Here is a 69,437-nt window from a genome sequence, read left to right on the forward strand (position 1 = left end):
AAGTGGAAGCTGAGTGCTCAGTTAAAGAATTCACCTGCAAGATTCTTTTGTCTGTTACTTCCAGGGGCTCAAATGACCTTAACTATTCCTTCTGGCTCTAGAGTACAGTAAGTTGTGACTCGTGTTCCCCTAGAATTCAGTGGCAGAACTTGCACTTCAACAAGAATAAGATCGTTTCCCAAATGCTGCCACATAATAGTTGTGCTCCTTTGAGCTTGCACCATGATACCTGCACAATTCAGATATGAAAGGTAGAGAGAAAAATATTCTTGATACATTTTCATATTCCTTATTTAAGTGTGATTGTGGGGACTATCACACAGAGAAGATCTGATTGTGGTTATCAGCACAACTCTTGAAAAATGATGCAGGGTAGATCCTTTTGAATTTAACTGATGAGAGATTTATTTAGATATGGTATATGCAAAGTATTCCACACAGAGAAATGCTGCTTTTCAGCCTGTAAGTCCTGGGCAGCTGTAGTTCCAATGTAGCTTTGAGATCAAAAGCCTTAATTTTCTATTAGATTAGGGTGATGTATCTAACGTCTTGACTTCCATGAAACATTTGAGCAAGAGGGATTCATAGGATTAATGCTAAACCTGTTCTGAAGATTTTTTTTCCGGATTGGGACATAAATACTTTGTGAGATGTGACTGTCTCTTGAATCTCCCTTGAAAGCAAGAAGCCATTTCAGATGCTGTCTGTGACAACGTGAGTCTGACCAACGTGGAACTTCCCCTAACCACAGCACTCCCACCTGCATGCTGTTGTCAGAGAACATATTGGTTTGTGTGAGTGTTCCTTTTCCTCTAAAACAAGTTAACATAAGCTCTGTGTGTGCATAGTGATAACGCATAAGAACAAGATGCAGCAGACTGTGTTAGCCCACGACATCTCAGACTTCTTTGTCATTTGTCATTTTGTCCAATCCTACGTAAGTGCTGTGGGATCAAACAAGATGCCACAAGCATCAGCTCTTACATCCTATTGATGTAGTATGTCCTTTTCTTAAATTCTGCTGCTTATACAGGTTTTCCCCTCTAAGCATATGTCCAAGCACATGCGTATTGTTGTCAGCCAAGTAATTACGAAGCCTGAAGCCCAAATCCAGCTAACTGCCTTGCATAGCCACAGGACCAACAGCCCAGGCTTCCCTTCGGGCAGCCTGGTGCAGCTGCACTTTCAGTCCCTGCCCTGAGCACATCGCTCAGGTAGTGCTGAGTGCTGGCAAGGCTGCGCTGTGACAGAGCAGCCAGCGTCCTCACTGGTGGCATCCTGTCCTGCAGCCACTGTGGGGAGCAGAAGGCAACCCGGCTTGAAATAGTCACGGGCTATTTGACAGGTGAAATGCAGCCTGCCACCACAGTGCCTGTAACCAGCTAAGCATCTCGTAGGCCACCTCTCCTGCACGACAGCAATGCACCTTCAGGGATGTCAAGACTGAAATAGGAAACAAAACCAACAACAGGAAAAAATAACTTAAGCTGTTAAGCAGGAAAGCAACTGTACTTTCTTAAAGTCTGAAATGGAGAAACCTTTTAAACATTGGAATAACTGTGCTATGCTCACCTTGATTTCTTAAGGAATAGCAGAGACCAGCTGTGTTTTAATTTTTGGTTGTGTTTAATGCCATATGGACTCGTGCAGGATTTTCTAATTCAGTGGGTCTGCTTTAACCTACCTCAGCTAGAGTGCTATTGGACCCTGAATTTCCTCCCGAGCATGCTCATCATAAAATTGTCTTCAGTGAACCTAAAAGCTGAGTATTGCCTGTCAGAGCAGTGTGTGGGAATACTGTACATAAGTTGCACATAGTTTTTTATATTGAGGAACATCCCATGATGATTTTAATACAGAAGGCACTCCACTTTCACTTTTCTTACTAAAAACAACCAGATGTTTGTTTTGGGACTGAACCTTTGTCTTTGCTCCCAGCTTCTGTGAAGGAAATTCAAATGAATTTAGATCGTTCCACTCTTCAACCATTGCCAGATGTTTAAAATTAATTCTGAATGGGTTTTAGAAGCGTTGCAGTACTTGGTTTTGGTTTGCATAGTTGCTTTCGTATAGGTTCCTAGTGTTGTACCTTGGGGAGAATACAGTGAGTGGTACAGGGCACTACGTTTTAATGGAAATATGGACGGTAGGGACCCACGTCAGCTCTGTAGAGAAGCTCATTGTTGTTCTAATGCTCATACAGGTACGGTACAGACTAGCTGCCATTACAGCCTCTTTTTAACGTAGTGGAGATGCAAATAAAATAAAAGGAATACAGTTAGAAGTAGGTATCCTGCATTAATAGGACTAATTTAGCCTAGGTCTAAACCTAAACAAAGTGGGTGTATGTGTTGATTGTGTACAAATTCAGCGATTTGGACTTGGCGTGGTCCATAGCAATAAGCCAAGTTACCCCAACAGAGCGTAGTCTCATGACTTAGCTGGATGCATTTTGGTAGTTTAACAGAAATAATGCTTAAGTAGATAGAATTATGCTAGGAAATGAATTACTCCACACATATATTTACACAGAGCATCCAGATGGCAGCGGGAGCCATCTGAACTTATAGCAGAGCAGAAATTGCCTTTTGCAGAACAGCATCCGGTGGGGAGAAGCAGGGCACTTTCACCTCTCTGCTCAGGAGGGAGGTAGCTTGTCTCTCTGCAGGTAACTCTCCCATCTGGTTATAAACCCAGCAGCCTGCATGTTCTTCATCTATAGCATCTCTTTTGCCAGCTTCTATTTCCTCCAAATCCCCTCTCTGGGAGGGAGCCAGCCTTTAGCAGTGCAGTCCTTGCATAAATTGCCTTGCTGACTATCCAGGAGGAACCCAGGGAACCAAAAGGTGGCACAGATACCGAAGGGCTTTGGATGTCTCTTGCTTCCTTTTGATTCCTTGGGATATTTGTGCAGCTCTCTGGGGCTCCAAAATCATGATCCTCCTGTATCCCAGGCACCTGGACAAGCACCGAGCTGCTTTTTGTGGGATGCATCTGTTCCTGGAGCACAGGCTCTTCCCTATCAATAGGAGAGCAGAGCCTTTTGCACTGGGATGAGTTTCATCCCATGTTCATCCCCTGTGATGCAGAGTCCACATAAGGCAGTTGTAAATTGACTAAACGTTTACAAAAGAAGCAAGTCCTCCTCTAATAAGCACAATGAAACTTGATTTCTGAAAACGTCAATCTGGAACATCTGCACAGCTGCTAAATGAATACAGCAGGCAAATTTTCTGTCCTGCAGAGCAACAAGGGGCTCTTAGCTTTCACCTACCCACACAAACCCAAACGTTATCTTTTGTGAACCATCATCCTGGCTCTTTCCTCTGCAAATTTCCCTATTACGTTTAGTGGGACCAAACAAAAGAATTGTGCCATCAGGGGCATTGTCAGATCTCCCACTGCGTGCAATGCTACACGATTTCCTGAACCTGTATTTCCCTCATCAGCCCAGAAAGAGTTCTTGTGAAGATCTCTTACTAAGAGAGCACAGGCCTAGCTGACAATCTCTTACTACTTCTGAGGTTGAAAGATGCACACTAAAATATGTCAGCAAGGACAGTAGGATACTGTGATGCATCTTGAATTTGGAAAGCAATTTGGCTTCTAAAACACAGAAGACAGGCACACAGCACTGTCACCTCCCGTATTTGCCATACTTTAAAGACATAAAGAAAAATACATTGGACTAGATTAAAAAAAAAAAAGCTTACATATATCAGAATTTAAGAGGAAAATTATCAAATGTAATTTATTATGTGCATAGTGTTCCATCATGTTGTAAATAAAACCATTACAGTGTATTGCTGTAGTTTGTTCTTGGCTGGTGATCAGAGTTCCGTTGTAGTGCTGTATGAATTCTGTTTTTAACTTCTCCTTTTGAAGTATAATTAGTAAAGATGGCACAGAGCACCAATACCCATGTTTCCTAGTTGTTCTAGAGCAAGAAGAAATGTGATATGCAGATTATTTTTTTCTTACATATTAACATTAAAAGAGGAAAGAGAAAGAGAGTCAAGGTTAAGCTGCCACTACCACCACGTGAAAAATACTTTGTGATTGCCAATGAGGTGGTGCATTTTGGACCACAATTAAGATGACCTGTTCCTGTGAGAAGGGATGCGAAGTACAACAACCCGTTAACAGCAGCTTTCTGGTACCATCTTGTACATCCTCTGTTCACAAAAAGAAAGATGAAAAAATAGAGTTGTTAGACCTAATCTCAGGCTTTATCAGCTTTGCAGCAATATGCTTAAATAGCAGAGGAAAAGATTAACCTTTGAACCAGGTAAAATACTATGAAAAACCCAAACATCTTGGCTAGCTCAACTTTGGAAGGGAGATCACAAGTCCATCAACAGGTTATGGTAACAAATCAAACACATTGCAAACATAAAGGGCACTTGTCACTGAAAATTATCAAAGATGGAGAGTCATCTTACTGTTATTAATTTTTATTAACTTTTTTTTTTTTTTAAAGTGAGCTGCTTCTAGTTTTTATTGACAACATTTCTGGTGATTCCTCTGTCCAGTACTACTAAATGATCGCATACAAATGGCTGGAGTGGCAGCTTGAAGCACAAATCCATCACAAATAAGATACACTCAGTCTTTCTACGTGTAGAAGCCCATATGCAAGCCACAAAAACTACGTGTGGGGTTTCTGCATCTTCGCACAATACAGGAGACAGATGTGTGTTGGCTGAGCTAGATACTCAGCAGCATTTTCCCCTTCTGTTAAGTGACTTTCTGTTGTGTTTGTAATTGGAAGCAAATCCAAGCAGAACAGTATTATTTTTTTCTGCTAATTGGAGGATTTTTAATATGTTATTGTAAGTCAGTAGATCTAAGTATTTATGGATCCAGATCCCATTCTTTCATCCTGATGGCTGCTACCACCTTCCTTTAATGTTGTCAATAAAAACTAACCTTTGTAGGTAGCATGGTGAGAAGACATTATGTGATGAATATTGAAGTAAATGCATGAGGTAAAACTGCTGTTATTTCTGATTGTTATATGAAGCATGAGTAACACTAATTTAAATGTTGGCAACCAAAAAAAGTGCAAGGGAATAAGATAATGGTGTTCACTTCTGGTTAAGTGAAGGACGAGAAGTTTTTTTCTGTTTTCTTCTTAACGACAACATTTTTTTTCTTTACCATCATTTCCCATACCTTATATGAATTTGGACCTGGTGAAATATACATCTCTTCTGTATGTGTCTGTCACCAGATCAAGAGGAAAATAGAAACTTTTATAATTTTGTATCTGTAGCAAAAGTTTGTATTTTTTGAATCGGAAACAAACTGCTTTTTGTCTTTTGGTCTAAAACTTTGTGTATTATTATTACTCTTTTGGAAAAACCTGACATATGAGTTTATGCCGTTTTACAGTTTCTAAATAAATTCTTAAAACATTGCCAACAAATTCAGCATCAGTGGCCTTCTTACTGTTATTAAGAAGACTGTCACAGCGCGGATGAGGCACTCCTGCAGGATGCACGCCTGGCTGTTGATGCCTGCTTTGTTACCAGTCCATAACCCGGAGACAGTCAAGATCTCTTCTTCAGAGAAACCATCCATGTCTGAACTTAACACACGTGACACATCTCTGTCTCAGCATCACCCCACTACCTCTGGCTCACGTACTCTCTAGGGTGCATGGGGAGGTTATGTAGCTCTCACCCATTTAGACACTTTCCCAGAGACAGTTTCCCAGTCTCCAGAAATCCCTGATGCTGGAGGAAGCACAGCTTGAAAACAATGACAGCACCAGAAGGATCTGACTGGCTTCAGCATGTGTGCAAACAGGAATAACGCTGACTGTCACAGTAAAAGGCATAAGAAATAGCAGATAGGAAGAATGCAAAAGATTTCTCCTTTTCTCCCTCGTTTTGCTGCCTGACCGCAGATAACAGGCAAAATCAGATGGTCCTTGTTCTTCCTTGCCTGTAACAAATCTGTTATTCGGTCAATACTGACTTTCATGCATCAGTACATGCCCCCAAAACAACTGTTTGCTGCTTGAACATCCTAAATAACAGAGCATGTAAGTGTAGTACATTCTAGTCCAGCGAAACATTAAGTGCATAAAAGGTTCTCAGCAGTTTAGTTAGCCAAATGTCAGTCAATATCATTTTTGTTAACGTGTCCCGTAACAAAATTGGACTAAAGCTATCATATTTTACTGAGAACATGATCCTGAAAGTAGGTAGCATGGCCAACTTAAGTCACTTTGATAAGGTGATATTAAAAAGCAACGTGGCACCATTTAACAGCAACTTTTTGTAATGCATCCACAGCACTGTGTTTACATGCTTAAAGGGTGAGAAAACACAACATTCTGAATAAGCTTCTTCTTTTTTCTAAGGTTTGATGTTCTGCTGTCAGCTTTGCGTTTCAATTTTCAACTGTTTATTTTTAAAGAACTGAATTTCCTTCACCTCTTCTTTAACAGCACTTACAAAACCTGAGACCAGGGCTGCAATAATTAGGCATTCCATTCTGACCACAGTTCACTCCTAAAAACCTTTCGGGAGCTATGGAGGTGGAAACTGAACCCTTTAAATTATCTAGGCTGAGTCAGTACACAAGCTCCCAAGATGTATTAGACCCAAAGCCAGATAAACAGCACTTTATCTAGGAGCGGGCACTGTAAAACCAAGCTCAAGGATCAACCAGAAATTAAAAAGATAGAGGCTATTCTGTAACATCCAAAGCCCATCTGCTGCCTCAGCAAGTCCTGATGCTCTCTGTTCAATCCTGCTTGGTAATTACACCTTCACATGAAGTTGTGATTTGATATTTCTCCAGTCCTCATACTCAGTAAGCAGATGGGATATTAATTCCGGTTTGAATTTGCAACCAATACCGAACAGGAAGAAATCCAATTAAGCAATTATGAAACGTGATAACAGTGTTTAGCAATCCAGCTCTGGAGCTGTGTGGGAAGGGGAAGGGTGTGCAGAAACACTCCCTTCCTCTTTTTATCTTGCTCTATTTTCCCTCTGGGCTTGCTCCTTCCCTCTTTTTAGTCCTCTCTGTGTTGGCACAGCATTATCTCCAGGACTTGAAAGTAAGGTGGAAGGTATGAGGGAAGAAGAGTGTGAGAAAGCATCCCTTTCTGTGCCGTAGTTCTCCCTACCTCAGGATAATTTCTTATCTTGGGAAGGGAGCAGCCTCTGGTGCTGCTGTAATCATGCTAGCTGTTAGCTGGCTCAGACATCATCGCTTGGTGAAGTCAGAGCTCACCTTATTCAGGCTCCTGGGAGGCAGCTAGGAAGCATGCTTCCCAAACCCTACTGGATAAGCTGAAACTCAGTGAATAACAATTAATTCCATTTCCAATGGAAACACAACCTTCAGAAACAAGCAAAAAACCCACAACAACAACAAAACAAACAAAGCTATAGAGGACAAAATTCTTTCAGACAGACCAAATTGCTGAAATCCAAATAGCGCAGAAACTTCAGTTTTGACAAAGATTTCACGGAAAAAGCTTATGAGGCACGGGTACACTGATCAAAACAAATGTGAGATAACCGTGAACAATCAGGAGCTACTAAGTGTCTGTGCCTCATCTGGTATTTAGCTCAGGTCCTGAATCTTGTCTGTTTTTTACCCTGTCTTACATCACTACCGCCCCCAAAACCACCACCTGAAACAGTGACTAGAGTACTCTGGAGATGTAGAAGTTGAATTTCTAACCCTTACCTGGGACAAAACTTCAGGAAAAGCTCATTTTCATTCTCAACCAGGTAATTTTGAAGCCTTAAAAGGCTTTGCTGGGCAGGAGAACTGTCTGTTGTGCAGCTCCTCTATCTGCTAACAATTCAGGTAAGCAGAAACAGATGCCTGGTAAGTAAACACATAGTAACACCTACTTCAGGTTCAGAGCAAATAAGTTATTGCTTTTGCCACGTTCCTTCAGATGAAAGCAAATAGCTACATATTTGAATTCATTAACTAATGGATTAAATTAATATTTTGCTTAGAGCCAGTAAGCTAATTCTAGAAAGTGAAATGAAGTGACATGCTTTCTTTAGCACATACTGACTAATAAAAATAGCCTGTACAACCTTCTTAATTATTAAAGTCTTATTTTTATTTACAAAATGGTAAATTCTCATATTCCCCTGAAGAACAAATGGAAGATAGAAAAACCCGCAACAAAAAATGAGGTACAAGAATTACAACACGGTGACAGGGCAAGGGGCTACGTTTTGGTGGCAGTGTGAATTCTGTCTTATGGCTTTTGTCCATTTCCTTTTGTATCGTAAGCTCATTTGACAACTTTAGATGATTTAATTTTCTTTATGTCACCACTTTGTAGAATCAAGGTTCCATCTCTGAATTTTCCGACTTGTCCAGCAGCCCAAATGCTAGGCACTGATTTCTTCCTTTTGGCCTTCCTGAAATATGAGGGGGGGAAGAAGTGAATCAAGAGAAACAGCAGAAACTCGTGAAAATACTCAATTTGGTGAAAAACATCACTTATTTATGCAGTCAGTGTTGATATTATGGAATACCAAACCAGAGCAGGTAACAACCCCAAAACATTTATACTACCCTTCACCATCCAAACTCGTAGCACATTACAAAATGAACTACATTAAAGTGAGTTTAAAACCACAAAGACTTTCAGATAGACAAAGGAGATAAAGAGTTTCACATGTCAGTGAGCCTGCTGCACTATAATTAAGGATGTCACTTTACCTTCCAAGCCTCTCTACGTTGCAGCTTGTGTTTTGCAAAACTTATTTCTCAGGGCAAATGCTCTCAGTGGCATATTGTAGGTCCCCACACAGGCATTCCCATCCATCCCACCTCCAACGGCAGTCTTAAACATGCCAGGGCAGAACTGACACATTTTCAGTTAAGCTGCATACCTAAAGCCTCTGGAGCTGCTAGACACGGAACAAGGTCGTCATTTTGCAACAAAGAGTTCTGCAGTTTGAGAAATGCACGTGTGTGACTTGTGGTGTAAGACCGTGCATAGTTACACTGAGGCAATACACTGGGAAAGCTATACGAAATAAATTTACCAGCCTTAAAAATGTCTCACCTTTCCTTCAGGTCTTTCTTCTTCTTCTTCTTCAGAGAATCTCCTTTGTGTTCCTGTGTTTAAAGATACATATTTTAATGGCGAAGGAACAGAGCATCAACCCTCTGCACCAACAGCACACAGTTCTCTTCGCTTCACAGAGCGCAATGCATTAAAACAGGCTGGGAGACCTCCTGACAGGATAAGTGATGCAACGCATCCAGAGGCACCACACCATGCCCAGAGCCCTTCCCGTCACCTTGTGGAAGGCACAGCCCTCTCATGACCAAAACGCTGCCCCTGCCACATTGAGGAGGTGCAGATCCAGCTACGCAAGGGGAGAGACCTGCCTTTTGGGTATGTGATAGATCTTTGGGTCAGAAGAGCCACTTGCTAGCAGGCAAAGATACCTAGCTGCCTGCCTGAGTGAGCCTGTCACACCACAGGGCTCGCCTGCATTTGGCCATGCACTGGGTTGTGCTTTGAGCCACGTGACAGAGGAGGAGAAGTAGATCCCCTGGAAAAGAGGGTGGCAGGAGACAGGCTGGTGGAGCAGAAACCTGCCCTGCAGCCTGTTCCCATCTACGGCAGAGGCAGGGAACAGGCTTGGGGCCAGAGAGGCCATGCTAGGGGATGCACGCAACAGAAACCTCACCCTTGCTTTAAATAGTGAGCAAGATCCTAGATGGAACTGTGCTGATAGAAAACCAGCTGAAGATCTGGCCTTCTGTGGTTATTCAGCATGCAACAAGCACTAACTGGAGGCAATATGCCCTTGAGAGGCATGAAAAAATAAACAGCTGCTGACTTCATGTCATCAGTCTACCAGCCTCCAAAGATGGGGCACTGTAGTGCAGGGAAAAATTCTGCACCTTTCACACTGCCCACAACCAGCTTGGACTGACGAGGTGAGTCCTGCTGGAGTCAGGAACCCACTCCTGACTCCTGAGGGAGCAGCAGACGTCAAGCCCAAGCACTCCTCCTGTGCCTGAGGCATTATCTGTCAGGCTCTTGGGTTAGCTCTTACACGCTGAATTGTTAAAGACAAAATTTCACACAAACCTTTCCCTTATCGTCCTCCTTCGCCGCTTTTTTCTCTTTCATTTTTTCTTGATATGCCTTGTAGTTGATGTGTTGCTTTTTGGGGGGCTGCAGAAAAGATCGGGAATGATAACAGCAATGAAATTTTCAAATAGGTTCAAAAATATATTCACATTTGCATGGAAATAATTTTTCAGGTGGTGGGGAGGACAGAAGACGTGGTTTATTTCATTTTGGATAAGAGGAAATGACTTAGGGTAGATACATAGGAACATACGTTTCTTGGCAGAGAGGGATGTTTATGTTATGTAGCAGACCTACAGAGTTTCCACAATAACACTGGGCCTGAAAAAAACAGTCCCTTCCCCACTCCCAAAGACCTAGGGAAACTGTTAACTCACTGGGAGAAAGAGGCTTTAAAAAGCTTAAGAACAAGTTCCCCCTCCAGCCATTTAGTTTTGAATGGCCTGATTAAAAATCGGTAAATGCTGTTTTCCATCCCAATCAGTCCTATTTCACCTAAACACCTCTGATACGACAAGCATACTAATTTTCCAAACGTCTATAGAAAATAGGCAAGACTGAATAAAAAATGTAAAGTCAGCATGAGGTGGGAGAAAGGGCATGGGATGGAATCTGGTGTTTTAAAGTAGTGTCAAAACCCCACAGTGTTTATCACCTTCCTGCACTGTAAGAGCTGGGTCACCTCTGAGCACAAAACAAGCAAGAATTACCTTGGCTCCCAGCATGATGGCCCGTTCCCGTTCCCATAAACGCTGCTCTTGCTTCTGATAGCCAGTGATCCCAAACTTGTGCACTTCCAAGCGAGCCTAAAACATCATAAAAAAATTGCAAGCATTTTGTAATCATCTGACCCGTTGTAAAATACTTGGCAGACCACAACAAAGTCACACTCCCAGAGAAACCTTAGCTAAAACCTGAATTTGGCATGCTATAAAATAATACTAACTGAGTTTTGAATTATACTGCAGAACGCTTAACCGCTGTCCATCTAATCTCTGGACAATGAGGACTACCAGAGGGTCGGTATTTGATTCTCATTTCACACAGAACTGGACACATGGGAAGGACCTGCTTTGTATAAAAGTGAACGATGTTGTGCTGTATGAACCTGAACAATAAAACGTGCTACCCGCAGCACCCAGCAACTGCACAGCGCTCCCATTCCTTGGCTGCAGAGCTTTTGACCACTGAGAAACACAGATGGGCATCTGGTGCAGTGGTTCAACTATGTAAACATACGTACACAGTTGACACTGCAACAGAACTCCCTGGCAAAACCAGCAGGGAAATCATAACCTTTATAGAGGTAGTAGTTGAAGCCCCAGTGTTTCCAGCAGTACCGCCCTCCACACAGAATCTCCACTGGAAGGTCTCGCTGGATCACAGCACAACCCTGGGCAGAGATTGGGCATGCAAAACAACTTTCACAAATCTGCAAACAAATCTGTAGCTAAGGCCAGTGCTAGTTACACTTATAGAACAGGTTAGCACAAAAAAAAAAAAAAATGTAAAGAAATCATCTGTTATTTCAAAAATGGAAGCCAAGCTGCTTTTATTTTTTTTTTTTACCTCCATTTCCATATGGGACCAGAAATGCAAATTTAACACCACGTGCCTAAAACAGCATATGCTACACATCATGGGTCCTCACAGAGCTTCACACTGCTGACATACAGTGCACCTCCTCAAATTATCAGTGAGGGATCAGAAAGAAAGGACACCGAGTTGTAACGTGCCTCTCTCCATACAGAGCTGTCCACACAGTCCTCCTCCAGCACAGCACACGGCCAAAGTAACATGAAAAGTTAACTTTTTCTGGCAGCATTTCTCCTCGGTCCCACCGTAGCATTCCCAAGCATATAGATACGCAGACATGCACAATAAAGTGCTGAGATTTGATAGATCCCGGTGACTTACTTTTTCGAAGTTAAATTCCTGCTCGTTCACGGTTTTCTTTTCAGCCACTGCTTTGGCCTATAAGCAAAATAAAACATTTCCATTGAGTATGAGAAGTAAAACAATTTAAAAGCCGATTCTGACAGTTGTTTAGAAAGCAGGGAAATGCTAAAATGGGTGGTAGCGGTATCTTTTTCTGCCTTTACTACCCTGATGTATTAAAGGAAAAGTCTCGGGTATTTTAATATGTAGATATTGTGGGGTCTTTCTGGAGCAGCCTCGCACAGTTAGCGGGGTACCATCACAGCCTCCTCCCCGAAGTGATGCTGGGGCACCTCCCGAGAGCCCAGGCACAAAAAAAAACAAACATAAAAACAAGAAATAAAGGAAGAAATCCACGCTTCGAGCCCCATGCCTACCTGTGGGCCGCCATGGGGTGGCGGCGGCCGCCGCTTGCCCCCGCGGAACAGCACCACCTCCACCTCCACGGGCTGCGGGGCGGCGGGCGGGGGGGCGGCGTTGCGGAGCTCCTCCCGCAGCCCCTCGAAGAAGCCTCGAGCACCCCGCTGCCCCCCCGCCGCTCTTCCGCCTCCTCCTCCTCCTCCTCCTCCTCCTCCATCTCCTCCTCCTGCTGCTGCTGCTGCCGGCTCCTTGCTCTCCTCCTCCACCTCCTCGCCCCCATCGCCGGGCTCCTCACCTGCGCGGAGAGCCCCCAGTCAGCCATCATTCCGCTCCAGAGTGAACACCCCCCCCCTCACACACCCACACACCCCCTTAATTTTGGGGAGCCCCCCGCCGCCCCCCGCTCACCCACCCAGGTCGTAGAGAGCCCCGAGCACCGCCTCCAGCCGCCGGCAGGGCTCCCTCGCCCCCATGGCCGCGGCGGGGCGGGCGGAGGCGCCGCGCGGTCGCGGGCGGCTGCCGTCAGCCCTAAGATGGCGCCGCCCATGGCGCGGCTCCTCCGCCCTCCCCCGCGCCCGCCCCAGCCCCAGCCCCAGCGCTGCGGGCAGCCGGGCCGGGACCGGGGCCGGGACCGGGGCAGGGACCGGGACCGGGGCTCCGCGGGGCCATGGGGGCCGCAGCCGCAGCGGCGGGGTAGGGCGGGCGAGCGGGGTGCGGCGAGGCGCGGTGCTGCTGCTGCTGCTGCTGCTGCTGCTGGCACCATGGCGGCGGCGGCGGTGCCCGGGCGGGCGCGGCGAGGGACGCCCATGTACTCGGTAGGCTGCCCGCGGGGGGCTGCCCGCCTCGCCCCCTCCCCAAACGCTGTGGCGGCCCCCCGGGGGGATTTGGGGATGGCTGCGGGGGCAGGGCGCCCCTTCGGGTCCCCGTCCCTTCTGGGTGAGGGGGATGGAGGGCAGGGGGGGAGTCCTGGTGTCTGCGGGGATCCCCGATCTCCGTGTCCCCTGGTGCCACACGGGTGCGTCGTGAGTGCTCCCATTTTAGTGTTTTGGAAAATATAGGGAAGGCAGGGGTGTTCCTGGCTCCCACCGCTTTGTTTCTGTCACTGCCGGTGCCCCCATAGCCGCCTGCCCTACTGGGTTCTTCGCCTGGAGGCTGCCGGGGGGGAGCCCACGCAGCGCCTCGGCTGTGGGGCACCGGAGGAGCGAGGCGCTTCTCCCGTCATTAGCTCAGAGCTACCTCAGGCCGGGACACGAAAATAACTACTGCTGCGGGAAGAAACCCGTGGCAGGTCAAATCCAGAAATGTGAAATGGAGACGAGTGGCAGGGAGGTGACTTGGCCTTTGGCTGTGGCCTTGGTGAAGCCCCGCTCAGCGGGGACGCATCGTGCAACGGCTGTGGCAGCGCAGCGGCTCCTGATGAGGCTGACGATACCGGGGCTGAGTGCTGGGTTGCTTCCTTTTTTGTTGTTTCTTGTGTTTTTATCATGGGGTTGCACGCTGTAGGATTTAAACTTTGGTTATCCCAAGAAATGTTGCTTAAATTTTCTGGGTAACGTTTTGTCTCGTACTGACCTAAGCAGGTGTGTGCTTAGAGCCAACCACTATTTGTTGAGGCTATTTTGAGCTATCTTTTTCACTATTATAAGGCACATAAGTGTTTTTTTTGTTTGTTTGTTTGTTTGTTTTTTTTTTTTGGTTTTGTTTTTTTTTGTTTGTTTTTTCCTGTTTTATTTTTAATCAGGAGGGTTGATATAAGGTATCAAGGCAACTGATGACTAATACAAACTATTTCCAGCCTCCTTGTCACTTTGTGGCTTGCACGGCTCTTGCAAAATATCAGCCAGGTGAAAACCATGGGAGAAGACAGATTGAAAGCTGTAATACTAAACTTCCACGGTATCTCATGCTGATGAATGGACAGGAACGAAATGTTTGCTCTGTCCTCACTTTAAATGTCAGCTGCTCTCGATAATGTTGCTGATGTGGCTGCGGTCAACCAGCAGTGAAAGCTGACTCCCTCTCCCGAGGCTGAAAACCTGGCTGCTGCTGCTGCTGGGCATTTTGCTTATCTGTTCCTGGATTTCTCCTGTGCGTTTGCTGGCCAGGCTTTCATCTTGAGGCCAGTGAAGGTCACTCTGACAGCCCGTGAAGCAATGTGTTCTCTCCTTCGCTTTAAGGCTGGTTCTGCACAGGTTGTATAGGGGGAGAGAAGGCAAAATGAGTGGAAGGGGTGCCTGTGCTGCCCTTCAAGTTGTGCTGAAGAGGAAGACGCAAGCATTTTTATCTTAGCATCTTCTACTAATAAATGTGCTTAATCATAACCGTTTCCTTTGTGTTGTGCTGAGCCTTGCTTGCCTGATGACTGTTGCTGCTGTTCTGAAGTTTGGAGAAATACGGTTTAAAGACTAAGGGGTCATTCACGTGATCTGTGCTGTGAGAGGAGTTAATAGGAGACATCTCTCTCCAGCGCAGGGGATGCCCACTGACTGAAGGAGAAGAGTTTTGTCACTGAGATTTCTCAGCTAGCTGTGCATGTACTGCTAGCTTTCCTGATGCTGGTCACTCAGGGACTGTGCTCTCTTTATACCATGTTGCTTTTTGGTCTTCATGTGGCTGGTAATTTTTTTTTTGGTTCTGTTCCTACCTGGCTATGCGTTCTGTACCTTATGTCCAAGCCTGGTGAAAGCCAGCAGCGATCACCGAGATCCCACATCCAACTTAAAGCAGGATTATTTCTGGTGTTGATGATTGTGTTTTTATAATGTCATGCATGTTATTGCATTCATGCAGCTGCAAGAGTAGGGATCAAAGCTGTTTCAGTTAATACCTCTTAATCACGAGGACGCTGGAGGGAAGGCATTTTAGTTTTAAAGCTTAGGTGTTTCCTCAGCCTCTTCCTGTTGGACAGAATTAAGTAATGTGGCATATGGTGATTTGGGGACCTTTGCGGAGGGAAACGGTAGTTTCTTTTGTCTTTGGTTTCTTTTGGTTTTAGTTTCTAATTGCAGCATTGTTCCAAGCAGGCAATATTTGTTCATGCACTCAGAGCATGGAAAGGAGATGTTATAGAAAGGTTAACAAAAAAAAACCAAACACATTACAAAAATTGTGCACGCTATTATTTTACTGCTGTAGGCAAGCAGATCACTGAATCTCTCGAGACAGTGTCTCATTCTTTATTTGTATGTTCCCAGCAGAAAGAGCTCACATCAAAGAAAAGGGATGAGTTTGAAGATATCTTGGAGGAAAGGCGATTGTCCAGTGACTTGAGATATGCAATGAAATGTTACACTCCTGTGATTTACAAAGGACTTTCACCTTGCAAGCCAAATGCTATTAAAACTGCTGTTCTGCAGTCAGAGCAAGTTCAGTATGTTATCAAGCAGGTGAGTCTGAACACTGAGCTGTAAGATGAAGTAGATTGAACAGAGCCAAATTTTGTGTGGCAATGGGGGAAAAAAAAGTTATTGCTGCTCTCGTCAAACACCAGAGCTGTAGTTTGAAAGGCACTCTGATAAATCAGTAACTAGGGAGGCACGCTCTTCTGGCAGGAAGAAAAAATTCTGGTTTACCAAAGAGTTGCCACTAAAGTTGTTGTGTCGTGGTGTTTTTATTTTCTGTATACGATATTTTACATCCAACTTAACCAATGTGCTTGACTTCTTTTTTTTTTTTCTCCTCTCCTGTCGTTGACACAGAGCAGCATTGAAAAAGATTTTACTTAGTAGTTTTTGTATTTTGAGGACATGTTGTAGCAATTTTATAGGCTAGTGATGTATTTATGAATTAGTCATTGATACATTCTCTAAAATGAGAGTTATATTTTGACAGAAATTTTTCAGACAAGTGTCACGTGGTTAAAGGAAGTTAGTTCTGCCATTGCAATCTAGTTCTCAGCTTTGGACTAGAAATTACTGAAAGTATTTCTGGTCTCTAAACTGAGCTGTGCTGTTTGGGAAGCATTTTCTTTTGTCACTCTTCCTCTTTCTTCCTACTTCATGTGCTATAAAAGGCATGTTCCTCATTCTATAACAGCAAAAAACCAAACTGTTCAACTAAATATTTATATATTTAGGAGAGAATGTAAATCTCTCCTCCTGTGTAAATAGAAGAGATGACCATTATGTAAGTCCGTTTTAAGAAACTTCAAAAGGGAATGTGTGTAAGAACAGAAAAAAGAACATTGATATGCAAAGCTGGTAGAGACAGCGCTTTGTATGCATTTCAGCTAGCAATTGCAACAGTAATACTCTACAAAGAAAATCAAGCTTGATAGGGCCGAGGTTCTTCAGCCAAGTCTGAAAATCCAATCCAAATGCACTTCAGAGATTTACTTGAATATCTCTGCAAACATAAGTTTCTTTTTCCTGGATAAAGAAAATTGTACACAGTCTTCTTTAGACCAATAGTCTATGAAATATTCTTAGAACTGAGCCTGCTCCAAAGATGCTACAGGCTAAAATATTCAGATGGCGTGTTTGGGGGGTGGGGGGGGGTGGGGGAAATGTAACTACCCACCCCCCATTGACAGCTAAGCTCACCATGGATTTTGAACAGCTTTAACTTGGCTTTCACTTGCTGGTTGACAAAGAACAGATGCTGTGAGATTAGAATGTCCATATGAATGTCCTGTCCCATAAAATAAAATCTTGCTGGCTATTGCATTAGTGTTGCCATAATTGTTGTGGCACATTGAACAGTGTGCACGGGCAAGGAGAAAGAAACCACATCTGACTGCTCTTTTGTTTGTTTTCTCTTCAGTTAGCAAAAGAGATGGGAGAATCACCTGATATTATTCAAGAAGAAGCCACAGAAATCCTGGATGAGATGGGTCACAGTATGCAATTAGGAGCTGTCAGATTTTTTGCCTTTACTCTGAGCAAAATATTTAAACAGCTTTTCCAGAGAGTTTGTGTGAATGAAGAAGGAATGCAGAGAGTGAGTACTGCTGAGGAAAAATAAAAAGCTGTAATATTTTCATGCTGGTTGCTTAGGCAAAGACTCCCATCTTCACTTCCACTAAAAAATACAAAAAAAAAACAACAAACACCACCACCAACAAAAAAAGACTGCACTTGCGTTTATTGCAGCTTTTCTAAATAAAGGGAGGGAAAGACAGATGATATGTAAGTTTTTGAGGCAAACAGTCAGCATCGTTTTTTGTACACTTTTCCAAATGTTTCCTGTGGTAAGATGTTTTGCATAAAACATCTTTCAGCTTTTGCAGAGATTATACAGGCCTTCATTTGGGATACATTTGGCAATGAGGAATATATGATCTGTAAGATTTAAATATAAATATATGTATATATATATTGCTTGTGCCATGTATTTTGATGCTTAGAAGGAATTTGTTTAAAACTTTTTAGTAGGATAAGAGTAATTGTGATCTTGCAGAAGTGAACTGTTCACATTATTTATGTTTGCATTTTTTTCCAGAGGGTTGTCATTAAAGGTAAATAGTTGTCAAAAAGAAGACACAGGTGACTGTCATCCTCTCTCTCTTGTTGCTTTTTTTTTCACTTCTGTAATTGTTTTGCCAGCTCTTCAGGGATTTGAATTCCTAATTTTTTTAAAAAAAAGTTCTCTGTATGACTAATTTTGGTCAAGTGATTTATGAGATGTAAGATGAGAAACCTTTATTCAACAGTTTTGCTTTGAGAATACTTTGACCTCTTTTCTTTTAGTTTGATTTGCCATTTAAAATGGCAATACATTCTTGAAGCAATTTCCATGTGGGTTGGAACATGACAATAGCTACCTGGGCAGTAGATAAATAGAAATGCTGGAACTGTTTCTGGAGGGAAAGAATGGTATGTGGCCAAGAATATAAAAAGAAAAAGTTAAAGTTTTTTATTGCTTAATTCTATGTGGCTGAGTGGGTTGGCTGTTCTGCCAAACCTTCATACAGCTAAGATCCACGAAACACTGTGTACCTCTGAGGCAGGAGATGCCTGAAGTTTGCCCCAGTCCGGTGGGGATTTGTTGTGCCCTGTCTCATTGCAGGTTGTCACCCCTCTGGAGGAGGGTACAGTCCGTGCCCAGCAAGACTTAACAATGTCAACCCTTACAAGCCCTACTGGGTTTCCCGTTCCTATCAAAAGGGATTTGGATTGTGCTATCATGTAATGAGGTGGCCCTGCCTTTTGAGTCTTGTGGTGCCTCCAAATCACAGGTTGCTATTCTGGTAGCTACTGCTCCAAATTTCCTTTGACTCCATGCTGAAAAAGATATAAAGTATGTGGATAGAGAAACCATCCTCATCAAGAAATCAGCTTTTGTTTGTCTGAAGCCACGTGAAGATCTGTATTTGCAAATTTCAACAGTTGTTCTGCAAATATTGGAGCAATATTGTTTGTTCTGGTTTTCTTTTTCAGCTGCAGCATGCCATTCAGGAGCACCCAGTTGTACTGCTGCCCAGTCACCGAAGCTACGTAGACTTTTTGATGCTGTCTTACTTGCTGTACACGTACGACTTGGCTTTGCCTGTCATTGCTGCAGGAATAGGCAAGTATGTTGTTTGAACGGTGTTTTCAGGATTCAGAGTACTGATAGCAACTGGTCTGGTATTTGCTGCTATAAATACTTGTGTTTAATTTCTGTTCCAAATACATTTTGTTAAAAACCCCTTGAGTTAGATGTTTGCAGTGTACGTGCCTCTCCTCTGTGCTGAGTGCCATCAAAAGTGAATTTTTTCATAGCAAGTTCAGCCAGAAGCACCTCACCTGCAGACCCAAAGCTGGGCAAAGAGAGGTGTTTGAAGCAGACTTCTGTATTACTGTCCTCGCCCAGAAACAAGCAAAAACTTGGCCATGAGCTCCTGTGTACACAGAAGGTTTTGCAATACCTGATATGGTTCTAAGCACAGTCATAGTAGCCAGATACGAAGTGCCAATCGCCTTGTGCTGGTTGGTGGTGTGACCGACTCCCTTGAAAGCATTGGCAGAGCTTCATTATGCCAAGTGCTGAGAGCAGAGCTGGCTGAGAAACAGAACTTTGTCAGAGGGAAAACTGGCAAGATTTTGAACGTAGGTCTAAAGCAGATTAAGCTGGTTTTATTTGTGGGAAGCAGTTATTGAAAACTAACAGTATCTTCTCAGTCAATGTGCTTTTTGAAACTCCTGTTTCTATGGCAGCATTTAACCAAGAAGCCTGATCTTGGAAGTCTGGAGTGTCAACCAAGTCTTCTAAGCAAGCATTCTGGGATCTGGTGCAGTGCTGTGCATGCACAGGCAAGCTAGCAAAGATCTGGGAACCTAGTATTCTCCTCTAGTTTGCTAGATTCTCTCTCTTAAAGACTGGGGAATGAATGAGCTTGGAATAAACAGATAAGGTGCTCCCCCCCATGTCACTTTTGTCAGATGAAAAAATGTTGCAGTGCTTTCGATGGAAAAGTATGTGAAGATGCTGCCATCAGCCTAAACTGCTTTCCATTTTCAGTAGATGATGTTTGATATCAGGAGCTTTGAGGAGCCTCTCACACAAAAGGTGTCACAGATTTTTTAGAACTGTTTTAAGTAAGCACCTGTAACGGTGAGAAGTTGTCTGTATTTTTTTCAGGTCTGTATTATGCTTACCTTTCCTCCCATTAAAAAGAATGGGGGCAGGGGTGATTTATGCCATTTTTGGAACAATTTCACCTAATCTTCTTCTGATACTGTAATACAGATTGGATCAGATGGGAATCTTTCAAGGGTGCAGGCTAGATCTTTACTGTTTTTTCCAGTTGGGAGATTGAGAATACCAGTAAAAAATCAGGGGGAGCTGGGAGAATAGGGAAGACAAGATGCTGCTGATATGTGAAGTACGGGTATCCCGCCTTCTGTGTGATGCAGGTTAGCTTCTGGTGAATTCAGAGTTTGGTGTCTCATAGCTGCCTTTATCAAGGTGCTACAGCTACTTACCTGTCACATATTGTTCTGAAGCTGCTCACATGCCAACGCAGATATCGGTGTGGTGCTTTGTTATCTACAGATACTAGTACAAAAAAGATGTTGCATGTGTGTGTTATTTTAAGTTCCGTAAGTGAAAATACAGTTGTCTGATTGTACACATAACTACAATGTGTTGTTAGAGGTTAACAACATGTGATACAAGAACTAACTCAAGGTGCTACTTGTTGTGGGTCTCCTGATTGAGGAATAAGTGCCTCTGCTTTGTTAGTTGTTGTTTGGTTTCAGGTAGCATACACCTAGATCTGTGGGGATTTGCTGCTATTGCCACCCAGGGTCCTGCAGCCAGTTTCCTTTTATCTATTTTATACAGTGAGTGAATCTCCATCCTCAAATCTTTCATTGATTGACGTAGCAAGAAGGCTGAAGCAGCAAATAGCTGGCTGCTGTGTAGGCTCATTTTAAATGTCTCATGAATAAATTTAAATGTTTCCGAGTTTTGGCAAGTTAAACACTGGTTATGATTGCTTGAAACTAGGAAATTACCAAAAAATTTAGCTGATTTAGTCTACCATTCCTAAATTGATGAGTCAGGCTCTCAAATGGTATAATGTAACATAATTGGTCAGTTAATTTCCAGGGTTAATTTCTGTGTCTTCTGGGATATGTTCAATGGTAACTGAAGATGAGTGAGACAATGTACTTGGAAAAAAAAAAAACCAAAAAACATAGTCTTCATTATGGCTGAAATCTGGGCATCTAAATTATTGAAACAAATTGCTCTAAGTGAATGTTCTTTCCAAAAATAAAATATAAAACATTGAAAGCATCTTATAACATGACAATCACATCTTCCAAGTACTTGCAACAGAATCCTTGAAAGAGATCTCCTTTATCCTGGTAATTGAATCACTTTATTACATAAATTGTTTGTTTCTGCTGAAAGATATTAATCAATAAGTTTTGCGTTTGTGGTTTTGTTTTTTGTTGGATTGTTTTTCAGATTTCCTAGGAATGAAAATAGTTGGTGAGCTGCTGCGAAGGGCAGGTGCCTTTTTTATGCGGCGTTCCTTCGGTGGGAACAGGCTCTATTGGGCAGTTTTTGCTGAATACGTAAAAACTATGTTAAGGGTAAGTAAATTACTGAACTCTCAAAGTGTATGCTTAAGAAATACTGTATTGCAGTGATTCATGTTAAACGTGCATGACGTGGGCAGGATATTGAAAGTCTTCATCGTGGTCTGAGGAAATGGATTTTACCTCAGAATTCATGTGTGAAGAGCAAGTTTGCAGTCTCTTCCTGCAGTTCATCAGTGGGTGATAAACAAATTGCTGAGCTTCAGTTTCCTTGGCTCATGCGTCCATATCTCATAACAGACAAAATATTTTTATTAATTTAACTGTATGTTGTGGCAAATACAATAGATGAATATAAGCTTCAAAATGACTGAAGTTAGAGATGCATGGCTTCCATTAAAAAAAAAAAACTGCTTACTTTTTAAGTACTTAAAATTATTTGTGAGCGGTAAAGATGAAATGTTTTTATGTTTCTGACAGGCTTTTTTGTTTGTTTTACTTTTGTAGAATGGTTATGCCCCAATTGAGTTTTTTCTTGAAGGGACAAGAAGCCGCACTGCCAAGACTCTGACTCCAAAGTTTGGTGGGTTTGTCGGACACTTGGAACTTTTTATGATTAATGTGTTCCGTAGTGGTTATGTTATTCTAAAGTTGCTCAGCTAGGAAGGGATGTTGAAGTGGTAGGAAATTGGCGAAGTCTGTCATAGTGGAAAAAAACACTATAGTTTGATTTCCAAGGCCAAATAAAGAAGGGCAGCAATACATGCCTCTTGCACTCTGTTTCTTTCTCTCCCATTGTGTAACTAATTGCATAACTCTTCCCTATTTTCTTTCTGGAAAATAGGCTACCCCGTACCTGCACAGAAGTATTTTGAGCTGTTTGTAAAAGACAAGGGGAATCTTTAGAAAGATGATGATGAGCAAGTGCAGAGAAGTGCTATTGAAAAGAGCACAAACAGCTGTCCAAATGCATTGCTTAAATTTACCTTCTGTTCTAAAGCTTGGACAATGTCTTCTGCTTTTGCTTAGTGAAGAGAGAACAAGCATAACATTCACCTATTTACAGTTTCTAAAACTTACTTAACTTTGAAAAAGATATCTTGCAGCTGCTTTTCACTTGAAGACAAGTGTTTCACTTTTTTTTTTTTTAATCCACTTTGCAGGTCTTCTCAGTATTGTGATGGAACCATTTTTTAAACGTGAAGTCTTTGACACGTACCTTGTTCCCATCAGCATCAGCTACGAGAGGATATTAGAAGAATCTCTCTATGCATATGAACTCCTAGGAGTCCCAAAGCCCAAAGAATCTACATCTGTGTGTAAATTCCTTAAGAACAGAATATAGGTGAAGGCATACACACCCTGCAGCATACACACCCCGCAGCACTAAAATTTTATTTCTGCTCTTCCCATTTTTTTAGGGATTGTTAAAGGCCAGAAGGATCCTCAGCGACAATTTTGGTACCATACACATCTACGTTGGCCAGCCGGTGTCACTTAGAACGTTGGCTTCTGGGAGAATCAATCTCTGCCCGTATAACTTGGTTCCCAGGTACCAGATCTTTCCATGACTTATGCACAGGAAAAACATTTGTTTACATGTAGTCCTCACCAATGTAAAAATAATTAAGAAGTTTTTTGGTTTTCTTTTTTTTTTTTTTTTTTACTTTGGTTTCAGTTTCTCTCCTCTGCCCTCCATTTGACTACTGAAGATGTTTTGTCTGCACTCATAGCTATCATGTTTGTGACTGGCTGTTTCTGAAATAGGTTGTTACTTCCATTGCTCTGTTCTCGGTTGAGAAGGTGCCATTTTAAAAATTCATGATGGTGTATGAGTCTGGCAAAACTTTATTTTCTGAGAATGCAGTGGTTTTGTTACTTTAAAAATCTACTTTCTTTCCCTTCTTGCTTTATTACTGCAAACAGTTTTGTGATTGTGTACCAAGAAGCTTCAGCTATGGCTAGAATTGGGTGGATTTGCAATTTGTTATATCAAATTATAATGCTTTTGAATGTTTTTCAGGATAGCAAGTGTATAGCATCAATACAGAGTTCTGTTTCAAATATTTTTGTGAATCTACTGATGTTTTTCTCTGTACTACATAGTGCATAGGTAGAATTACCCTCCAGATGTTAGGTGCTGGAAAGTAGTTATGGATCTTGGAGCAATACAGAGGAAATCTGTAATATAAATCATACTCTTCCCTATTTTGGAGCTTTTTAACCTTGAACTGCATGGTTCTTTTCAGATATCTTCCACAGAAGCCTTCTGAGGATATCCAAGAATTTGTCAGTGATGTGGCGTATAAAATGGAGCTCCTGCAAATCGAAAACATGGTTTTGAGCCCGTGGGTGCTAGTTGCTGCCGTCCTGCTCCAGAATTTGCCAGCTATGGATTTTGAACTTCTAATAGAAAAGACGCTGTGGCTGAAAGGCTTAACGCAGACTTTTGGAGGTTTCATTGAATGGCCTGGTATGCACAGAATGTGTTATTTCTATTTCTTTTTTTGTTTGTTTGTTTGTTTATGAAGGATACATTATTTTTATGTGGAAGCAGTGTATAGTGACAATGTTACAGATTTGTTTTCATGGGTGCTGAGTCATAAATGGATTTCAGGATATGCCAAAAATGATGCTAACATAGAAAGGGTTTTGCCCTAGGGCTATAGAAGATGCTACTCTGAAAAACAGTTATTTCCTGAAGCGTGTAATGAGCGAGAAATTATAGACTGTTTTATAACGTCTTTCTGAAGGTGGTCTTAAGTCCTAGGCAATTAATTACCAAGTCTGCAACAGTACCTCAGTAAAATGCTACATTTATTGCTTGATATTGGCTATGAGTTGGTACTGTGGTAAAGAACTAGCCTAAACAAATGTGTGAAATAAATAAAACCAAAGCTATAATCTGATTATTTATTTTTAAATTTGACTTCACCCTTTTGGGGATGCAGTGATGACTTTTGAGGTAGTGGCTTCTGTGTTTTTACATTATACGCACACATACATAAATATATTTATATATATTTGTGGAAAGGTTGATTCTTCTTCCTCTTCTGAACACTTGTTTTAAGCATCTCTCTTTGAGCCAAGCTGACACAGGTAATTTGTTTTGGAGCCTCAGGACATAAGTGGATAAGCTGGCAAAGAAAAATAGTGTGTGGTGCAAATACCTTTTCACTGTAGGTATATTTAAACTACGGATCTTCGCTTTTGTACTTGTGTGTAATCAAGGATCACTCTCAGTATTGCAACAGAGAAATATGAGCAGGCCACAGTTAGAACAGAGCTCTCATTTCTGGAAAAATATCATTTCTCCTTTCAGTTATCTTCACTGTAGTAAATATGGACGCAGTCTGCTCCTGCCAGACTGTGAAAGGAAAAATGTCGTGGTGTTTAACATCATTTAGAATCTTACTGCTTAGTAAACTGAAGAATATAGTGCATTTGGGTTTGCTTTCTTAGTAATTTTGTTTTCTTAGTAAAAATGAATAAACTTTTGCTTTAGTTGCAGAGAACGGAAAATAGGCAAGGTATTGAGGTGGAGGAAAAGATTTTGTTTGAGTGTGTTGGCCTTGCACTAGGTGTCATTTGCATAGAAACAGGGTTGTTTGTTTGTTTGGTTTGAGTTATCAATAATTTGAAAGAATAAATAATTTTAAAGGTTAGTTTGGAGACGTCACCATGTCAGCAGCTACATGCATCCTGTCTGTGCTGTTTCTCCTGCTACCGTGCTGGTTGGTGGTTATAGGCAGAACATTGGCTTAGGTTATAGAAATTTTATATTAAAAACAGGAACTGAAAAATGGCCCTCTCTCAGTTATTATTACACTGAGAAACTTGTGAAAACATTGCCAAAGCTGGAATACAGTAGGCTGAAGGAGCAAATAAGATGCAAGGAGGTTCTACGTGAAAGCTAGTGTAAAGGGAAAATATGTTTTTGTTTTCCAGTCAAAGTCTGGATTGATTTGATATGCTTGTGTTGCTCTGGTCATGTAAATGGTATTTTCATGTTCAGTTAAGTTTTTGTTGCTTCTTTCCTTGCTTGCTTAGTGGTTCACAATGTAGGGAATTTTGGTAGGGTTTAAAGCCTAAGATATTCTAAAAAGATGACTGTATTTTAAGACTTGAGGTGCTGTTCTTTATCTGCTTAAAGTTCTTTGAAGGACTAATATAAAAAAATATAAAAAATAACAAACCCTAAACCCACCCAGTTCCTTGCTTTAGAGTTTTTAAAAGGATTTTAGTGTAACAAAAGTATACTTGGGTTTAAGTGCAAGCTGTTTTCTTTTTGAGCAGGTACATTATGCAATGACCCCTCAGTTAGGATTTTTTTAAACTTAATTATGATGAGGGATTCCTTGTTTCTGAGAGTTGAAGAAAAACATTTTAAAGACTTGTGCATCTGATTCAAAGATTACAGTGTCAGGAATTCCTAAGCCAAAGTGTTTCCTTAACGATGACTGTTTCCATCAAATAGTTCTAGCCTCTTTTATTTGGAGGCACAGAATCTTTGTTCCAGAGACAAAGAAATTACTTGTTACTGTTAGCAAGTGGAAGAATTTGACAGAAGTGTCTGAAATTTGTTCTCTCTGTTGTTCTCAGCCCAGGCATTGTCTACATTTTTCTAACTGAATGTTTGATGCAGTAGTTGGTCCTAAAAACAAATCTTGATGAAATACTAGCATACTTCAGACAGTGTCAACAGAGACGTATTCTCTTTTGCATCTTCCTGACCCTTGCGTTTTCTTGCTAGATAATCTTTGTGCCAAAAAAGCAGTTACGTCTGCCCTCGCCCTGCATTCCAACATTGCTCGCCTCGTCAACGGCCACGTGGTCCTTAATGACAAAGGAGAGGAAGATGGAGCTGTAGGGGAAATTGTCTTCAAGCGAGCTCTGGCCATCCTCATGTGTGGTAACTACAGAAACCAGTTGCTGAATGTTTTTGTGCGTCCCTCTCTGGTGGCACTCGCCTTGCAAATGACACGCAGCTTCAGGAAAGGTACGTTTGGGTAACTCGGGGAGCCCACTGTCATGTCAAGCTTTGCTCCCTGTCATGTCCTCAGTGAGAGGAGCAGGAGATTCCTGTGATTGATAGTGGGAACTACTTAACAGCTTTGTGCCAGGACTCTAAATAAGGTCCTGTGGCATAAATCGGGTGTGTTGGGAGGGGACTTTTTTTTTTTTTTTTTTTTTGCCATTTTTGTTTACCCCTTGATACTTTCGAAGTATCAAGGCATATTCTGGTGAGACAGCCGGCACGAGGTGATTCCAGTTCTTATTTACACTGTTCTACAGTCCAGAACTAGTTGAGTTTAGAAGAACATATTTGGGAGTGCTTAGGTTGCTTCCCTTGTGGTATACGTTAGGAAACTGCCAGAGGGTGAAATGGCCCTGAAAGTGGCAAAAATCACTTATTGTATTTCAGCTGTTAAATAAAAGCATGCTAGGAAGTGTCTCCTGTCTCTATAGTGCAGCTTTCTTTCATGGCAGTGTAAAATAAACTACAACTGTTAAGTTTATTGTTTTGTTGGCATTTAGCAGACCTGCTTTTTAGGTTACATACTACACTCAGCTCAAGTGCAGCCAGTTCTCAGCTTTTGTTCTCTTCCCAGTGCTGTTCCTGAAGTGTTTCAGTGCTTTCCAATACTTGGATCGTTAAGTAAAACTTCAAAATACATACCTTGGTTTTGTGCAGCATCTGACAGTATGGTATTTAATGTATGTTCTTAGAAGCTACAGTCCCCTGTTTTTGCCTTTGGTAAAATCTGAACCGAGTACTTTGACTACTTCCTGTTTTACTGTGGTGATTTCTGTTGTATATGTACTCATGGTTTTAATGTCAAGTTCAAATTTTATTTGAGGTAGATATTCTCTCTCAGGAATAATAATAGAGAGTAAATATTTTCTCTGAAATAAGGAGTTAATGGCTTTTCAATGGCATCCTTTTAAATTATGTTTTTTAAAACAACACTGTACAATATTTTTTTCAGAGGAAGTCTACAGCTGCTTCAGCATCTTGAGAGATGTGTTCTCTGATGAGTTCATCTTCTTTCCTGGTATTTCATTGAAGGTAAAAACATCCTTTATACAAAAATACTGATTGTCCATAGTACAGCCAGTTAAAATAGCATCTGATTTTGGGGCTCTGCTTAACACATGCCTTGTGATAAATACCTACAGAGATATCAGCTTAATCGGTAAGTGGGAGGGAGAACTTAAAAGAGGGTCAGAGTGGAGGTAGTCATTAGGTTAGTTGCAAAACATTGTGTGAATCCACAAGGTTGCATATGCAGTCTTTTTTTTAATTCCTCCACTGTGTTTTTTTTTTTTTAAAAAAAAAAAAACAAAAAAAAAACCTGAAACTTCCTGAACTATTGAAGTGAGCTGTAGCAGAAGTTTGGCTTTTTTATAAAAAACTACCAATCTTCTAGAATGGATATAAAAATTAGTAGAGCAGTCTTTTTTTTTTTTTTTTCTTTATAATGAAGTGTAAATACTGTTCTGTTCCTTTGCGGTTATGAAAGAGACTTTAGGCTATGAAGAAAGTGTTAATGTAGGTCTAATTGTCTAATTGGACTCTTTCACAGAGTGGGTATGTTCTGTCAGCACAGAAGCAAAAGAGGAGTTTTCATTGAGGTTATAGCAGGGTCATTTTTCCTTAAAGCTCTTGCAGGCTGTGTAGCAGAGGGGGCACTGCTGCTCTTTCAGAAAGTTAAGCTATGGGTCCTATACTAATTACTGATCAACCATTGTATGTCCTTGTTATCCTTGACAAATAGAGTATGCAGTTCTAAATTTAAGTCCTTATTGTCTTCTGCTTGATTATAGTCCTTCTAGTGCAGCTGTGATCGGCTGCTTTGTGTAGCGCGATACGTGTGGTCTGTGCTGCTGGGGCTGCCGCAGCACTGTGCCAACACCCAGCGCTGTGTGTGTTAGAGCACATCTCCCTACCACCTCTTCTCCAGTGCTCTATCTACCTCTGCAGCATTTATACAGCAGCTGGTGTTCCTCTTACACCTTGAAATCTGAATATTACGGTGCATATGTACACTTTTTTCTAGTATATAGTTTTAATGGCTTTGAGCCCTTTTAGATTTTTATTACTGGCAGTGTCTCGTGTAGATTCCGATACTACACTATGAGCACTAAGAAGGAAGTACTTAGAGTAAAGCCTGGTTTAAACCTCTGCAGATGAAATCTTACAGAGCTAGGAAGGTACAGCCTGTGAAGGTTTTTGAAGTGAAAGTCTTACTAATTGCACAACAGTGTCCCTAGCAGAGTCTTAGGGAAGCTTGAGTTTCATTGTATTTGCCTGAAAGCAGCATCCCCTCATTCCACCCGCCTTCCCATATCAGCATTACTGAGACAAAGCCGGTATTGTTCGTGCGTGCTGCCTTGTTACAGCACTCAGTGTGTCTGCACGCTCTCCGAAAACAGCTGGACACAGAAAAGATGTGAAAACTGCAGGCAGTACTTTGATCCCTGCAGGACACGCTGTGTCAGTTTGTACACGTCCTGCAGGGTTGGACCTGGCTCTGGTCCAGCCAGCTTGAAAAGCAGGTGAGCACAAATTTATTAGTGAAAACTGGTTTGACGTCATACCCAATACAAACTGTAAGTCCAGGTGCAGTTTTTATTTGGGTTTAAAACAGCTTAAATGTGATTTTTGTTAAATGTTAAGGCCAAATATCTAATAGCGATATTTAATTGTGATCTTTCCTGCATTTAAAAAAAAAAAAAAAAAAAAGAAGGTAATTTACGTAAGAATATTCAGGATGCATGACTATATTAAAATCTCAGCAAGACACCCCTCTAGTCATCCATGTGTCTATCATGTCCACTCCCTCCGCCTTCTTTTCCTCTGGTAACGGAAGGAAAATAATTTTGTCACTGACATTTCCACAGTCTGTATCTTTTGGCCATTGTGTTGCCCTTTTTTTGTAGACAGCAGGTCAGTGAACTGTGTTATCGTTTATTGCTAACAGTGTGCATGAGATAAAAGAAAGCCCTGACTTAAAAAAAAATAATAAATAAAATTAAATTAAAAATTAAAAAAAATCCACCACCATCACCAAACAAACAAAACAAACAAACAAACAATCCTTAAAATAGACAACTTGTCTGTATTCTGACAGAATCCAAGGGAATACAAGCTGGCTGTTACAATAGCAACCACAGCCTCTTTCTAAGGTCCTAGGCTTGTTGTACTTCCAGATTTGCTCTAAGATTGTGTTCCCACTGCCTTTTTAGAAGGGTGTTTCTGGTATATAGGAAAATTTTGGTTCATGCTTCCAGAGAACCAAAGTGAGAAATGGAAGAAGTGTCATGTTGTGTGTTTTTTGTTGTGGTTTTGTTTTGATTTATTTTTTTGTGTTTGGTTGGTTGATTTTGTGGGAAAAAGTCTCTGCACTTGCTGTAGATGTTAACATTTCAGTTGCGGTTCTCTCTCCCAGGATTTTGAGGAAGGATGTTTTCTACTCACAAAATGTGATGCGATTCAAACAACTCAACAGGAAATCTACCTTACTGACAAAGGAAGTGTTATAGTATCTTTCTTGTCAGCTATGTTCAGACCTTTTGTGGAAGGTTATCAGGTAGGCTGTTTTCCAAAAATTATCTTTTTTATCCTGTGTTTTATACGAAAAGTAGTAGAGTAGTGATAGTTCTGCAGTACAAGGAGCGACTGTTTCCATGGCTGGAGAATGGAAGAGTTGAGAAATAGCAGTAACAGGTATCTTAACATCACCTTCCCTCCAGGAACCTGATTTCAACTTTTGGCTCGGACTTCTCAGAATGACTAAAGTAGTAAGCTGCTTTGTAACCTGATGAGCTATTGCGGGTATACAAGCTGCACAGGGAGTATGCTGCTGGCAGGCTCCCTTGCTCTTTCATAGAGGAACTCTAGCTTAATTAATTTTGTGTCTCATATCTGGTAGGATTTTGTGTGTGTGTTTGTTTGTTTTTTTTCCCCCAAAGGTTTTAATACGGCTAAACACTTACAATCCTGTAATATATAACCTGCACAAAAATAGGAGGCTAAAATCTCTATGTCAGCATAACATTGGTGGGAATGTAGATGTTTGAACCTAGTAGATGAGGGAACCGTTAATGATCTGGTGTATGACTTAGGCTGGTCTGTACTGATTTGCCTGATTTTATTCCGATCTGTAAAAACAGATAGTGCTTTAATAGAATTATACTGGGTTTGATTGCAAGAACAGAAACGTTAAAATGATGTCTAAGGTAACCATTTCAGTAATGTATGCTGAGTCTTTTAATATTAAGATTCTCATGCACGCTAAACAGTAATAAATTTTTCAGGTGTGCTATTTAATGATACCTTTTGATTTCCTCCCCTATCTTTTCAAAGTGTAATAACGTTACTTCCTCTTGGGGACATCTTTGTAACTAATAACAAATTGATAATCACAAGGAAAGAAGTGCTGATGTTTATTTTCTTGTAATGTTAGTTAATTTTCAGATACCTATCAAAGGAAACAAGAGAAGCCTTTACAGAGAAGCAATTTGTACCTGGAGTCCGCAACTTTGTTTTTCAGCTTCTTGAAAAGGGTGCGTACAGCTGTCATGCAACATGATTTTAGGAGCTTAATCTGTTAATGAACAGTGGTAAAACTTTTGTTTTTTTTCTGCTTTCTGTAGGGAATACACAGTGTTATGAAGCGCTGTCTTCTGACATGCAGAAAAACGCCTTAGCAGCTCTTGTGCAAATGGGTGCAGTAAAGAAGAAGAAAATGTAAGCAACGTTGGCTTTTTGGTATATAAAAGACAACGTGGGGTTTTACTGGAAATTCTTAATGACTGATCTATTAGCATTAAGCAGTACAGCACACACCCGATCACCTGAGCATCAGTCAACTGAAGGTTGATCGGATTTACCTGAGTTGTGGTGAAGACCCAGGTAGTTGCTTTCTGTTCGCATTGGGGAAGCAGAGTGGAACCCCTCAGAGTGAAAACAGTCCCGCGGGACCCAGCAACAGAATTCAATAACTCACTACTGGGCTTTTTCTGACTCCCTTTTCTAAACCTTTTGGTTTTCAAAATCTTTACCAGGGCTTTGATAAGCAAATAGAACAGCCCTGCTTATTCTGTGTGTTACAGTAAGCCTCATCAGGCAATGTAAGCAATAATCAGGAATACTAATACTTTTTTGTGTTTTGGCACTGAAATCTCAAATCAACTCCAATGAAAGCTTAGACATTAAAGTTACTTAACACTGTTCCCCAGACTAATATGAAACAACAGCTACATCTATGCTTATACAGAAACATGGTTACGTATACTTCATGTTATCAGATTAATTTGTGTTGAGGTGGTACTTCTTATATTTAAAATTATAACCATAGAAGACCCTGCTACAAGTCCCCACATTGTCTTGACTGTTTTATAGAACAGTGTTGGCAGCTGATGACCTAATTTTTTTTTCTTATTTGTCTGTCGAGGAAATGAATTGGTTAAGGTTTGTATTGCTCTTGGAAAGCACACAAAGTGCTGTTGTTGTATGTCCCCCTGCTATGTCATTATGCTAACTAAATGTCTGTAGCTGAATTCCCCTTTCAAGTAAATGGAATAAATCAAGTGCAACAGATTTTGAGATCAGCAGAAGGTTTGATTCAGTTTCAGTGACACAGTCTTGAAAATTGTACCACTGAAAACAAACAAACAAATGTTCTCTTCTTGTGGTTATCCCCAATAAAAAAACGAGGGAATACAGACACAGGGGGTGTAAATGAGAGGAAAGAAAAACCCTAACAATCCTTGAATACACTTGTGTTTAAAAGTCTGCTGTGACCTAAAAATTGATAAGTACGCTGGTAGGATGAAGAATGTGATGACATTATGAAAATGTTTCATTCAGATTATTTGTGTAGAAATAACTGAAATAAGAGATATCCATTGAAGTAACAATTTTGTGTTTTTTTTGTTTGTTTGTTTTGTTTTGTTTTAACTGTAGGTCAAATGGATTCACTTACAATGTAAATCAAGAGGCTGTTAATAAAATCCTGGATGTGTTTGGTGAGTGTCTTGAGCGGTCTCTAGTTCATTTGAAGAGAACTTCTGAAGTTACAAAGGAATTTGGTTGTGAGGCATTGGAAGGGGCTGCCCAGGGAAGTGGTGGAGTCACCATCCCTGGGTGTCTTTAAAAGACGTTTAGATGTAGAGCTTAGGGATATGGTTTAGTGGAGGACTGGTTAGTGTTAGGTCAGAGGTTGGACTCGGTGACCTCGGAGGTCTCTTCCAACCTAGGTGATTCTGTGATTGTGTGAGTTTGGACAACGAAGATATGTTAGACCTAGTGTTTTTTCCTAATAGTTCCTCATATAAACCAAAAGGTAATTTAATAGAGCACTTGCAAGTAAGTGATTTTTTTTTTCTTCTTCTTTTTGTCAGATGCCAGGATACCTGTACAGAAGCCTGTGGCTGCAAGACTTTAAGTGGTTTTTGATGCTGTGACTGGACGTGAGTACCTGCTGGGGGCACAGACCACTGCCGGAGCGGAGACGGCAGCAGACCAAGCTCACGCCTTGTCCGTCTGTCTGGACGTTGTCAGCGTGCGAGGCAGAAGCAGGCACCGAGGCTGTGGAAGGGTGGTCTTCACCTGGGGTACTTCCCCTAACCACTTAGAGACTGCTGCCTCTGCTGGCTAGAGTTGTATTTGTATACTCACCTGTGGTTTGCTTTGTAAAATGGATTAAACCTTTTTTTTTTTTTTTTTTGGATACCTATTTAAAGAGAAGCGCACAGTAACGCCTACTTAAAATACATTTTTTAGACTCGTAACGAGCCACCTGGTCGGTCTCAAAGATTTCCCTGGCGAAGCTGTAACGGGGGGCACCGACGGCTGCGCATTAAAACGAGCGTCCAGACAAACGCCTTGCCGGCTGCCTGTGTGCGGGACGAGGCCCGGGGGGCGAAACCCTTGCGGGGGGGGAGCTGCGGGTTTCAACCACGGCTGGGCCGCCTCACGGCCGTTGCGTTGCGTTGCGTTGCCGAGCGGGGCCGCTGGGGGCTCGCTGCGCTGAGGCGGCGGGGCGGAGCCGTTGGCGGGCGGCCGTTGGGCGGCCGTTGGGCGGCGCTGAGGGGCGCTCCGCCTGGCCGCGGCGATGGCGGGCGGCGTGGAGCTGGGCTTCGCGGCGGCGGCCGGCCCGGAGGACGCGTGGCGGCTGCGCAGCGCCTACTTCCCCAGCAAGCTGGGCGGGCGGCCGGCCTGGCTGGGCGAGGACGGGCTGCCGGGCCTCGGCGCCCTGCGCTGCGCCCGCTGCCAGCAGCCCCGCGCCTTCCTGCTGCAGCTCTACGCGCCGCTGCCCGGCCGCCGCGACGCCTTCCACCGCAGCCTCTTCGTCTTCGCCTGCCGCGGCGCCGCCTGCTACCGCCTGCCCGGCCCCGGGGGGCCGCTCTGCGGTGAGCCCGGGGGGTGGTGGCGGTGCGGGGGGCGCCCCGCTGCCCGGCCCGGCCCCGCTGAGCGCCGCCTCTCCCCGCAGTGTTCCGGAGCCAGCTGCCGCGGCGGAACCGCTTCTACCCCGAGGAGCCGCCCCCCGAGGATCCCCCGCCGGGGCCCGTGGCTCCTCCCGGGCGGCTCCGCAGCGGCGCCCGCCTGTGCCGCGTCTGCGGCTGCCTCGGGCCCCGCGCCTGCGGCCGCTGCCACCGCGCCGCCTACTGCGGGACCGAGCACCAGGCGCTGGACTGGCGCCGCGGGCACCGCCGCACCTGCGGGCAGGCCGGGGATGCAGGTGGGTCCCCAGCGGGCCCCCAGCCGGGCTGGCTGAGAGAGGCCGCTGGGGTAGCGCTGGTGGAGGGCTGCGGATGGCTGTGCTGGTAGGGGCTGGCTGCAGGATGGAGGAGTGTGGGGAACAACGCTGTTCCTGACACACTGCTTGTGTCCTCTGCGGGTTGCCTTTAAAATGCCTTTGTAAAGGAGCACACGAGGTGATGCCTAAAACGACACTGTGCAGGTCAGTAGAAAAAAAGTACTTCAGATTTGTTTTAGAAGACAGCCTTTTCTTACGCCAGCCCTTCCCTCTCACTCTGACATCTCATTCACACTTCTGGGATGTTCCAAGGAGAAGTACAGAGTGTTTAAAGTATTTGGTAGTGCGATGTAACTTGGTGAGCATGTGCTGTGTCTCTGTTCAGGCATTGAGCTAGTCCCTCCAACCTGGGCTGCAGGAAGTGGAAGCAAGCAGTGAGTAAAAGAAAGTGATTCATGCAAATCAAGTTATGGGTCAGGCTTTTGAGTCACATAACTGGAACAGGAACAGTGAGAATATGAAACATAACAGAACACAACTAATACCATCGTTACAGAAGGCATCGTCAATGCATCTGTGGAAACTTTGGCTCCTCAAAATATGCAGTGGGCAAATATGAGGAGTGGTGTGGCCTCAGGGTACCCACTGCAGACTTGACTTGTGTGCATATGCTGCTTAGAATGGGATATGCACAGAGGTGTCAAACTGCAGTTCTTTGGGATTTTTTTAAATGCAGCTGCTAAGACTGTCTGTCTTCCGTGTCATGTGGAGTTACAAAGGCTCAGAGCAATGCATCATTTACTGTAGGTTTTCTACTCTTGTTAGAATTTTTCTTATTTTTGTATCAGATTTAACAATGATGTAGGTTTGTGTTTTTTTCACCCTTGCCATGTTTGGGCTGTATTTTTGCTACGCAGCTTGCTGTAGATACTTTTGGTGAGAAGAGCGTGAAATCTGAATTGGCGGTGTGAAGTGATGTTTTCTGCTTTGCAGATAACTCGGAGAATGCGACGACAGCTCCAGGCGAGGACAAATTCCTGTTCCCAGAGTATGAGATTTTGATAGAACCCGAGGAACCAGAATTTCCTGCTGACAGCAGTGCCGATCCTGATGATGACAAAGGAGCTGCAGGTACATCAAAGGAAGCAGAAGAACAGGAGGAACACAGAGTTAGTAGCAGCACAGGTAAGAAACATGACACTGCAATTCTTCGTAACGAAGCCTGTATTACCTCTTTAAAATACCACATGCTGTTATTTTTAAGTGTTCCACCTAAGCTACTGGTGACAAAAAGCTGTAGTCAGTAGCGGTGCAGGCTTTTTGTATACATCCCATATTAATTAAGTGTGTTTATGGGAGAGACTCACTGGGCCCCAGCCCTGGGAGTTGTTAGAGCAGCTGCTGCAGATAGCTAGGAGCATACTGTGCCCTTGTGTGCTTTGCTCAAGTAAGTTAAAACTTATGAGTGAGATGAGCAGGGTCCTGAGCATCTGCTTCTTTCTGGACAGTGCGGGAAGCAGGAGACTGGATTAGAGGCTCTCGGTTTAGCTTGTTTTAATACATGGAAAATGCATGCTGAACCTCGTTGTCTTTACCAGAAGGAAACTGTCCTGAGGTTATTTTCGTTGTCCTTGAATTCAGAACTTGAAGTGCAGGCCCTTTCTCCACAAAATTAATGTGTTTGCAGTCACCGCACAGGCTTTGCACACAGCCAAGGTCTGCGGTTACAGGGGAAAGCTGCTGGGTTCCCAGCTGGCCCTAAAGCTGGCTGGAGGCTGCTCGATGCTCCGCATTGATGTGAAGGTGGGAGGGCTGTGGCAGGAGTGCAGCAGACGCCCGCCTCAGTGATAGAAACTGGAAGTGTGTCCTGTGTGCAGCATGGGCGGCCTTTTCCAGATGTCACACGCTGAAGGCTTAACGCTTAGTGATCCCTGCTGGAAGCCATAAATGTTGGTAGATGACCTCCTTCCCTTTCTAATGTGCAATTACTCATGTCTATGGTTAAAATGCTACTAAAACTAATAAACGGATGTGTGCCAGGATCTTAGGTGTCACAAATTAAAAAACGTGTCTTAGAGTGATGTACACTGGGAATGGCTGCGAACAAAATACACTTACAGATGCAAGATTGTTTTAAATTTTTGGCTGTCTTGCATTAACCTGTAATGTTTGTGGGTTGTGTTTGTTTGTTTGTTTGCTTGTTTTTTTTTTTTTTTTTTTTTTTTTTTTTTCTTGCTTAGGTGAAGGGAGTCAGTCCTTAGATGAAGAAACACTGGAAGCAATGGCAAAACACGAGACTGAAGACGACAAGATCTTCCGCATGTTTAAAGAGCGAATAGCTGCTGAACCAGAGCAGGTCAGAATATAAGTATATGGGGCATACATAGAACTTGCAGATTCTGGCACAGCATTGTTCTCCACCTGTTTCACTTCCATGTCTGTGATTATAAATGGTGATGGAAATGCCTCCTCATTCTCTAAACACTTTAACATAGGCTAATCTTCTGTAGGGGCCAGATCATATAAAACATGCAACTATTTAAAACAAAAACACAGTTCCTGGTTCCATGCAAAGGAAACACATGAAAGGAAATCCATGAAAGCAGAGGAGAAAGCAGCAAGTCTCTCTGTTTTTCAGCTTGTAGCTCAGGCATTAGGGTGAGCGTCTAAGAAGTAGGAGACCTTGAGTCTGTTTTCTCCTTGCTTGGGGTAGGTGCATCATCTCCATGCATAAGTGCCCTCTTGCTGATAAGGCCTGATTAGCTATGTAAGTATTTAGATAGTAATAGAACAAAAAAGAATACAAATGTCTGAAAATACTTAAATCTTGGACAGTAGGACAATCCCCTTGCGTTTAGACTCAAAACTGCAAACAGAAAGAGCTGTGCTGTATCCCTGACTTCTCTGTACACTTCTGTGTACTCATCTATCAGTCCTCTCTGCCTCCATCTCAAAGCTAAAATACCCGTCTAGCATTTATGGGTCCCTTAATTTGAGAAATACAAACTACAGTGATCTAGGGATAAATTGCAAAGAAGGCTACGTGAATACTTACACATGTTTTCTTAACCAGCTGAGTCCATGCAAAGAACAGTTTTGTTTAGAATTCTGCATTTGCTGCTGATTGACTTGTTTCTACACCCATCTTACACCTTTGTCTATGTCAGTAACCACTCATTTTATAACCAGCTGAGAAGGCAGTCTTGATCACTTAACCTTCTGCTTAATTCTAGATCATTAGATACTGCAGAGGAGGAGAAGGCCCAATCTGGGTATCAAGGGAAAATATCCCCAAAGAACAAGATATCCCAAATTGTGCATGTGGTGCCAAAAGAGTATTTGAATTCCAGGTATGTAAATTCATTTAAAGGTAATGCAGGTAACATAGTTCAGGCTTAACGGGTCTAATTGTGTAGGTATTGACTTATGCTTAGAGCAAAGGAGTTGAAGTTGGTACTAAATAATGATGCCAATTTGTACAGAGCCCGTATTTACTATTGCAATTACTTTTCCCTATAGGATTTTCCAATTTAAAAAGTGTGTTTCCATAGAGAGAGAGAGAGTAAAGAGCGGTTGTGGGCTACCTCTAACCCCTTTTTTTCCCCTGAAGATTATGCCACAGATCCTGAACCACCTCCAGGTTGACAGCCTTGGAGAGAGCATTGACTGGGGAACGCTGGTGGTGTACACATGTGCTGAGAACTGCGGGGATGAAAATGAATACGTTGAGGAGTTCATATGGAAACAAGACTTCTCCACATCCTCTATTAAATTTCCATCAAGTTCCTAAGTTGCATCTAAATGTTATGTTTTCCTTGTTTAGTGCATCTGTGCATTTTGTAAGTAGGTAACTGAACTAACATCAGTGACACCTGTCTATCCTGTAACAATACAACTACTAGGAGACTGTGACAGCCTCTTTACGGTGCTCCAGAGGAGCAACTTCAACAAGCCAGATGCAATTACTAATTGAATTTTGGTTCAAATCTCAGTTCTGAATGTTTAAATAAAGCTGAGATGTTTTTGGACTGGTAAGCATCTTTTGTTGGTGGCTGAACTTTAAGAACTTAGATGATTGTCTGCCAGGGTTTTCTTTGGGCTTCTCAAAAATGAATTCACAGAGAAAAGCAGACTGCAGTAAGATGCTCCGCAGGCATACAGCAGTCATAGCGAAGGTGAAACTGCTCAACCACTCAACGTGCAGCCTAAAGCAACAGTTGCTACACATCGTAATTCTTGGTAATTCAGTTTGACTTAAAAACATTAGCAGAATGCAGAAATAGTTCAGCTCTAACTGTCTGATGCAGAAGCAGCTTAGATGTATTCTGGGATGGCTGGCTTTGCCTGTCTGCTACCTACTGTTTGTGGTGGCTGATTCTCACTCTGAACCGTACCTTAGCACTGCTGCCTTGGCTGAGGCTTAAAACAAGTGCCTCCTGTGGGAATTATTTGGGTATGTGACTGCTGTACAGCTGAGGCAAGAGAAAAACAAAATGGTAATGTTTAAGTTACCATAGTGGTTGCTTAACTACCCCTGTGGCTAAGAGCTACACTTCCAGGAAAGATCAGGAAAAAGCATGGATGGTGACAGAGTTTGCTCAAGAGCAATCAATCAGGAACGTTGGCCAGCTTACGGTGCAGCACTGATGGTGATGCAGTTCTTGGGTGGCTTGCACTTACCTTGGCAAAGCTACGTTGCTTAACACTGGCTTCCTGATAGTATCAAGAAGACTAGGGATAAAGTAAGTCCACTTCAGACTTGCAAACAGTATGGCAGCAAAACCAGCCATCATTTCATCTTCTATGAAACGAAACATCAGTTTCATTAAGTAAAGAGACTGTGGTTACATTGGGGTTAGTTTTAGGTAAAAGCTGTTTGAAAGAATGTGCAAGTCATAGAAAGGTTATTACTGGAAATGTACTGGAGAAAAAAAGTTTATTTTTAGTTCTCAGCCCATTAAGCTTCAAGCACAGTTCAAAGGGAAGATTATGTACATGCTGACTCTAGTCGGAAGGGCTTTGACATTTTACAGGAACACTAATATAGTGAGACTGGCGTAGTTGGTAAAATACAAAAGTAATTTAAAGAAAGCCTAGAAGCTAAGCAAGAATCTTTTGTTCCAATTCACTCAAGTGTAGTTATTTAAGACTTGCATAAATCCCATCTGTTGAATGTGAAGCAACACATACTTGAACACAAACTTCTTTAACCAATCACCCCGTTTTAACATACTAGAAATATTCAAGTTAAATGGTGCCAAGGACATGGCTACCGGTAAGCAAGCCAGAGTACTGTTAAGATTCTCCTCAAACTGACAAGTCAGTTACAGTAGTGTATGTGCTTTTTATAAATCCAGATTAAAAAAAAAGTTTAATACATTTCACTCTACCAGCTGCATAATTTCAAAATTCAGTAAGACAGTTCCCGTAATTGTATAAACAGGGTTTATTGTACATGTGGAGCTGAAGGAGGAAAGAGGAGGAATATATATATATTATATATATATGTACAGTGAGCCATTTTCATTAATAAATTTATTCTGTCTTGCTTAATACTGGAAAGAGGGAATGTGTCTGGCACAAAAAAATTAAAATTGAAAAAATTTAAAAGCTTAAGTTCTTAAAATTATAAAAACCATGGTCTTATGGAAGAAAATTAAAACATATATACATGGCAACTTAAGTGGTTTATACACTGAGTGACACAGTTGCAGTTGTCTCTTAAACCAATTTATGGATTTTCTATTAATAGAACTGGCATTAAAACTATTTAAAAGCTAGAATATAAATAAAACTTGAAGAGACTGCTCCAGGAACAGCCCAGTAAAGCAACTCACAGTAACTCAGTAGACGTAATCAATATAATTCCCCTTGAGCATCGGGGAAGTAGGCACTAACTGGGAAATAGTCCAAGTCCTGGTGTTGCAGTTTCACTGAAGTCCATCTCGTTACTGCTGTGCCATATGCAATGCCTTTTAAAATGTACCCCCAATTTCTCTGAAACTTGTAGAAACTGTTACGTTGTCTTTCTGAAACCCTTTAAAATAGGATAGATGTTTTCAAATGCTTCATAGATTTCTGCTCGAACTTTAGCGCCTAGAAGAAGAGAGGGAACTAAGTCAGTTTATGCCTTTCTCCAGCATTAAATACTTCATTTTAGCTTTTAGAATGTTTATCTGAATGCAGCTTTATGTATGTGATCCCTATTTTTACATCTATTTTTTAAAAACACATTTCATATAAAGCATACTTTAGAATAAACAGTGAAAAAGCTGATAAATGAAAAAAAAAACAAACAAAAAACTTTCTGGACTTTATTAGCCTCTTTGCACTTAATGCTATACTCACAAATGAGATTCTCCTAGGCAATTTCTGAGGAGACCCAACTACAAAGCACAGCCAACGGGGTGTTTCTGCAGAAAGGCCTAACCAGCAGTGTTTTCTTCAAGAGAGCGCAAACCCACAGGGAAGCAAGGTCTGGAAATGGAGGGTGTTGCAGAAGCCTACCACCTGCTATGGTGAAGGGGCACTCTCTTCCTTTCATCGGCGAGCTGCATTTTTCCCTACACAGTAAGGCTCAGCACAACAGGAAAATGCAGGGTGCAGGTGGAGTGCCTGAGGTGAAGGAGGTCCTCGAGCTGGGCCACCTCCCCTTCCCGGGCTGCTGTGCCAAAAGAAGATGGCAGCAGCCCCCAGCCAAGCTGCTATAAAGCACTCAGCTCAGTCACGCACCTAGCGCACAGAAGCAGGCTTTCAGATTTTCCTAGGCACATTACCTGTGCTCTCAACGGCTTTTTTGGGGCACCTGCAGTCCCAATTAGGATTCATGATCACTGCTTATATGGCTTTAGCCAAATACACGTTGCTTGCTTTGTGGGATCTCCTCAGCAGAGTGCTGTACTAGCTGTTCTTTCCCAGTACTGTCAGCTTTAAAGGAAAGCACCTAGCAAGTTGCAGACTTCTGATATCATTGTTTGTAATACAGTCTAAATCCAACCTACTGGAATAAAAGACTGCCTTGACTTACCAGTTAAAACCACTTTTCCAGAAACAAAAATAAGCAGAACAATTCTTGGCTTGATCATTCTGTAGATTAAGCCTGGAAACAATTCTGGCTCGTAGCTGGAAGAGAAGAGAGTCACAGGGTTTCAACGTGCTTGTGGACATGTCCCAGCCTTTCATCTGCAGGACTGTTAGAAGTGGACAGAGCAGGGGCAGACTCCACTGAAAATGGGAGAGAGCAGCAAAGGCTATCATTTTGATGGGCTGATGCTGGGCTACATCAGCTACACCGGAGGCAGAGCAGTGACAGGAACAGAGGTCTAGGTTCCTCTCTGGTGTGAGGAAACGATCTAAACACATGCCAAATTAAGCTAGCTGGTATGCAGCAAGAATGAAACATAGGCAAGCTTTTATTTACCTGCTGAACTGCTGGTGTGTGAGTACCAGTCCTTCTAATCTGATAGGAAATTTCACATCACAGCTGCCCACCATGTTCTGAATTTTAAAATCCAAAAATTTTGCAGGAAAACCCAGTTTCTGAACAACTCTTGCATACTTCCTTGCTGCCAGTCTGGATTGTTCTTCACTGAAGGGAGAAAAACATAGCTGTTTTATTTCCTCAGTCAAGTATTACTTGAATCAAATAGCGTTAGACCACAAATATTTATCTGGAGAAAAAAATGTCATGTGCATTGGGATGGGAAGGGGAGTCACATGCAAAATTTTCGCATCTAAAATTAACAACTAACTCTAGTTTTTACGCTTAGTTTTGGTACTATAGTCCTGAACACGACTGGCACTGTATTCACTGTTTATAAAGCAGCAAACACAAAGCTGAAAAGCCACATATTTCACAGACTTCATATATATGTACATGAGTCCCTCCAGTAAGATGTGAAAACTTGGAATTACTACTGCTACAAAATGCTATTCCTATAAAAATCTGTAAACTGCCCAAATTACCTGCTTGATTCAGCCCAGGCACCCAGACCTGGGTTTAACACAACTGCATGGCCTTACTTGCTATTGCAGACTCAGTTTGCTTCATTTTTGTGAAGTTTTCAGTTGCTCCTAATGCAGAGTAAGAAACCTGGAATTTCAAGCATCCCCAGGCAGAGAAAGTGTTTCCTGTGGGGCTCTATTCACTCATCTCTGCCCATGAGCTTATTCCTTCTGGATTCCTAAAGGACTTCTTCAGAGCAGAATTTCTCTTCTGCCCACTGGAGTTAAGCTTATGTTTAGTTTCCAATTCTCATGCTTCAATGATCACATTAAGAACAGATCAGACTACAGGGACTGGAGACTTCGAGCTCTTGGCCTGTGATGAATGAAACTATTCAAATACCCCATCACTCTTACCCTGCCACTGCCCCTACAGTTTAAATGGTTTTAGTGCAGTCTTTGAAATTCTTAAATTATCAGGGAAAAAAATAGATGACTGCAAAGCCAAAAAAAAGTGAATAATGATCTCCTCAGCCAGTTTATCGGACTGTATGAAAGAGCTTCAGAAACACAACTCTCATTTCCTCTTTAGCAAGGAAGTCCTTTCAGTTACAAAAAGACATTTTGCAAAGAACATAAACGTTTGTCTATTTGAAATTATTTGGGAAGCAAGCTTAACTGGATCTGTCTGACTTTATATAAATACTGTATTCAAACATCGGTATTCTTAAAGCATCGTGGTTTCAAAGGAAAAGACAGCTTTAATTAGTTTGCTTGTAACAGCTAAACATACCTTTTTGCTCCTGTGCACACCATTTTTCCAGAGCTGAATATAAGTGCAGTAGTACGTGGTTCTCTTATTCTCATGATCACAGCAGCAAAACGCTGAAATGTGAGTGTTGAGACTGTCAGTGACACACCATTGTGATCATCACACCAAGCCCAGGTTTGCATAACATAAGCCATTGCAAAGAAATACTAAATTCAAATATACTTGCAGATCACTCATGATTCAAGCATTTTGAGTAAATTTTAAGTAGCTTCCCACACATGCAGAGGTGGAGTCAAAGAGGAAGGATTTTTTTTCTGTTGCAATCCTGTTTTATTAAGATCATCTTTCATTTCTAAGCATGTGACAGAAAAGTACTGGTAGCATTTGCGACAGAGTGAAAGAGACAATCTTAACACCAAGTCTTCCTCCATGTCTTGAAACTTGATCTGTTATAAGCAGGATGGAAGACTAAGCAAATATTTTATGATCCATTTTGTTTCTTTACCTTAAAAAGTTGGACACCGTTGTATTACTGTCAAACAACGGCCGAAAAGTCAGAAGCCATGGTCTGTGTAAGAAGTCACCTCGACCACCAACCACAGTGCAACACACCAGCACGCTCAGCTCTAGCTTTGTATTTTACGTACTGTAACATCTCCACCTGCATTTACAAATATTCTTAAACTCTGAAGCAAAAGATAGTGTTAAGCTGATCCGGGCATCAGGCACAAGCCCTGCTGTTTGTTTGGCACACGTAACCTGGACCAATTCGCCCTGCAGTCCCATAAATGCTCTGCTGACATAGCCAAGGCAGAAGCGTGGGTTACCTAACAACACGTTTGACAAACCGTGGCTTAGATAACACAGCCAAGCAACATCTTTGTGTTGTAGATGAACGCACTGACTAAAAGTCAGGAGTGTATTACATAACCCTCCTTTCTCTCTGCTGTGGTAAACAGCGTTTCCATATTGATCACTCTAGCCCACGAGCTTACACAGACACCTACCCTACCTTAAGAGTATGCTCAAATTTTTGCCTCGCTAGCATCTTACTCGCATGCAATCGTGTAACAGCATCACTGGTACAAACTTATGGTAACAATTATTTATTATATTGGCCTGCATGCACGCTTCAACTGAGCAGAGTTCAGGCAAACCATAGCAAAATCCCACCTCCTAAACCAAAATAAACGAACACATCCCGAGAAAACCGAACTCTTCCCAAGGCGAGCCAATTCAATTACACAACATCCACACCTCTATTAGACATAGCGTCCAACTACCGTGGTTGCAAAGATAACATTTCCAAGTGGAGACACCCAGAAGAAAAATGAAGCAACTTCATTTTCTTGATTTGCTGCTCCAGGGCCTCTGCTGTTGCTCAAAGCTCCCCAAATTTACAAAGTCCCATGGCTTAAGTCACTGCTGTTCCAACCTGCTAGTCAGAAGCAGTGGTCAGCTTGGAAGTAGACATGAAAAAATAAAAAATTGCCATTCCACCAAACCTAGCCATCAGGAGCAAGGAGATGGTAGCAGTACTGGGGGACAACATGAAAAAATAGAGCTTGAGGGGGGAGTGAGATGATAAAATAACCAGTAACTGCACTGCTGCCACAGCAATTTCCAGGGGAGCAGCTGGATGGAGGAAGCCACGGCACACACACAGAACCACCGTGGCTCTGGCAGGAGCCCAGAAATTGAATTCTTCCTTCCGTTCTCCTTATTGGGAGACAGGGAACAAACTTCAGCATCAGACATTTTGTGGCAACAGAAAAAAGGAACTTTCTGAGCACAAGCAACAAACATGCCCACACGAACAGGAGCTCAGGACAGCTCCACAACAAAAAACTTTGCCAGTGTATTACACTGTTAGTTAGTTTCTTCCTAAGCATGCTGATCTTTCCACATCTACTAAATTACAACCTCATGTAAAACATAGCTACATCAGCATAACAACATTTCTTACTGATTTAAAACAGAAATCTTCAAGAAACTTAGACGATTCTGTTAACTCTATGATAAATCTGCATATATATGAAGAATTTTTTTTTCGTTTGAGCTATTACAACAAAGTATGCCCCAAACCTGTGCTTCTGACATACCTGTTACTGGGTAAGTTCTAACCCACTGCTCTTACCTTGGGATTATACTCAGCATTTCGGGCACGAAGCGCAATGGTTTTTAGGTCAAGCTTGCAGCCAAGATTCACCGTGGACACAATATTCCTGAAGATAGTTCACAGAAATACAATTAAAAAGTAAATTAAAGAATGCATGCATCTTACACATTTTAGCATGCTTGACTGATTTCATTTTTTATTTAATTAAGAGAGTGTGAATGAGATCTTTCCTACTGACAGACACACTGAACAGTGTTTTGGCTCTGGAACCTCTTTTTTAGGGCATTATCTCCTAAAGCATGATTGAAGATTCCTCCTTTTCTGCCAGCTACTATGAAAAGTGTCTCCTGAGAAAAATCTCTATTTCAGTTTGGCAAGAAAAATTTTTGAGCTTGAGAGCTCCCCCTGGCCCATTCTGTGAAGCTGCTGGGAACAGGAGAAGTGCAGTAGGAAGAGAGGAATAGTACCAACAATTTTCCCTTGTATGCCCTTCAAGGAGGAAGAAGATGTACAGGACTAACTGAGAATGCACTCACAGATAAACCCCTTGCCAGGTGATAGGAAAGAAGGTCTCCAAAAAGTTTAAGAGCAAATACTAGATGTAAAATTTCCTTTGACGTTTGTTTGCCAGTAAAACTCTGAAATCTAAAGGTCTTCAACAGGGTGGAGGTGTGTGTGGGGGAAAGCAGTAGGAACTACTCTTTCAGTGCAAAATTCCTTTGGTTACCACCCATCTCTCTTTGGGGCTTCCATAAGTTGCTGTGGAAATCTCTTTAAAGCTAAGATTCAGTGAAAACACTTTCAGACCTGAACCTCAGCTAGTTCTAGGTTGTTATTTCCCCCTAATCACAAACTCAACTGTAGTAATGAAATAGAAAATGGAACGTGTAATATTAAAAACTATTCAACACTAGCTCCTAGACTAACAGCTGGTTTCTTCCCTCTACCCATCTAACTCCTTTTCAGCTGTGACTCAGACTATTTTATAAGTAAAGCATGCTGGACTCTTAGAGTGCATGCAGTTAAAAGTTACAATGCTGATAAATTAAGCACTAAAAGCACGTCCTGTGAAAGGACACGACACACTCACTGTAGCTGCGGCACTATCCCAGAGCTCTCAGATGCCGGTGTCGCAGGAGTTATGGGAGTCATCGGAGTCATTGGAGAGGGGTAGAGAGGCGTGGTTCCCGGCAGGGGGGCTGTGGTAAGAGTCTGTGAATGGAAGAGCTGGGGGGTCTGACCAGATGTTCCCTGCGTCGCTTGCTGTGATGTAGATTGCTGTGCTGCTTGCTGCTGCTGCTGCTGCCGCTGCTGTTCCTCAAGGATGGACAGGCTGTTGGTGCTCTGGACAGGCTGTGGTGTCAGTCCTGTGCCATACGGCATCATCGGGCTAAAAATCGGAATTCCGGGAGTCATTGCACCCTGTAGAAAAAAAGCATGAAAAAGAAACCACGGATCGTGTGGTGATCCATTTCACTTTTAAGGGAAAAAGTGTGAAGGAGTAGTCTAAAAATAAATCATTTTAGTTGATCATATCAAACCTGAGGCATATTAGTAACTTGCTAAAAACAGAAAACCCTTGGAAGACGCCCTTCTTCCAGAAAATGAAACACGACCACCACCGCTTTGTCATTTCTAGCGCTGTTTGTCACCAGCCAGCCATGCCAATATGTTTCTCACAGTACCTTGCAAGCATATCTCAAGTTTGATCCACAATTTTTACTTAAAATCACTTGAATGAAGACTGCGCCCATTGAACCAAATGCACTCATGGCACAGCTGTGGTCCATTACATGTAAGGTAATTTAAAGGGTTCCAACAGCAATGACCAAAACTAAATTAACATTTACAATCTGTCAGCCATGCTTCAACTCAAGGGAAACCAACATATCTGCATGTTTCTTAAATCTCTGGATACATAAATCAAAGGTTTTACAATTCTGCTTGTAACTAATATTATGCAACATGTAGTAGAATTGTTTGGATCTGCAAACAAAAACCTAGAGATGACATGCAAGAAACAACAGATACTTTCACGAAGCAATTCAGATCACAGTTGCGTATTAAATCATTTCTTTTTACCTGAGGGGAGGCTAAGCCTTGAGCGTAGGGCGGCAAGCTGTTGTTCTGATCCATGGTTCCAGTTATTTCTTTGGTATGATCAGAAATATTTCCCTCAATTGACTGAAATTAAATTCAAACCAAAGGGGTTTCTAACCCTTTAAAGCATTCCAGCAGAGCAGCCTTTTAGCCAAGCTGAAAACGTTACAAAAACATCAGCTCCAGAGAAACGCGTGTGGCGAGCCTGAAATACTAAACAGAACCTGCAAAGAAAAGAAATAGTATCTTGAGAATATTGGCTAAACAAAAAGCAAACCCATCAGCTGGTAAGTTAGATAAGAGACGCCCACGTACAAATATATATAAGAGCCCTCACCCACGCACGCGTGCACATACGCACCATGTACACAACAACCTCTTTCGGGCACACTCTGCAGGGCCTTGGGAACCCCTGCAAGTCCCTGGAGCCCCCTTTTCAAACAGCGTGAGGCATCCACACTCGTTCTGTAAGCTTTGCTTTGAAAAACGTTGATTTTTTTTTTTAGAATCGAACTCCACCAGCAACAGACTGGCAAGCTTACAGCCCCATGCTGCTTGTTCAGCTTTTCCTGGGCAATTTTACAGCTCGGGCTTCCAAAAATATTTTCGTTTATAGGGGGAGTAGCATCCCTGTTCAAACCAGAGCTAGGAAGCCCTCTTTTGTCCAGTTTTAGGAAATAAACCTCTGTGGCGTGCTTTACAGGGGGAAAACCAAGTGAGCGCCAATTTCAGGTGCGCACACAAAGCGCACGCACGATTTGTGCGGTGCTTTTTCTCCAAATCGTGCCTGTTACTTGCTACATCCCCGTGCTACGGCACCAACCGAGGCACGTGGCGAGCCTGCAGGCTGCGATGCGGCACCCGGCGCCTCCGCGGTACCTCACGGCTCCCTCAGCGGGGCCCCCGCGGCCGCAGAGCCCCAAGGTCGCTGCTGGGCCGGCCCCGCGCCACCGGCACACCCGGGCCGGCCTCCCCGGGCCGTTACCGGCCGCTTCTCGGCTCCGAGGGCTCCCCGCCGGGAAGCCCCACACCGGCCCCGAGCAGCCCGGGCCCCGCTCCCTGACCGTTAACGGCCGCCCCTCGCCCGTTAACGGCCGCTCCCCCCTCCCCCCATTCCCCCTCAGCCCCCCGGCCCCGCCGCCATCACGGCCTCGTCCCTCCCGGCCGGGTTTCCCCTCCCGGCCCCAAGCACCGCGTCCCGGGGCGGTTCAGAGGAGGGATTGAGGGGCTCGGGGGGGGCCGCCCGGTACCTGCCGCGCCCGCCGCCGCCGCCGCCGCCCAGCCCCGGCGGGCCCCAGCTGCGCCCCGCGCCCGGCGCGCCCCGACCGCGACACTTCCTCCGCGCCGCCTCCGCCGCCGCCATCTTGGGTGAGGGCAGCGGTGAGGCCGCGGGGCCGGGCTTCCGGGGGCTGCGGCCGCCATTTTGCCGTGAGGCGGCAGCGCTGTGGTGCCGGTGCCGGTACCGGGGGGATGCTGGCCGCCACCGCCACCGCCGGGATGCTGCCGGGGCTCGGCCCGCAGGGGGCTGCCCTGCAGTACCGCTTCTCGCCCTACACCTTCAACGGAGGGTGAGTCCTCGCACCGGCACCGGGCCCGGGCCGGGCTGGCCGCTGTGTGTCTGAGGGGGCCCGGCCGCGCCCGGGGTCCCGCAGCCCTCACGGGTCGGTGCGGGCGGGGACTTGCCCGCGGGACCGGGTTTTACAGCGCTCGGTGCAGCCGTTAACGGCCGCGTTGTTTGCTTCTGGGTCCGTGACGGGTTTGGAAACTGCTTGGTCATAACTGCTGCGGGCAGGTGATTCTTGCCTTGGGGTGGCAGGGCCGAGCTAGCGTGCTGCTGTTTAGATGTATTCTTCGTCATATCTAACCACTTTTTAAAGGGTATTTGATTATTACTTAATGGTAGCATGTGTATTAACAAGTGCAAAGTTATTATTTGGAAATGAGTAATATAAAATAATGTCAAACTGAAAGAGCAATACTAATTCAAGAGGTAATTTAAAGCAGTACTGGTGTTTGATACGTGGCTGGAATGTTCTTGCTTGGAAATCCAAGCACTTACAGGAGATTGGATCTTTCCTTACCGCACATCTATATTTTGTAGTTCACTCTGTCTAGTTTTTGTTTTATATATTACCAAATTTTCCTATGATTTACAGTCAACACAGAGAATCACGTATGTTCTCTTCAGTACGTAGTGTCTTCTTCCCTACAATCCTGAGTAATGTGCAGGGAAATACCTAATGGGAAGCATACTAAGGAATCTGATAAGATGTTTGACACAACGTGAGTCTGGTTAGAGAGCTCTCGTCTGTTTATTTGCCACATATATATATATATATATATATATATATATATATATATATATAATCATAAAATTGTCTAGGTTGGAAGAGACCTCAATATATAAATAAAAGCTGTGTCACAGAAGTCATGATGATATGAACATTCTTTTTTAAGGACGGTGTTGGCAATTGCTGGCGAAGACTTTTGCATCGTTGCCTCTGACACACGACTGAGTGAAGGTTATGCAATTCACAGCCGGGACAGTCCCAAATGCTACAAACTGTAAGTCCATACCTTGTAAGAACTGAAATGGAGGAAAGATCGATGCGTATTGATGAGCATGTCACCTGCGTGAAGTGATCTGCTACTTTCTTTATGCCAAATTCTCAAGAAAAAAGGATAGTAACAGAATTGATTTTCTGAGTCATGGTGACTCTTACTGCAATGTGCTGCTCCAGATGCAGCTGGATTTCTTGTTGTGTGCTGTTGAATTTTGCTGATAACAGTATTTTTAGCATGGTACCAGATTTTGTAATATAAGCTAGGGCCTTTTCTGACCCGATAATCAGAAGAACTTTTGTCTTAACTGTAGCAAAACATAGTTCTGTAGTAACTAGTTCTGCTTTGCCGGGACATGAATGTGCCCACCACTGTCTGTTGTCCTGTGTCCCTCTAGTCAGCCATCTGTCACTTCACAGGGTGTTTATTTTCAGAGAGGTAAACCATAATTGTTGTGTCCGTAATTCATTTTTCAACTTTTCATGTTTGTTGTATGGTTATCTTGACTCACCTAGATAGCATCCTCTTGGTTTCAAAAGCATATAAACAATACGTATTTTAAATGTAGGAGGTGTTTACCTGGTAGGCTGCCATCAGCTGTATAAACAATTTTTTTGTTGATGACACAAAATCATATGAGCTGATGTTTTTCCTGGCTAACTTTGTACTGTGTCTTTGATTCTGTTACTGCCTAAATGGAAATTGCTTTGGCACAATCTGTGTGCAGCGCATGGTGAATTTGGGTGGTTGTAGTGGCAGTGAGAGACGATTTTGAACTTATTTTGAAAGTGATTGCTGAGTGTTAATCCTATAAAATATATGTCAGTGTTTGTAGGTTGTCACTGATCTATTAGAGTTTAAAATTCAAATGTGTGTTCCCATAGTTACCATTTACAAAATGCTTTGGGACTGAACGAAGAGCTAACCTACAGTACCTCTGTAGCTAACAACTTCTGTTGTGCTGACACAGAAAACCACCTACACTGTAAATGTTATGTAACCATCTTAAAATCTTAAAGCAGTCCCCTGGCCAGATGGAGTAAAACTGGGTTGACTGATATGATGGAGCTTGGTAATAGCTAGGGTTAGGGGTGCGTGAAGGAGTGAAGTGGTTTTTTTTGGTCTGTCTTGCTGTAGTAGTCAGTAGACTGAAGAATGACACTTGTGTAGTCCTGCACTGAATGAGTCCTTCCCAAGATGTAGGCTGCGGTTTCCCTTAAGGTGCAGGAAATACCTGTTACTACATTTTAGATAACAGTTTCTGATCTTGTTGGAGAAACTGGAAATACATTTCATGTTTTCATAATCTACTGTGTAAGAAAGTGGTGTATATAGTTCACAGGGAATTAAAGTCCCGACAAAACTTTGTTTTACAGAACAGAACGAACGGTCATTGGATGCAGTGGTTTCCATGGGGACTGCCTGACGCTTACTAAAATCATTGAAGCAAGATTAAAGGTAGCTAGCTATCTCAATGTATTTAGAAACTTCTGTTCTTAGTGTTGCATTTGAGACCCATGACGTGTTTAAATATGGCTTTTGCTGTTTGTCCTCAAGTGTGTATCACAGCTGTAGCTGCATTGCTAGTGAAAGATCAGGCCGGTGAAATTGATGCTGTGTTCTTACAAGCGTAACATCACAAATTTAAAGGACGGAAGCACTGAAGAGGGAAATGTTCGTGATGCAACATCTATTCTGTGCAAAATCTCACGGAAATATTAATTTTGGCCTGTAATAAGACTTTACGGTTAGACCAGTGTGTTTTTGCTCATCTTGCTAGTTGATCATCTTGCTAAGCCTCAATCTCTTCTGTAATGAGGTTTCAAAAGCATAATCCTGACTGAGTATAAAATTTAGTGTGTGACTTTTGCCTTGGATGTGGTGTGCTGTTTGCAGATGTACAAGCATTCCAATAACAAGACCATGACTACTGGGGCTATTGCAGCAATGCTGTCCACGATCCTGTACTCCCGACGTTTCTTCCCTTACTACGTTTACAACATCATTGGTGGACTTGATGAGGAAGGTAAGACTGGAAGAGACTAAGGAAATGTTACTAGTACAACTGCACTTATTTTTATTCATGCCTTTCATTGTGGTAGAGATTCTTAAATATGAAGACCTACTCCAGAGAGGTTCCTCTAAAGAGACTTTTAAATGTTAACTAATCCCTAATGAAAATAATGACTTCTGTGTGGAAGCTACGGTGTAATGTAAAGGACTTCCTTGAGGCTGGCCAGGTGCTGTGTTTTCACCAGAATGTCCTCATGAAACTCTGATGCTTCAGAGAATCTTTTTGGATTGTGATTATGTATTTTTTTTCTTTAAGGGAAGGGAGCAGTCTATAGCTTCGATCCAGTAGGCTCGTACCAGAGAGATTCTTTCAAAGCAGGTGGATCAGCAAGTGCCATGCTGCAGCCCTTGCTTGATAACCAGGTAAAATAATTTTAGTGTTTGGTTTTTATGATCTCAGTGAAGATTTGTGACATTCAAATTAATGTAGTTTTACTTTTGAGGAAGATTAACTTTTGAAAGAAGGTTTAAATGTACTACAGGTATTATTAATCCTACCAAAATAAATTCACAAATTGTGTGCTTCCACCCTCTCAGGAGAAGTCCGAAAGTGCTGCTTTTGGATTCTCTTAAGGTTTTTAATAAGCTACAGGGGGCTCTCTGTTTAAAATATAGTTAAATGTTTTAATTGAGAAATTGCTTCCCACAGAAGCTTGTTTTTTTTTTTTTTTTTTTTTTTGTCCATTGTCTGATAATGTAAATATGCCTATTACTTACCATGAAATAATTCTAAATTAAGATAATAGAATTAATTGGGGTATTTAATGCATTTTAACACCTTAACTCTGAGATTTTCTAGTTGTGTACAAGTCATTCACTACTTTCTAAAAATGTTCTTGCATAAAACTGCTGGAAATTTATTTAATTACATCTGTCAAATAGTTGAATATCTTCATATTTAGTTGAAGCTGTTAACTGTTGAATTAGAGAAACACTAAAGCACATTTTACTCATCTAGTTCTTAGATATTGGTGCTGGTATTGCTAGTCAGTCGAGCCTGATGCCAACACAACTTAAGTGCTTAAAAAAGCAGTAAGCGCTCTCGTTTTTTGCCAGCTAAGAAAGGAGTAGCATTTTTCCAGTTTCCTTAAAAATCCAGTTTCTCAGATTTGTTTCAGTTTTTAAGCATAATTAACTGGAGAGAATAAAATATTTTCTGCCATAAGTTGTGTTACTTTTTATAATTTCTGAATTTGAGGCATAGTAAATGACTCTTCCAATTCTAACATTTACTTAATGGCTAAAATATTTTTAATGGGGCAGATCATGCTCTATTATGGGCTATTATTTTAAATTCTAGGTGCATTTAGGAAAACTTGCTTCTAAGAAATGCTTTAACTCTGAAATGACTGGAGAAAGGGCTTGTGTGCAGTTCTGATGCTGCTAACCCAGCGAGAAGTTTCTGAACAAACAGATCAGTATCTTGCATATGCTGAATAGTAGTAGGAGAGGCTATGCTTTATACTAGATCTGCTTCCGTTTACTTACGTATGAATATCAGCATAGGTAAAGTTCTGATCACGCAGCTATAAACTGTATGGAGGACTGCTTTTGCCAACTCTGTTTTTAAAACAGACTAATAATTTCTTTTTAAGTTGTCTAAATCTGCTCGTTCTAGTGCAGACATTGAAACAGCTTTTGTGCTAGATGGAATGTACTTAATTTAAAAAGCATTTTCATCTCTTCTTAGATTGGCTTCAAGAACATGCAAAATGTGGAGCATGTACCTCTGACCCTGGAAAAGGCTTTGCAGCTGGTTAAAGATGTCTTTATTTCTGCTGCTGAGAGAGATGTATACACTGGTGATGCACTTAAGATTTGTGTGGTCACAAAAGATGGAATTAAAGAGGAAACCATCCAATTACGGAAAGACTAATTCAGTTCACATACAAACATGTAATCTATGGAATACAACTTAACTGTATCGTGAAGATGTTTGTCTTATTAAATTTTTTCAAGAAGTTTGACTACTGTAATGCCGAGTATTTTCTGTCTGGTAGAAGTGATAGTGGTGTTTTTGCTGTGGGGGTTTTTTGTTGATTTTTTAGAAACCCAAACAATTTGTGGCGAGGATGATATTAAGTGTTTGTCTAGGTCAATTTGGTTCATCTCATCCTCATCTATTAATCGATCTAATTACATTGTCAATTTAATCCTCTTCTTGCCGTCCTATATGCTACAACATGGAGGATTGTGAACTTGCTAAAATTAGATTGACAGCTTTTCTGATGATGCTTTCTGTTCAGCCTTGGTTTAGTGAGAAAAGCATTTGTTGTGTTTGTTCCTGCTGTCTTCTCCGTACTTCATAGCTTACTTTTCCCATCTTCTTGTTTATCTTTCTGACGTGCTGTTCTGGCATCTGACCTCTCTGTATTTATTTACAGATGATAAATCTGAGTTGTCTGAAACAAATTTATCTGCATAAGAGGGAAGAATGATACATGGAACTTTTCAAAGTTTAGCCCTGAACTCAGCATCTTGACTCACCTCCACATTTGTATTTGGTTGGTGTCCAAAACGGAAGCAGCGTCCTTTTCTGGCTTCTGATGGATAATAGCTTAGTGCGGAGATTCCTGGAAGCCTGTTAACATTGAGGGTGAAGCTGTCAGTCCTACTAGCTTTTGATTCTTGGGAAACTGCAGCAAGCATAGACAGTCAGATCCATGGGAATCTGGCTTGGGTACTAGGACTTTCAAAAAAGCAGAGATGAGTAATCAAGGGCAGAATCATCTCTTGTACAGGAATTTATTCAGTCTCTACCCATTCAGAAAAGGACGTATAAAAAAAATATCTCTTTGCTTGAGGTGCCATGCTTGATCTTTATAAAAACAATTCTGTTTGAGCCTGCAATAAGCTTGTGGCTTGTTTGAAGGTGGCTGACTGCCTTGGGTGCAGCATTGTGGGTGTCGTGCAATTTTTTTTAGCTTTGGCTAGTCTTCATCAATGATGGTAGTTTCAGGCTTTCTGGACAGTTCAAACAGCAGGTAACTCTGACACCAACACTGAAACACGTGGTGTGTTTCAAAGGACTCTGGATGTGTTTAGGAAATCCAGTGAGTGACAACTTGAGCACTTTGGGAAGCTGCTACTGCTCCTGAAACCCTTTGACCACTGGGTGCCACTATTGGGCCGCTATTCCCACTGAGGGAACAGCTCATCCCAGAGGGATCAGCAGCAGTAAAGGGACACAGCATCCCGGGCTGAAGTCACTTGATCCCACAAGTCAGAACTTCCAGGCACATTCCAGTAACTTACAGGGATGCTTGAGATTATTTGCAAAAGCCATCTTAAACGGGCACAGTTAGTTGTAGAACTGATTTTGTAGCTACAGGCTGTGCCTTACTGAGCAAATCGAACACTGTGCAGTAATTCCAAGAACTAAAACCTCGCATCTACTTGAAACGCAAACCTGAAATGCTAAACTAAGTACACACTGTTACTTCAATAAATTAAATTAAAGCACCTTCAGCTCAGCTATCTTTGATACCAATTCCATGCTGATTTGCTAAAGTGTCTCATGAAAAAATGTTAGTTTTGCACAATTGCTGGACTCCAGTGAGACTGGATAGTACTAAAGTTGCAGTGGTAAGCAGCTCACGCTAACATGTTGGCATGCCTGCCTTTTGGACAGCTCTGTTTCCAATATGCAAAACAGTTACTAAGGAAAGGCAACAAACAAGGATCTAATTTGTACCTGAATGAATTTAATGTTCTTGATAGATGCCAAATGTGTAGGAGAGTTGCACTGATTCAATTTAAAAGACTGATTTCGAATTTGGATGCTCGTAATTCAAAGGTGAAGTTTATATGAAAACTAAATGCACGTCCAACAGACGTAAAGAATTACGTGTTCTAGTTTGAGGTGTCTAGGCTTGTCTCGGTAAGTTGTTTCAGGAGGAATGCCAGGTGATTTGAGTGTTCAGGTCAGAGGGGAGATACAGCAGGTACTGGGGATGCAAGTTTTCTTGCTGCTGGGCACCAGTGCTGTCCGGTTGGAGCACTGGTGCAGACGAGATGGCCATTTTGTGTCCTTCTCAGTTCTCCTGTGGAGTACGTCTGGCTGAAGAACCAGCAGGGGATGAGAGCTTTTACACAGGCTTGTTGGACATGAAATACTAATGTCATTTTTTCAGGAATTCCCTGACTTTTCACAACCCTCCTTAGTTTTGTGCTGGTACTTTGTGCATATAAATCAGGTCGGTAGCCGTGTTGCACTGTCTACCATGTCAATTAATGCTTTATGAAGTACTGTGAGCACTATCTAGTTACACAGCTGCCCAGGGTGGTACCCTGTGGAGGTACAGCAAGGCAAAACAAATAGAAGAATAAAATAATAAGAATAAGAAGAATAAATAGAAGAATACCACTTACAGTTCCTAGAAGCAGAGGTCTGGCATTGGCAGTTCTACTTGGCTAGGGATGAGATGTCTCTCTTAGACTTTGATGGAAGAGAAGGGAGAAGAAAAACGTTTGTCTTGCAATACCCTTTAGTATTAAGTTACACATTTGTTTCAAAAGCCAGCTGTGCTGCAGAATTTGGTTAATCTTGGCACGAGCACTTTTAACCACCCTGATCAAGTGCTTGCAAGTGACATGGCAAAAGAGCAAGTGCACAAAGCCACGACAGCGAGCTCCTCTTCGTCTGGAGCAGTACTAACCCAGTCCTTCAGATGGCAATAGTTAGCTGCTCCAGCTGGCCTCACCACCGTTACACACGGGATGGGTAAAAATAGTCATGCAGACTTCACCCGTTTCCCACTGTAACGTGCTTCGCAGTAGTGTTTATTGAGGGGATGGGAGGCTTTATTTTGATCCCAGCCAAATGGCAGCACACTGTTGCTTATATAAGGGACGGCGCAAGGTCAGAATCAGCCCTGACGACTAGGTTTGTAAGGAAGTAGACCCTGCTTTATTTTAGACACATGTTTTCAGCAGGATTGTTTATGTGTCAAATCCATTTTGTGTACAGGGGAGGGGGCTTGTTATTATGGAAAGTGAAAGTGCTTGACAGGGCATATATACCGCATTCATGCTTCTAGAGCTAGTTCACTGTGTCACTGCTGCGTGGAGGATAAGTTGAATTTCCCTTTATTAAGGTGATCTCAAGATTGAATCATAAAATGTTGTTTTACAGAACAAGCAGTGGGCTCTCTAACTCCATGAAGATATTTCTCCTTTTTACAGAGAGATGCCTCTGTGAGGGGGGAGGCAGGAGCGGGCTGCTTCTATGTTATTGCTGTTTCATGGGGAAAAACAATGATATGGGAATTATAAAACACGATTTGAAGTATAGCAGTCTGAAGTGATCCTACTGCAACTCGCTCCTTTCCACTATTTATATGCTTATGGGGCAACGCTGTAATTTCCCACACTTGGAAAAACTTTTTTTTTTTTTGATACTGCAGAATTATCCAAACTGGAAACCAAGAAGAAGTAGGCTTTCCAAGTGCTCTGCTGAGTGACTCTGGATTTTACAAACCTAAGCTTGGGGAGAAGTGGCAGGAGCAAGTAGGGAACGATTAAAAAAAAGCATTCATGTGAATCTGAGCAAAATAAAGCAGTCCTGTTTTTCCCGAGGCTAGTGGAAGATAGTTTTAAGAGCATACAGTAGCTGCTGCCCTGTTTGGGGCTCCTGATCTGGAGTCAGGAACCAACTTTTGACTGAAAAGGATTTGGGAGTGACAGCTTTCAAATTCTTTCTTTCAGTCGGCTTTTGTTTAATATGAATGTCCTTTGCTTTTAGGCCAACTGGGGCAGTTGTAAAACAGACAATGTGGCACATAGGCCTGAAGTTAACCAAGATTTGTCTCCAGAGCTGCCTTCTCAGGACAAATTCCTTTTGAGGAGGGGTTTTGTCTGTGTGGGTGCAACACAGTGAGACCAGCCTTATATTCTTTCAATTCTAATATGTAGTTAGTTTAATTGTATGGACCATTTTATGTGCACTTCCTTTTCTAAGCAATCTCAACAAAGTCTTCGTAATTACAAAAACATGGTTTAACAGAAAAACAAACAAAAAAATCCTCAGTATCTTTCCTGTTAGATTGTTCTTGGCCCTGTTCCGAACAGTTGCTGGCAGAGTTCAACTTCGCTGTTCGTTTCGGAGGCTCAAGTGAGGGTAGGGATGGACTCTGTCAAGCTGCTCAACTTTGCTCTAGCCTGCAATAATTAATTTTTCTGGCACAAGACAAATTAAAGGGATATTAGCAAGGGGATAAGGATGGCATCCAAAATGCAACTGGTGCTTTGCTCTTTCACCAAAGAACCCTAAGAGAGGGGCGAAGCAGGATTCTCATTCTTGCTGAAGAAGAGAAACAAGGTGTAGAAGACTGGGAATTATACTGCAGCAATATAGATGCTTCACTCTTGGTGTGTTTATTTGGCTGACACCTCTGAAATGTAGGTATTCCTGCTTAGCTTTCTCCAGCCACAGGGGTTTGGTGACCTCCTCGGTTCTAGTCCAAGCAGTGACTGCTGTGCTGATTTACCCAGGGCGCACCAAATGAGGTGGCTTAGCCCAGCGGGGTCACAGCTCCTCTGGACCGAAGCCACGTTTAACCAGGCCTTGTGCAAAAGGGCTGTAACCAGCTCACCAGTCAGGTCTGGCGGCTCCCCGAGCTGCTTACAGAGCTCTCATTGCTGTGCTCTTCTGTGTGAGACCCAGGGTGGATCAGCCAAACGCCACCTCTCTTCTCCACGACTACCTGGACCGCTGATGGAGCTGTTCTTGGGAGGTGGGGATGCTGCAGGGTGCCTCGGGAGCGTGTCCCCTGCCAGGAGCCCATCCTCACGCCGCCTGTTTCTGTTTGCAGCTTGCTTCCACAGCCTCTGCGGAGAGTGTCATGCACCGAGCCTGCAGAAAGTTCAGAGGCCTGGTGGCTGTGGGGAGGGTTAGAAAAATAAAAGAAGAGCGGGGAGCTTTTTCTTAGGTTTTGTACGAGCAACCATTTTGGAGAAAGCTGCATTCCAGTGTCACTGCCTTGCGCTTGATCTGAACTTTTCTTGACATCTCCCCTTGACTGCGGAATGGTTAACACAATCTCCATTAAGTCCCACGGCAAACAAACAGTTTGGTGCGGCTGGTATTTGTTTGCTAGTTGCAGACAAGTCGATCTCATTAGAACTGCATTTACAACTTCTGCCAAGCGTTTTGAAACTGGTTGACATGCTCAACAGCTGCCTGAGCCGGGGCGGCATTCCATTCCCCGCCTCCATCTTATTAGCGCAGGGGATGGCTTGATTACTGACAATTAGATGGGATTTTTAAAAAATGAAAGATAATTTGTCTTTGGAAGAGCTATGCAGTGTGTTTTCGTTCTCTGATTTGAAATAAGCCACAAAGTCTGGGGTTTTATGTCCTTTTGCGAAAGCCAAGGGAAGGGCTCACCCTGAGCTAACCCACAAAATCCGAAGTAAAAGCATTGTAAAGGGTGATGCAAAGCGTTTTCAGCTGGTACCTAGTAAGGCTTTTACATCAAACTGCTCTTTAACAGTGCAACCAAACGAGAAGATTTCAATGGTGACACTTAGATTTTTCTCATACAGCATCGGGAGGCACTGTGTGAGGCGGGGGAAAGGAGAGCCTTGCTGTCTACAGCCTGTTAACTGCTGCAAGCTCGGTGATGCTGAACAGAGTTCAGCTCATGTAAAGACTGGTCTGATGTGTGGCTCAGCCTGGACTGCACGATTTGTTAGACTGGTGCATAACACTGTTCATCTTATGTTCCTTAAATCCGCCGAAACATCACCTGGGCAGCCGGTGTCTCCTGGCCCCAGCCTGTTTCAGCACTCGCTTGGTCACAGCTGAAGCATTTCCACAGGAAGGTGATGGCCCATTTCTACCCCCATTTCTCCAGGCCCTTAGCACGGAGCTAGTGAGCTTACAGCCTCAGGTAGACAGGCTGTTGGTTCAGCACAGGCCGTTCCACCTAAATGATCAAATGTATGCTATTTGGCTATGCAGCCTTTAAAGTCAGGGGCTGTGGTAACCTTCACCTCTGCTAGGACATGACTCTGTCACAGGGGCACTTCAGACTTAGCGAAGCACCACAAAGCCAAGATGCTCTTCCTTGAGCAGCTGGGAAGTCACAGTGACCAAAACAGCACCTACACACAGGCATTCACATGCCTAATTTAACCCACCAAGCTCCTGCACAAGCATTTCATAGAGGCTTTGGGCAGTTTAAACCCTCTGTTTGGCTTACGATTGGTGTTGGCAGGAAAGCTACCCTCATTTTCACTCTGTGCACAGACCAGGAGCTCTGCACTCCCGTTCATGCTCCCAGTTAAATTTAGCTACAGTGCTGGAAGCCATCACCCCGTCTGAGATCCCAGTAGCAGCATTCACTCCGGACTGTAGTCCAAAGCCACCTGTTTGCTGATTTTAACTGAACTGCTCCAGCTGGTCTCACTGCAGAGCACGTCAGTTTGGAAATGGCCTGATTGATGCAAGTGTCACCTCAGAAGCTGCTGGGTGAGTCCATGGAGAAGCACACTCCCCTCAGCCTCTGCATCACATCCCGACCCACATGCAGGCAACAGGAGCCAGCGTGGCTCTAGCTACAGTGTTGGGCTACAGGATCGCTGCCTTGTAAGCACTGATTGTGTGGTTTAATGAGACAACCCAATTAGATGGCTTGACAGACCATCACAACAGTGACGCAACTGAGCTCAAACCCCATTACAGAAGCAGGAGAATTTCAAAGAAGTACTTTAAAAGAAAAGTCACAGAATAGCTCGCACACAGCTCTGCAAACAACAACATCACCCAGAGGCTGTGCAGAGCAAGGAGAAGGGCCGTGAGCCTCATGACAGAAACAAGACGAGTCAAAGGGAATTAGTTCTGATGCTGATGTCCCTCGCTACCACTCAGCACGAACACAGCCTGGATTTCAGGTACCATCTACGGGATATAACTGCTTAGATAAATCCCATGGTATTCATCTAATGCTGCCTACAGAGAGTTATAGCATAGCCTTTGCAAAAATATGCATGTACAAAACTGGTTATGGCAGGATGTATGATATATTGTCCTACAGATACTCATGGATGCACAGGGCTGCATTCACTGATCCACACCCTTAAGGCGTTTCGTACACAACAACCAAAGAAAGGCTTTTATCACTACCGACTTCAGAGGATCGATAAACCTAGATTTTGGAATTCCTTCTCTTCATCCCTGAACTGGGAATTGTTCATAAAGCACCTCCTGCCCTTCCTGGCTTGCACTGAGGCTGACCATCCCCATAGCCTTTGGGTAATCTCTGAATGCTTAGCAAAAAAATCGCTTGTTAGCAAGTTGAACCCAACATCTTAAACTTCTCTGAGCCACAAGGCAACTAACAGTGTTTGGGTGACACTCCCAGGACAAAACTCGCTTTTCGGAACATGCATTGAGGAATTCACAGCAGTTACAGTCCTCAGCTGGTGACCAAAAGAGAGGCTAAGCACAAGGTCCAGCAGGCTCAGCAAAGCTTGCTTGTCAAGCCAGAGGGCATTTTACAAAACTCTTCTTTCCAAATGAGCCCCTTTTGTTCATTTTTACATACGTGTCAAGGAGGCTCCAAAACTAACAAAGAGGGGAATGTAAGTTGCTGGCCACTGGTACCACAGCGGCTTTTCAATGTTGTTTTCCCTGGCTTAAAGACCCACACACGCATCCCACTTGAACTGCATGATGTGCACATCAGAGAAGGAAATCTCAAGGCCTGAGCTGAAGCTAAGAGCTGAAGCTAAGAGGTAGGAGACCTTTCCAATGCTGCTGACAGGCAGAAGCCGCTCAAGGTGGCTCTGTAGAACATCTGCTCTGCTGCTGCAGATGCTGTCCAGGTCTCTCTGCCCACCCTACTGCTAGGGGTTGTTCCAAGAAGCCGTTCACAGACACCCCCCTGCCACCAGCTCTACCTGAGCCCCGTCACGGTGAGCTGTGGGTGCGATGCCTTCGCTGAGGGCTGGAGACACTCCACTGCAGCTTCGCTCCCAGCACCAGCAGCCATACTGCAGCTGGAGCTGTGACACAGGCCACCACAGCCTGCAGGCTGGTTTCCCTCCCTGCCTGCTTTCCGTGTCAGGATAAATCCCTTTGTGCCAGGCGAAGCTTTGCTGCCAGCCTCTCGGGGGGGATACAGCAGACGGCCGCACGTCAGTGGGAGTGCTGCCGTAACAAGCCCAGACCAAGCTGCCCCTGCTATTGCAGGCACAGAGCCTTCAGGAAGAGCACGGATGAACTCTGTAGCACCAGGAACGTGTCTGTATTTGTTTCTGCAGGGGAAAATATCCTGTCAAGCAACAGGTCATTAACACGTAGCTAGCTAAGTTTTCAATAAACCCATGCGCAGCTACTGCAGTGTTAGATGACAGCTCAGTGCCTCGTAGTGTCAGGGAAATCAAAGGCCATCCCTCTCCATGCCACAGCACAGTCATCGTTCTGGAAGCTCTGACATGTGCTGCGTTATGGGATACACTTCAGGGACAGGCAATAAGGCTGGGCAGCACGGTACAGACCAGAAGCACAGCAGCTGGAGCTTGCTGTAGGTGCGGACATGTAGGGGCTGGCAGGGGGAGACATGCACCTGGGGCTGCCCACAAAGGCACACCTCAGCTCTGCGGGATGGTGAAGGGAGGTGAGGTGGGTCATGCACAGCGTGGACATGATTCTGGTCCCAAAGAAAGGGGATGCAGCTCTGTGCTCAGGAGTGTGTCCGCTCTGAAACTGCATTACAAATTACAAAGAGGCGCTGCTACCCAGAGCTGGGTGGGCAGCGAGCGCGTCCACCATTTTCTGTGTAGCACAGGTTTACCTGAGGTAAACAGCTGAGTATGGCAAAACAAACACCTTGCGTTCAACAACCCACCCACAGCTCTAGATCTGGAGGCAGCTCAGACCTGTGCAGGCATATGTCAGGCTGTGGGGGGGAGGCCAAAGCGCTCGAGAGCACTCTGTGGGCACGACATGAGCCCCGAGCCACACACTGCAGGGGCCTGCCTGCAGTGCGCACACCCAGCACCCTCCTGATGGCAGGCTGCACGGGGCTGATCTGGGCATAACGAGTGCCACGTGTCTCAAGGCTTCGCTCCTCACACTCATCATTTGAGTGACTTAATTATGAACTTGAAATAATATGGGCACAGTGCAGTGCCCCTGCAGCTTTTCCCTCACACCCCTGCACGACGCCATGTCACGGCACCTCGGAACACAGCACTGCGGTGTGATGCTTGACAGAGTTTGCCCCAAACTAGCCTGGATTTGTCACCATGGTGGTAGAAAGGGAGAGGCCGTCCCTCCCCGTCCCCCCTCACACAGAGGGTCGCCCGGCCTGTGTGTGGAAGAGCGCATCTGTAAGGGCCGGGGAGCAGCGGGCCGAGGTGCAGAAATCAATGGGCTGGCGGATCAGAGGGCCCGGCCGCGCGGAGCAGGAGCCGCTCCGCGCGCACGCACAGGGGCCGAACATCTGTCAGGCAAACAAAAAGCAACCCAAGCGGAACAAAAGAGAGGATTATTTTCACTCAAGTTCTTCTTCAGTCGCAGCAGGCAACGCTCAAGCCGTTCTCGCATTCAGACACTAAGGCCTTATGGGGTACGGGCTGTCCGGGAAATGCCAAACGCTGTTACCAGAAGACAAAAGAGGGGGGAGAAGAAGAAGAAGAAGAAGAAGAAAAAAAAAAAAAAAAGTAGATATGGAAAATGCAGACTGTGCTGTTGTATTGGATTGAGCAGAGGGGCGGCAGAGGGGGCACCACTGAGGGGTCGAGGAGAGGGAGGGGAGAAGGACAGGGCGGCGACACGCTCAAGAAGATGGTGACAGTCCTTGGAAACACTGCCGAGCACATCTGCGGTGCTGCTGAAGCACCAAACACTGCTGCTCCACTCTGAACTCACCCAGAGGGGCGAAGGACACGGGATCAGCTCGGGAGCAGTGCCGGTGCCTCTCCCTTGTGCTTGGCACTAGGTGCGCTCACCTGTCAAATGCCAGCCTGCAGCATCCCACAAAAAAGGTCCACGTAGCTGTCTCAGGAGTGACTGGCCATGGAAGACACAGGGTCTTGATGGCATTTTAGGGAATATCACACAGGTGCTTCAAACCAGCTTCATTTTACTAAAACCTATTTGTTGGGGGGTAGGGATATAAACTGGGAGAGGGGCATGCTGAGCTGACCTCTTTCACTGCTGCTAGACAAGGAGAAAATTGAACTTCTCAAACGCTTCTGATTTCCAAAGACAAAGTTGCAAAACGTCACACAAAAGACATGCACGTATCCATTACTTGTACTGCCTTTCTTTTCTGCCCCTTTGGTCCTTACCCAGCTTCTGAAGGAGTTATTGTGCAGGGACAACCAGGAGCAGATTGCTCTGGTAGGAAGGAAGGGACACAACCTGCCCTGTTTCACTGCACAACGTACTATACTGGTCCCTTACCATAAAACTTTTTATGAGGATGCTGTTTCTTGTATGAAACACTTTTTTCTCCTGTAAATGATCAACTTTTATTATTATTATTATTTATCAACGTATCATCTAAACGACTTGTTTCTGCACCCTCCCCCCGAAAGCCCAGCTTTATAGTATTAGTTTTATGGCTTTGGATACTACTTGCACATAGTTCAAAGCTTGCAAAGAATAACCAAAAAGAGAGAAAAAAAAACTTGAATGTTTTAGCTTTAAGGAAAAATATTGACTATGGACAAATATTAGTAATATCCTAACCACAAGATAAGAAGGTATTGATTTGCTGTTGATGAGAACTGCTTGCAAAAGGTAAATAAGGGACTCCTGAAATTCCTGAGACATGACCAAGCAGTCAGTCAGAAATGCCTCTTACGAAAGACTGCGGTCTTGGCAGAGCAGCAGCATCCAGGGGAGGCTGCAGGCAAGGAACTGCTGACCAAGAATGGCCAGAAGCAACCTCAGTAGGTCAAGAGCATGGGTGGGAAGCAGACGGCTCCAGGGCTTGGGTCTCTTCCCCAGTGGGAAGCTGTATGAGACTGCCTGTAGCTTTGCAGAAGATGATAACTCCCTAGACCAGAAAAAATGCAGGACTGGTGAAGCTTGGATAAGGAGATGTCCAAGGCTAGCTTATGAATTACTTTGTTTTAGAAGGAGAGTTTGATCTTTCTGGCCTCTTGTGAGCCCTTTCAGTATCCAGAGAGACAGTTCAGGGGTGTGTGCATGATCTGTGCAGGACATGTGCGGAGGGCTAGGGCAAATGTACCTGAGTCAGCAGTATCCATGGTTTTGGGGGTTTGTTTGATGGCCATGAGGTTGCTTCACGGACAAAGATGACCCTGGAAGACAGAGGCCAGGGCCAGGGACATGTTCAGCAGAAGGCTCTGGGTGATCTGGGAATCAAGACTGGCAGAGACATGCTGAGAGCAGACCTGACCTGTGGGTTTGATGGTCCCCATTTTCTCTGGAGCCACAGAGCACCCGGATCTTTCCTGCAGTCTATGACACCCCTTCTTCAAATGGCTTTTAACTAACAAGGTAGAAAGACGACATCAATGTGCAATGTTAGTACGGCTCTGCAGACTACTCAATGTGGTCTCTCAGGCTGCAGATTGAGAACTCCTGCTCCAAGGGCCCAAAAAAGAGACAGGACTAACCAGCGTCTCCCAGACAAGCAGCTGTGACACGTGCCATCACAGTAAATTCATGGTGGCCGCAGTTTTGACAGACTAAGTCAAAACAGAACTGAACAATCAGAGCAAGTTTTTGTCTTGTGGCTGCAATGAATTCCCTGGTGGCTGCGTGAGGCCACTGTTATTGTCTGTGGGAGTCACTGCCCTAAGAGATGAGTTCTTCAACAAGTGAACAAATAACTCAATTAGAAATGAAAGCAGTACATTCCTGAGAGGAGCTCAGCAGCCTCTTTCTCCCATTAGCAACAGTGTAAGTTCCCAGGCTCTGCACCTTGCAGCCCTCGATCCCAAATCATGGCTCCTCGCTCTCCCTTTAGCAGATGACATCTACCAGGGAGTGCAACCGATTGCTTCACAGTGACACAGTGACACAGTGACATGCCAGTTTGCTTCTTTCGGCTACCATTTGTTGGTATGTGGCAATGCACTTATTTTTCTGGTCAAATTTCAGCCTAGAAAAATAATCCAATTACACACAACAAAATGGAAAAGGCAGGGGAGAGGAGACCAGATTTATGAGTTGATGAATGAACTTTTTGTTGAAAAATAATTATTGAGTACTCACTTTGTGGGTGAACTCGCTCTACCAAGGAGAGGGGGAAATCAGTAGTCCTGGGATCTAAAAGCAGTCAAGAAATCAAACTCAGGCAATTAGAGGGTGACAGATTGGCCAATCTGAATCATGTGAGGAGTACGGATATAAAAACTTTCCTCCAAGGTATGAAAGAGAGAGAAAAGTATTTTTGTTAAATGTATTCAGTGGGCATGGGAAGCAGGGACCTCCTGCAAGGAAGAAAATGTCCTTTGAGTGTATGTCGTGGTAATCTTGTACTGAAAAGCAGACGGGGTGAAGGAATTGTGAACAGCTGGTAAGTGGCAGCTCTGTGCCAAAAGAATAAAGTGTGGAGGAGGGGGGAAAGCAATTAAAAAAAAAAAAAAAAAAAAAAAAAAAAAGCTAAAATGGAAACTCCTAATTTCAACAGTAAAATAAAAACCCAAACAGAAAAACAAACCAGACGTGTTGGGAGTGTATTGTCAAACACCAGCTTCCCATGGATCCTGAGCTACAGAAGCCATTGTCCTCTGTTGGGGATGGGAACCATAAAAAACAACAAGCTGGGCTGGGAACGTAACTGCTGTGTGCTCTCACTCACATTTCTCAACCCAAACCAACACAACTCTCTACTGAATGCAGGGGATGCTCCAGAAAGAGTACGTGTACCCCTCCTGCCTAGTGGGGGAAATGACCTGTGAGCACTCACCTTCCTTAAAAATAATCCCAGTGGTAAAACAAAATCCCATAATCAGCTCATTATGGCTCTTAGGTGAGGAATAAGTGACGGCCCCGTAGCAGGGTGTGGGAGAAGGACCCACAGCCAAGCCTGCCACGTGGCCAGCTCCAGCGGAGATGTTCGGGCAGGGAGAGCTGCGGGCGGCAGCGCCCTGTGCCCAGGCACGCGGCTGGCACCAGGCTCTGCGCCGGGGGCTTGAGTTTTCCCAAAGCTGTGCTTCTGCCAGCAGGAAGAGAGAGGTTTATCCTCAGCCTCGGGCGAGGCACGCTGACTTTGCCCTGCCTTACTCTGGCATGGGAAGAGTTCACCCCGGACCTGCCCATGGCTGGGGCACGCACGGCGCGTGCCGGAGGATGAGGCACAGATCCGCGATTACTGATCCACCACACGGGAGATCAGGTGAAAGCCTGTGTGCCAGGGCAGAGCAGGAGCTCCTGCACTGCTGCTTTTGGTCCTCCAGTGAAGATATTTCTCTCACCACTGGTTGTACGGCAGCAGCTTTCAAACCCTGCTCAGGAGCCAGGCATGGTTTATGTACTGGCGTGGGCAAATCTAGATCCCGTAAATGCAGTTCAACACCAACACATGGCCACAGCCTCAACTCGGAAATCCTTAAATCCCAGACTACCCGATACCAGGAGGATGCACAAAAAGATCTGTTGCTCTTTGCTAGCCCTATTCTTGCACACCGCTATTTACCACTGTTTTGAAACAGATGCATTAAAATCACAGGTATCCCAAGCTCCGTGTTAAACTAACTGTATTTTGATATTCAGAGTATGTAAACTTCTAAAAAGGATTCTGCTCACGGATGGGCTCATCGTTTTCAGGGCATGACTGACAGGGGTCTATTTCAAGAAACCTCCCCTTAAAAAAAAAAAAAGAGAAAACTACCTTAATGGTGAAGCGGGGAGTGACAGCAACAGACAAAAGGTCATTGCTTCTTTGTTCTTCACATCTGAAGAAAATACACAGGACTCCATTGTATGACTTTTCCATGCACAACATTGTCTCCCTTGACCCCATGCACATCTGCAGCCTGAAGTCCTCTGTTATCTCTGGATAACAGCTGTTCCATCACTGATTATTCGTCAGCTCCACTTCAGTCTGCCTAAGGTGCTGTGAAAACTCCCCAGGTTGCTGTGTCTGTGAACGTGATTTCAATATAAAGCCTAAAACTGCTGCAACAATAGCATAAATAACGGATAGCTCTTATTTGACAGTTTGTTGGGTTATCTCTACAAGTAGGTCTATACTTAAAAATTGCAGGATCTTTTAAAAATCTCATAGGATCCCCTAGGCTAAGTCCTTTTGGTTTTTATTTGTCTTTTTCAGCAAAAATGCAAGGTGAAAGAGCAAAGTCAGCACTGGAGAAAGAAGCGAGCCCTTCAGATATATGATGTGCAGGAGCAGAATTTGCAGGACAATTAATTAGTGAGGATTTCCAGTTAAAAGAAAGTGACTGAAGAGATGGGATACGTGCAAAACCCAACCCCTTTGAATGCAAATGTGCCTTGATCTTTATTTGGGGCAGAGGAAGTCATTTCTCTTCTGTCTTCTCACACTTGCCATGGTGACCACAATTCACTATGCACCTCCTCCCCAGGTAATTCATCTTCTGGGCTCTTCCACCCCCACACCCCCTGCCTCATTTTCTACCCCTACCACTGCCCAGTTACCAATGCCATTCCCACATGGGTGCTAAATCCCATCAGTCCCTCTGTCAGAAGGATGAGGCTGGAAGAGGATTTCTTTGATCTCTAAGGCTCTTTCATGGGTCGTTTGAAAGGTGAGGATGGAAGAAGGTGAAAATTTCCAGTTTATCAGCAAGGTGTTGATGGCCACCAGATTGCTGGGAACATAATAGAGAAAAATCCCGAAAAAAAAAGAAAAAAAAAAAGCTGCTTTGCAGCCCGGCACTAAGTTGTTAATGAGCTCCCGGTGTAAATTCACAGGGTGCAGGGGCTGTACCTAAGCAGGTGGCTCTGTAGTGACAAGCAGGCCCCCGGTTACCTACTTTGGAGTAAGCTGCACAGCTCCTGTCCCTGAGATCTCTGCATGCTTAGACTTAAGATTAGCGTTACGGATTCCACAACATGCTAGGCATATTTCTACAAGTGTGAGCCCACCTTACAGACTGTGAAGGTGCAGGCTATTCTGGGGAGCTGGCCCCGAGTCCCGGTGCCCGTGGCTCGTTTGCCGTGTGGCCATCTGTACAGGAGGCTGCTCAGAAGTGGCTGCTCTTTGATCTCCCCAATCCCAAAGGTGCAACACATGCACAAATGGTGAAGGTAGCCACGGTGTGCCTGTCACAGCACAGCACTGCATCCCTGGCGCAGGATGCAGACACGGGAGGCTACTGAAATGATACAGGGGGACAGAGTTAAAGGTACACATTCAACCTTCGTCCTAAATTCCCCATTCCCCAATTTGATTGCAAAACTTTTTTTTTTTTTTTTTTTTTTTTTCATGCCCGCAACTCTTCTTTTATCTCTTTCAGCCCATCTACATCACATCCCTTGCAATTACATCACACTCCCTTTGTCCGGGAGCCAAGAATTTGTCGAGAACTTGCAAAATCCTCATCCCCGATTGTTTACCTGTTTTGTACAGCATTTCTGCCTTTCTTCAGAAAGCAGTTCTACTATAGCCTCCTTCTGTTAGACAAAATTATGCAAATTGCGTAGATTAAATTGCTGTGTAATGGTTGATCAGCTTTTCCTTATTGTTTGCCATTTGTTACACAGGATTTGTGTGCATTTAAGAGTTTTATGTGTTTAATAGTTATTTAAGAGGCT

At 43.6% G+C, this 69,437-nt stretch overlaps 5 protein-coding genes across 6 annotated transcripts; 3 read left to right on the forward strand and 2 right to left on the reverse strand.

The window, feature by feature from the left end:
• Positions 1-8,085: 8,085 nt before the first annotated feature.
• On the reverse strand, positions 8,086-12,922 carry FSAF1 (40S small subunit processome assembly factor 1). The gene is made up of 7 exons (XM_084284403.1): positions 12,819-12,922; positions 12,424-12,701; positions 12,026-12,082; positions 10,819-10,914; positions 10,106-10,192; positions 9,065-9,117; positions 8,086-8,411 (listed from the first exon to the last, which is right to left on the reverse strand). The coding sequence occupies exons 1-7, from the start codon at positions 12,877-12,879 to the stop codon at positions 8,282-8,284; spliced, it is 762 nt and encodes a 253-aa protein (XP_084140529.1). The 5' UTR covers positions 12,880-12,922; the 3' UTR covers positions 8,086-8,281.
• Positions 12,923-12,939: 17 nt separating this feature from the next.
• Positions 12,940-33,178, forward strand: GNPAT (glyceronephosphate O-acyltransferase; the record flags this gene model as incomplete). Of its 2 annotated transcripts, none has more annotated exons than XM_084284401.1 (16): positions 12,940-13,221; positions 15,601-15,792; positions 17,168-17,344; positions 18,784-18,913; positions 21,302-21,429; positions 21,883-21,958; positions 22,539-22,690; positions 22,797-22,927; positions 23,625-23,848; positions 26,129-26,374; positions 27,366-27,445; positions 29,829-29,969; positions 30,846-30,945; positions 31,036-31,129; positions 32,348-32,409; positions 32,785-33,178. In XM_084284401.1, 16 exons carry the CDS (start codon positions 12,940-12,942, stop codon positions 32,826-32,828), a joined length of 2,259 nt encoding a protein of 752 aa, XP_084140527.1. In that variant the 3' UTR covers positions 32,829-33,178. The 2 variants fall into 2 exon arrangements, with proteins under 2 accessions (XP_084140527.1, XP_084140528.1); XM_084284402.1 differs by having other exon boundaries at positions 15,604-15,792.
• Positions 33,179-33,435: 257 nt separating this feature from the next.
• Positions 33,436-38,127, forward strand: PDCD2 (programmed cell death 2). Its single transcript, XM_084283749.1, has 6 exons — positions 33,436-33,795; positions 33,876-34,124; positions 35,136-35,327; positions 36,383-36,498; positions 37,376-37,492; positions 37,753-38,127. The coding sequence occupies exons 1-6, from the start codon at positions 33,498-33,500 to the stop codon at positions 37,930-37,932; spliced, it is 1,152 nt and encodes a 383-aa protein (XP_084139875.1). The 5' UTR covers positions 33,436-33,497; the 3' UTR covers positions 37,933-38,127.
• Positions 38,128-39,061: 934 nt separating this feature from the next.
• TBP (TATA-box binding protein) lies at positions 39,062-48,399 on the reverse strand. Its single transcript, XM_084283618.1, has 8 exons — positions 48,328-48,399; positions 47,060-47,301; positions 46,068-46,399; positions 44,996-45,083; positions 42,880-42,971; positions 41,563-41,730; positions 41,170-41,264; positions 39,062-40,238 (listed from the first exon to the last, which is right to left on the reverse strand). The coding sequence occupies exons 2-8, from the start codon at positions 47,111-47,113 to the stop codon at positions 40,159-40,161; spliced, it is 909 nt and encodes a 302-aa protein (XP_084139744.1). The 5' UTR covers positions 47,114-47,301; positions 48,328-48,399; the 3' UTR covers positions 39,062-40,158.
• Positions 48,400-48,443: 44 nt separating this feature from the next.
• PSMB1 (proteasome 20S subunit beta 1) lies at positions 48,444-53,679 on the forward strand. Its single transcript, XM_084283475.1, has 6 exons — positions 48,444-48,645; positions 49,535-49,642; positions 51,016-51,097; positions 51,536-51,665; positions 51,969-52,075; positions 53,403-53,679. Exons 1-6 carry the CDS (start codon positions 48,548-48,550, stop codon positions 53,586-53,588), a joined length of 711 nt encoding a protein of 236 aa, XP_084139601.1. The 5' UTR covers positions 48,444-48,547; the 3' UTR covers positions 53,589-53,679.
• Positions 53,680-69,437: the final 15,758 nt, after the last annotated feature.

This window comes from Netta rufina (assembly GCF_964035555.1).
Source record: "Netta rufina genome assembly, chromosome: 3".
NCBI classification, from domain to species: domain Eukaryota; kingdom Metazoa; phylum Chordata; class Aves; order Anseriformes; family Anatidae; genus Netta; species Netta rufina.

What these genes read in the sequence shown, in the direction of transcription:
- FSAF1 (XM_084284403.1), bottom strand. Translation starts at nt 12,879, where the DNA reads ATGGGGGCGAGGGAGCCCTGCCGGCGGCTGGAGGCGGTGCTCGGGGCT. An exon ending in CGGGGCTCTCTACGACCTGG is followed by an intron (nt 12,702 to 12,818) that starts GTGGGTGAGCGG and finishes CTCTCCGCGCAG; the next exon opens with GTGAGGAGCCCGGCGATGGG. An exon ending in AGGAATTTAACTTCGAAAAA is followed by an intron (nt 10,915 to 12,025) that starts GTAAGTCACCGG and finishes ATGATGTTTTAG; the next exon opens with GCTCGCTTGGAAGTGCACAA.
- PDCD2 (XM_084283749.1), top strand. Translation starts at nt 33,498, where the DNA reads ATGGCGGGCGGCGTGGAGCTGGGCTTCGCGGCGGCGGCCGGCCCGGAG. An exon ending in CCCCGGGGGGCCGCTCTGCG is followed by an intron (nt 33,796 to 33,875) that starts GTGAGCCCGGGG and finishes CTCTCCCCGCAG; the next exon opens with TGTTCCGGAGCCAGCTGCCG. An exon ending in AAAGAGTATTTGAATTCCAG is followed by an intron (nt 37,493 to 37,752) that starts GTATGTAAATTC and finishes TTTCCCCTGAAG; the next exon opens with ATTATGCCACAGATCCTGAA.
- TBP (XM_084283618.1), bottom strand. Translation starts at nt 47,113, where the DNA reads ATGGATCAGAACAACAGCTTGCCGCCCTACGCTCAAGGCTTAGCCTCC. An exon ending in ATGCTGAGTATAATCCCAAG is followed by an intron (nt 42,972 to 44,995) that starts GTAAGAGCAGTG and finishes CTCACATTTCAG; the next exon opens with CGTTTTGCTGCTGTGATCAT. An exon ending in ACACACCAGCAGTTCAGCAG is followed by an intron (nt 41,265 to 41,562) that starts GTAAATAAAAGC and finishes CTTCTCTTCCAG; the next exon opens with CTACGAGCCAGAATTGTTTC.
- PSMB1 (XM_084283475.1), top strand. Translation starts at nt 48,548, where the DNA reads ATGCTGGCCGCCACCGCCACCGCCGGGATGCTGCCGGGGCTCGGCCCG. An exon ending in AGTCCCAAATGCTACAAACT is followed by an intron (nt 49,643 to 51,015) that starts GTAAGTCCATAC and finishes TTTGTTTTACAG; the next exon opens with AACAGAACGAACGGTCATTG. An exon ending in TGGTGGACTTGATGAGGAAG is followed by an intron (nt 51,666 to 51,968) that starts GTAAGACTGGAA and finishes TTTTTCTTTAAG; the next exon opens with GGAAGGGAGCAGTCTATAGC.